General features: G+C 36.8%; 1 long non-coding RNA gene across 1 annotated transcript; it reads left to right on the forward strand.

Moving 5' to 3' along the window:
• Positions 1–29606: 29606 nt before the first annotated feature.
• LOC110362057 (uncharacterized) lies at positions 29607–36089 on the forward strand. Its single transcript, XR_002419088.2, has 3 exons — positions 29607–30033; positions 30159–30215; positions 35788–36089. It is a non-coding gene; the product is annotated as an uncharacterized LOC110362057 (long non-coding RNA).
• The last annotated feature ends 36000 nt before the right edge of the window (positions 36090–72089 follow it).

A 72089-nucleotide genomic window follows, 5' to 3' on the forward strand; every position in this document is an offset into this window, starting at 1 on the left:
ATTTCGGTATGCAGTGGTAAGCATGGAGGTTGTATGATGGTAAGTAGACTTTGTCTTTCTGGGCCATTCATCACATCAATACTTTACTGAGGAGTAGAAAATACACCATCTGACCAGGGTGTGTATCAGATCAGAAATGGTCAATAGGTGTCATCTGTTATTATTTAGACTTGAACAGGAAGTGGCACAGTGGACTTAAGGGATCCTGCATGTTTTACTTTTCTTAATGTGCACTATGTATTTGAGTTAGTTCTTCTCTCTTGTTCAGTTTTTGAGAGAGCAGCAACTCTGTATTTGTATGCTGTTCCAAAACATCAAGAAAGCAGCATTTTCTGTTATGAGTAATAGAAATATTTATTTTTTTAAGTTGCAGTGCCTCAGGTGGTTCTTGTTATGGGAATATTTTCTTCTACTCTTATGTCCATTCCCCTCATGATAAAAACATGCTGGTAAGAACCTACTCCCTCAGAGAAGGAGAAAATGTCAGCAGCTCTGAGAATTTTGCCGTAGTGCTGGGTTTTGGGACAGATATTGTGGTAACAGGATAAACCCCAAGAGCTATTAAAACGATATGGACGTAAGAGTATTGTACAATGTGTAGTTTCCAACATGTTCTTCACATTAATTTTTTCTCCTTGCGCATACCTTCCTTGTAGAAGAAACATTTTTCCAGTCTGGGCTCTGGTTGTGACACACGTGTAGCAAACAGCTTATTTTAATTGTGTTTGGCATATTTTATCAAGATTATATTAATTCAAGGCTTTGTCTTGCTGATATTGTCTTCTAGTAATTTGACAACAGAGCTTTTCCACTTTATGGTAATAACAATTGACCTTGGAATTTCTGAGAGAAAAAGGAAAAGAATACAGGTTTTACTAGTTTTTCTTCAACAGTGAAATGAAAATGTAATGAAAATGTACCTCATCTCCTCAGAATTCTGTACTCTGTCACTAAAATCCCATCACTATATTACATTCAATGTCTGTGTTCACATTTGGGTTTTTTTCTCTTCATATGCATGCTTGACAACCCAGTTGAACAATGGGGAGATTTGTTTTAACTACTGTTTAAATCCTGTATTCAGAAATAGGTACAGGTTGTTTGCTAGTCTGTAACACATTAGCTGAAATTTTCATATAACTTTTGTTAAATCGAGCATTTATTTCTAGCTTGAAAAGCAGAGAACAAATTGTATTCTATTGTTCAGTTAAGTGAAAGTGGGTGAAAGGATATGCAAAGTAGTAAGCTCTTAGATATCCTTCCTTTTAAGTTCTCATCCACGTTAAAATTGAACATATGCAGATATATGTCTTTATTTTCCTAAGTAAAACCATGCCAGTGATATCTGCGACCCATGGACTTAGGTTACCCCTGTGGTGGTGCTGGTGGCCAGCAGGAGCTCTACTGGCAGAACCGTGGACTGCTCCGCTGTCAGCTGCAGAACTCGCTTCCACCGCTGTTTGCAGCTAGTGTGGAGAAAGAATTTTAGCCGAAGGTAATGGAAGTCAGAAAGATAGTGACTCTCTCTGATCCTCCCCACAAGTACTGGTGGTGTGCATTACTGTGCTGATTGCTCAAAAAAGTTTTCTTGCTCAAGTAAAACAATGGGAGTTTTGAATTAACTTCAGCAGACTTTGGTTTATTGACCCATGGCTTTGGAAACCTTTTCTACCTTGTCTGTCTTCATAGAAATTCTTGAAGGAAAAGCTTATATCTGCAACAGAAATAATATAAATTTAAAATAACTATTACAGCACAGTTCTCTCTAACTGCAGACTAGAATTTCAATGCTAATGTATTTGAATATAATGAACTTTGGTCCGTTATTTTGCTCTCAGATTGATGCTTAGTTCCAGATATCCAGTAGGGCAGAAAAATAACGTATCAGCATTCATTAGATACATGAAACTCACTGGAATATTTCCTGTTGCCTATGAAAGTTGCTTTCTAAACTAGGAAAGGATACATGAAAGGAGAGGAGGCAAAACAGAATTGAAATTGGATAAGGTGCCTTTCACATCGGGGTTGTTAGTTATCAAAAGCTATTCTTATGTGATGGCTCACTGGTAGTCTAAATCTAATACTATATGTGAGTGAGATAATTGCTTCTTAATAATTTAACACCAGTCACATCCCTTATTTTTGAAACAGCTACCACTGCTGGGACCTGGGTTTTCTTTGTTGTGGGTTGTGGTGATTCGTTTTTTTTTTTTTTTTTGTCAAATATTTCACCAAATAGAAGAAACACTGCTTTTTGGGACCATATATTTAGACACTTTAGCTTCATAAAGGTTATGAGAAGGGCTAGGTTGCAGAGGACAAACACCACCCCAAAAAACAGGGTCTCTCCTATGTTTTTTTTGTCTCCTGCCACCTAGTGACAGTGTCACATCAATTTCTGTTTTGCCTCAGAGATGTTCATAAGTACAGGTGAGCTGCCACCCCTCTTCTCATTCTATATAATTTTTCTATATAATTTTTTTTCACATACAGTGACGTAGTTTTGGTTGATCAGAGTCAGGATGGATGTTTTTCACTGTGTTCTCAGTGGTAGGAGCTCTGATTGTTTCCTCACTTTCCTCTATCAGCACCAAGGCAAAATTAGATTGAACCATCACAGCCATCTAAAACTAATAATTGTTTAGAATCCAGAACAACTGAAAAACTTAAAACTGGATGCCAGCACTGTGTCAGACTTTTTATTTCAATTTTGGACCTTGACCCATGATCCACACTTTCTTAAAGGTCAAAACCAAGAATTTTGTGTGCAAGGCAAGGATTACTTCTGAGGGCTAGGGGGAGGATATTATTTCAAAGCTGTAATATCTTGCAGACATCCAGAGAGTAACATCTACATTTTCTACAACAAATTTCAAGTCTTTTTCTTAACAACTGAAATAACACCCTGATCTCCAAGCACCCTTCACCCCCATGTCTATCTTTGAAGGGCCCAAGTCTGACAGATTTAAAGAAGAAAGCATATTATTATTTTGCAATATACTACTTACAGTAATAGCTATTAATAAATAAGATGACCTATATTGATCTGGACTGCTGAAACACCAATATTTGTAAGGGATTTCAGAGTTCTGAATTTTTTAGAGACCTCAGGAATAAAGTATTCTCCATGTTCCTCCTTCCTGCTGCAGTGACTTTCTAAACTGCTGTTTGTTCAAACTGTAAAACTTCTTAAATTGAAAAAAAATATACGTATCATAAATCTGATCAATCTGACTTGTTAAATGGGTGTTGATTCTTAAAGTAAATTCTATAATTTCAACCAATTATCTTCATTAGGTTTTAAGTACCAGAAATAAATTAGAAGCTGCTTAATTTTTAGTGCTTTTCATGTGAGAAATTATCTGAAATTATACCTCTGACTTCACAAGTATAGTTTAAAATTTTAGAATTATTTTGATTTCCTGGACTAAAACGGACATTAAAGGATGTGATGTGCTGTTTCAAACAAGTTTAGGAAGAGACATAGAGCTCTCTCCCCACAAAGTTCCACATATACAAATGGAAATGTAGTTGATTAATATTATGTTTAAAGGATAAATTCAGCTTAAAGGAGCCCAAGTCTAGCACTGTTCTACAGTCTTTGTTGTGGATTCATTTCTACTTATTATTCTTACAAAATATATATTTGTAAAGTTATGTTTGATCGGAACATATAAAAATTACAATTGTTTCTTTTATAAAAGTCTTCTTTGATGTTTTAAGAATTCGTTTGGTTTATGTAAATTTTTAATGCAGCTGAACAGAACTAAATGAAACATCAGCATATTTTTGCTTTCATGGTAAACAAATTTTATATTCCTATATTAATTTTCTATAAAATTAAGCAAAATGAATGATCATACAATTTTCACATACAAAAGGATCTTCAGTCGTTTTTAGTACATATAACCTCTGCTAAGCATACTTGTTATGTTTCCATGGCTCCAGTGCCTTTTATTTAGGTTTATTTAAAGGGAAAAATCCCATTTGAAGTGTTTACTGATGTCAAGGATCATTGTCTAGTTAACACGCTATTGAAGAAACCTTGTAGCATACCCAGGAATTCAATTCTAAACCAAGTCAGATAATTGGAATTATTTTAGTCTATTGATTCACAAAATAACAAATTTTACTTTCATTATTATTTTGAACTGATATGTTTGTGGTTGTTTAGCAGAACAAAATTTAGCCTCATGCAATAAGTCTTAAGATTCAGATACCACAAAGACCTGCATTTGGATATAGCTAATACACAGAAAATGAAAATAATCGTGAATACAAAAGAAAATAAAATTGCATTTAGATTCCTTAGTATTTTAAATCACAAATTATGAGGCTGAAAAATCTGTATCAGTAAATCTGGGTCTAACCAGGTATCAAAATACAGGATAAAATCTTCTGAAAAAGGGCTGAAGAGCAAGACAAAAGAGCCCACAGCTGCCTGTTGAAGTGTTAAATCTGTTTCAAATCATAGCATCTCTCTTTAGGAAAATTTAGACCTCCTTATCAGGGTACGCAACTTATTTCCATTATCCATTCCCATTAAAGATGTCTTTGCAGTTTACAGCAGCAGCAGCAAATGTGCAGTGTTTTAAGACACTGAAATATTTGTTGCCATGGGGGAGACAGAGATTTACTCAACAGAGAATCAAGTGCTGTAGAAGTTCTTTGGGGTCTGGTCTCTTCATCCTTTTTTATCTTTGGAGGCTCATGCTTATACTTTATTGCTCTTCACAGAGTTGTTTGTGTTGTAAACCTACTGTTTCTAAATAATTTGTCAAGGAGTGTCCCTTCTTTGAGATGCATAATTCAAATTATATTATTCCTGTTGCCTGTTTGCCTACCATCTAAATTGAAGTAAGGGAAACTCCACTCCCCTACTGAAAGAGCTTCTTGATGTTTCTAAATCATAGCTGAGATATTGTTGGCTGACCAAAGTAAGAAAGAGATCAGGAGCAAAGAAAAGTATACATTAGGCATCTGCCCACTTGCCCTTCTAAAGATACCTTGAAGCTATGGATTCAATTGACTAAATGTTATCATCCAGAAGGATTCCCATGTCTCTTTTTCCACTGCTGATATATTTTTATTTTATTGCCTCTTACTGTTCTTACCTGCATCCATAATACAGGCACAATCCAGAAAGATATTTTTTGCCTGGCACCCTACTATTGTTATTTTTGATGCGTATTGAAAGGAGCTTTTCAATAAGATGTAACAACATTCAACTCTCCTAAGCGGTTACAGTACAGTTAGTTTGAGACAAAGCAATGTGTAAAAGTAGATGACGTTGCTTTACAGATGCAATTATTGCTTTGCAGATCTGGCATCTACAAACTTCAACCATCCAAATTCTACTGTTTTCTGACTCTTAGCCAGTGTTTATTTCATGTCAAAATATTAGCTCTTATCCGACCTTGAGTCAGAAGTGAAGAATTTGTTGCTAATACACTTTTAGCTCTGGAAACTATATTGCAGTGAGGAGTTGAGGAAGAGGGAAAGAACTTTAATTAACATGCCATTTTCTTTGGACTATATTCTCAGTAATTTCATTTGTTAATAGCCTTTTGCAAGAAAGAAGAAAAGAAGACAAAATTACCACAACACACTGGAGATAGAACCTAAACCAATACTAACTGCTCTTGCTCTTTCCATTTGGGCAGTCTTACTCTCTTGACATCCAGGGCTTGTATATCATACCATCTTTTGCCTTATTTCCTCTTCATATATTATCCGGTTTCTGATTTCTCTGAAATGGTGACCATGTTTTTCACTGTGTTCATTTTAATAATGTTACACTTAAAAGCTGTAGTTGCACCATGTTTTTGTGAAGAGGAGAGGAATCCCTTATTGCAATGCAAAGGAAAGTCTAATAAGATTCGTTGAGCCCCAGTCTGTGCTGGGCCACTCTGCTGCATCCAGAATAAGCAGTGCAGCCGTGAGAATAGTCAACCATCTCTTCAAAGTAAGTGATGGAGTCTGTAAACATCTGTCTAGTCACTGGATTTAAAACATATCCAAGTAGAGTCTCTGCTCTAATCTTGGCTTTGTAGTTCTTTTCTGCAGGCATGTAATCAGAGTTAGCTCAGAGTTCCACCTAAATCTAGCTGTCTGTATAGCCCCGTGATAAAAACCCACAGTTTTCTGTAACAAATGCACAGAGAGGTGCAATCAGTAAAACACCTTCACTCCAGTTGACTGAACAGCTATTTGCTAGTAGGTTGGTAGGTTTTTGGCACAAGCCTAAAGTCAGGTTGATTTCAGGGGCCACAGCAAGATGCTCTCCTTCTCCCACATTCTCTGATGCTTTCTTGTACTGGATGCACTTGAAAACACGTATCCGGGTATTTCATACTGCTTAAGTGGTTATTCTACAAAACTTCCATTCCGTGCCTAGACATAGTGATTCTCAATTTCCTCTACCTTTAAATAATTTTCATATTGACAATATAAAATATTCTGCTAACAATATATTTACTATTTATTACTTCAGAGGAGTGTTTTCTTTGTCCAAGACTTCAAAGTTGGGGTTCAAAATTGAAGCACAGGGCGGGTGACCATATTCATTTGCCAGCAATAGCCCCAAAGCCAGACAGACAGGCAGAAGGGAATTTTCAAGCTGCTTCACCAGCTTTCTCTCCTTTTTGTCTGTACCCTGGTATTTTGCAATTGTTAATGCTTTTCATATGAGCCTATTTTATTACTGCAAATGTTTAATAGAATCTATTATGAGAATCCTAGATTGTCTTCTATTTCAGATCAAATTCCTTTATCAAGTGCTGTGATACTTTAAAAGGTTATTTTATGAAATTGCTCTGTTGGTTATATGTTTTCAGTCAAGTGACATAAGGAAATTCTGCAAACAGGGTCAGACCATTTGTGTCCAGAACTAGAACTGGGCAGCTTATGATCAGACGATCTCAATAGTTCATTGGTGAACACACTTTCATCTCCTAACAATTTGGACATTATTGTGTGTAAGAATCTTACTCTTCTGCTTCCTGTTTTTGGGAAATGTCAGAACATAAGTTGAGTATTCTTTGGTCCTGCTAGGAGATTTCTCAAGTCTTTACTTTCTGAAGATTTGTTGTTAATTGACAGTCTTTGAAACTGAAGTTCTGCAAATTGCAGAAAAAGCTTGTGTTTAAAAAGTGTAAAGCAGAAACAAAAGCTGAACTCAATAAGCCAGTCTTGCCCACTTTAGCAGAGAAGAAAAAACCTAGTGATTGTAGCAGCAGTGTGTCCATGGATCTGTAAAAATATGATGTGTTGATAAACAGGAGTCTGATTTAATCATACATTTTAGATTCTTGAACTGAAATTCACTGAGCTGCAGTGAGCAGACTGATGTTAGTTCCGTATTTCTACCTGAAATGTTGTATGACTAATCTGAGAATCTTTGAAAGACAAGACTTTCCAAAAGTACCAATTCAAGACATTTAATTGATTCTGAAAACCCCTCAGTACTTTTGTAAAAAATACATCTGGGTGTTTTACTTTACTTAAACAGTTGTTACAATAAACTAAATACCACATAGTACAGTATGCAAATGCAGTGTTACTCATTTTTCTTGTAGACAGTCCTGCCTCTGTTAGCACTGTATCTGCTGTCAGCGAGAGGCCAGAGCAAGACTTCATCTAAAACCTGCTTATTTACTTGCACTGAATTTCTCTTCTGACTGTGCAGCTGAATAGCCCAGTCACACAGCAGAGATATTATACGTGGAGCCCTCATTCCACCCCATTAGGCTGAAGATTTATGCTTAATCCAAACCTGACATGGTTGAATGGATATTAAAAAAATTAACTCCATCCTCCTTATCTTTGCCTGGTTTTGTTCTTCATGTTTTATTTTGGTTTCTGGTAATCATTCTCACTTCCACACACTCTTTGCACCTCTCAGGATGCTGCAGAGTGGGATTTGTTCTCCTAGAGCCCACAGAACCTGAGGACACACAGACAGCCCCTCTGGGCAGTGCCAAATGAGAAGGAGATTCAGGAGTTACAGTAGGGAAATCGATGTAAACATAAACAGTTTCCAGAAACTTGGAAGTAAAAAACATGTTTCAAGCAGGCTTTTCTGGGGTATATGAGAATATAGACTTGGGAGGAGGGGAGTGGGATATAGCTGTTATCATTTTATGTTATTCATGAAGTCTTCCAATTCATCACGGAACTTCAGATCTGGTCTTGCCTACCTGGATTTGTTCAAACAAATGAGAAGGTAAACAGCGCAGACCATAAAGATCCTGCTGCTGCCCATCCTGTATCATATTTGTAATCCAAAAGCTTCACCATAGATCTGTGAAAGTATCACCTGTTTTCTGGACCTGTTCTGTGCTGAATGTAACAGGTTCATGTTCTTAACATGAAGTATTATTTAATGTGACCTGTGTCTTTCAGCTGTGATACTCTTTGCATTAATTCCTTCTTCATAGAAGCCTCTGTGACTACTTAATAATGGGCTAGGAGAGAAAATCTCAAACTAGAAGGTACCAGAAAATTTTGCCTAATTTGTTCAATTTTGTCTGCCACTAAACAACCCCTTTCTCCTACAAGCCCTTGTGTAGGGGTGAAATTTAATATCTGATATGAGATCAAGCGTTGGTATAATCTTATGGCAGCACAGGAGATTAGGAACAATGAAGAGATTAATTTGATGAGATTTGTTTATATCTTTTCTCTAAAACCTTTTCTGGGAAATTCTAAAGGTTTTTTTTGTAATCTATGATTAAATTCCAATATATCTCCCACTGGGCTCCCACCTCACATTTCTGTTTACTCAAATAACATGTAATTATGTAATAGCTGTATTTCCATTTTTCTTTAACCTAAAATGTTTTCTGTTGTGTTATCACTGTAGAGAGAAAACTTATTTTGATAACATTAAGGCTATTTTTGCTTGCATATAATACTTTATAATTTGCCTTTCTGAATTTTTAACTTTATTATGACGAAATTGAGAATGTTGTCACACTGAGTCCCAACAACCTTCCTGTGTCATCACTGCAAACTGAACAAGAGTTCAGCAGCACTTTGTCCATCAGCGGTACTGAACAATAGTACCCACAGATGGATGATCCAGTGACACTGGATCCACTGCATAGACTCCTTAGTGTGTCAAGAGCTTAGGTCTTCAAAAGAATCCCATATAGCAGCCAAGGCATCTCTTTCCCGGGAACATGTCCATATAGCTGCATTTCCACAAGCACTAGAGTGGCTGAGCTGTCCTGCATATGAGCTGCATCTGCTCATGGGCAACCATGGAACTATTTCCAGACAAGATAACTGCTATGGAATCTCTTCACTTTTAGATCACCTGATAGAATCTTGCTCTTTGCTCAGCTGCATGTAGAGGTTTGTAGTTATCTATACCTCGTGAAAGAAAAAAATATATATATAAAAAAAGTGTAATCAAATAGGAGAGAATAAACTGATGGTTTTTTTTCTGGTGAGTTACATCTCAGGAAGATATTTGGGTAATCAATGAAAAAAAAAAAAAAGACAATTTTGTAAACTTTAATTGCTCTTGTAGTAGGCCTAATTTACCTAGAAAATACTTCATCATGACAGCTGCAGTATACCTTAAGACAACAAATTGAGTACCTATTTCTGTAAGATATCTGGAAAAACTTTATTCAGTAACAAATAATTGTAAAATATGCATATGGCAGTGCATTAAATTTTATTTTTGCATGCATTTCTTTGATGTGAAAAAAAAGAGAAAACAAACCAACAAATAATCAAACAAAAACTACAGGTTTGTTTTTTTTTTAATTACTGCTATCAATGGGAAAAAGCTATGACCAGTAACACTAAATGAATGTTCCAAAGTCCAGTGAAATGTGGAACAGGATGTGACATTGATTAAATTCATGAATTTTGAAAGAATGTGTTAATTCAAGCATCAATTTCCAGAATGACATAGCAAAAGAGGCTGAAAACACTTTCCCTGAAGGGATGCAGAAGCCTTCAATGGAGACTGCCACTGTGCCTGCCAGAGAACAAGAAAGTAAGGGGGGTGCAGGTCGGGGGAGTAAGGGTGGTGTAATAGATGTTAAATGAAGTGTGACTTTCAAGTGGTTGTGGCCTCTGGTCCTTTAGTGTTTGAATGCAATACATTTTTCTAGATGACAAATGTTAGAAGTTTGTTACCCAGGGTGTTTGAGGTGCCAAAAGGCTTGCAAATGAAAGATGCCAAAGAAAACATCAGAGCGACCACAAAACTATTAAAGGAATGTCAGCCCATACATAAAGGTACAGAAATAAAAACAAAATTATGTTAATATTTTCCTCATTATTTTCCCTGGAAATAGACCTTTACTTGTCTGTCCCTTCTTCTATATGATTTAATTAAACGTGTTTAAATAAACAACCCTAAGCACATGTTGTGACTAATTATATTACTCTAATACCATATCTTCAACAGCAATCATAACTGAATCGCTAGTACATTTTCAATGAGGCCATAGTCCTCATTCACCAGTTCTTGTGAAAAAGGGCTGCATTGATTCACCATATTGATTAAAAGATTACTATGGCAATTTGTAGGTTGTAACAGTGTGTATGTATGTCTGTGGGAGTGAATACCCTCTTTTTTAAAAAAAAAAAAAAAAGGAAGGATATAAGTGCATTGGAAAGCAATCTTTTGTATGACATTTTCTAGGATATAAATTAGTACAAATGAATATATATAATGAAATGGGTAATAAAATTTTCACATGTATCAACACCAACATTAATATTTTTAAGTTATCTGCTCCATCTCTGCTAAAATGTGTGTTCCTTGCTTTATAGTTTTATAAAGTAAGATTATCTAGTTTTGAGGAAAAACATTTGGGGAAGTAAAGTAGTGTGCCCATTGGGACAAAATTGACTCAATTTTATCCTATTGTACCCAGCCTTGTAATTCTGAAAACAAAAAAACAAATGTATTAGTTAAATGTAATATTTAAGACTTTTCTGGGAGTCTATTAGCATTTGCATTGTCCACAACAGGTTATGTTATGTGCTGTGTTATGACTTTATTATAGATTCTCATTTACTTCAATGCATAGTCAGAATGCAGCTGGTTTGTTCCATACTTAACAGTTTAACCATTAATTGTCACAGTTCTCACTTATCATAAGTATGTAACAGTGACTGCAGTCAATAATATGCTAAGAAATCTCCATTAGCATGCATTAGGACCATTAACGTAGCACAAGTTTAACTAATAAAGTTGACAACAACTACTAAATCTACATGTTTTTACTGTCGATTAAAATCTGCATACACACTGTGACATTTATTAAAAATTGAGCAGATAGATACAATCAGAGATAATCATGCATGCCACTTAGTACTGCGAATATGATGCATTGTTAATTCATAGGAACTGAAAGCCTAATTACTTCCATCACTGTAATTGATGGACATTGTATGTACTGCTTCATCATATAAACTAATGTGAAACAAAATTTCCTCTAATTTATTGGCACTTCTGAAATAAAGGATACTAGTTAAATATGCAGAAATCTGCATATGTATGCTGTTGGAAATTTCAGTATTGATTTTTACATAAGCTTGTTTTCAGCATCAGTATTTAAGTGTATGGTAATTAGTCCATTAACAAATCACCTAATATGTTATTGGCCATGTAGTAAAATACATTTTTCATTGTTAAGTATGCTCACTGACCATAGGCTCTGTGTTTGAGAAATGGCGTTAGCTCATGGTATTAAATCATCCTCTAGTAACCTAAATACTTTATAAAACATGCAGCCAAGGATATATTAATATTTAAATATTAATTTCTCTACATCTATGATGTTACTGAAATTTCTTTCTTTACTGCCCGTCAAGCACACAGAAGGTAGGAATGCTACTTTCTGTGCCTATCCTACTCATTTTCTCACATTCCTGTAAATTCAGCAGCATTGGCCAAGTCAATCTGATGGCAGCATGGCTGGTAACATTCTGCTCTCTTGACACTGGGGATGTGAAATACAATTCAGATTAGTTGGCTGGAGTGAGTGGGCTCTAAAATTACATTTTTTGATTTTACTCTCAGAGCACTGCTGTGGATTTTTTTAATGTATTTTTTATACATTGAGCCAAATATTTGCTCTGTTCTTTGAGATACTCTTGCTGGAATAAATGAATCCTTTAGTAGAGTCACCACTGTCTTTCCTGGTAATCATATGGTGCGAAGGGTCTTGGCATTGTACTGTGTAACAGGGATTATGTGGGCATTTTGATTTCTGTTGTAATAAAATCTTTAAACAAATGGTGGCATTTAAGTTTTTGGGAAATATTCTGATTAGGCTTCTCCGCTGAATAACTTGGGAAGTGTCTCTCTTGTCCTTTCTGTTATTCTTTCTGGCTCCCAAACTTTTTTTTTTTCCAGAAAATGAGTATCTATGTATTCAGATTTTAGAGTACTCTTAGAGGCTCTGTGCTTTAAAAATAGAAAAACTGGAGGTTAGAAATAAAACACTCTGCTGAGGTGAAAAATGGATCAAGTTGGTTTTGTCTATGTGTAGTTCAAGGGCAAAATTATTTCCCATAGTCAAGCTAGGCCAGATGCCTTTATGCTCGGTTATGCAGGGTAGGCTGAATTAAAGTACGTGGTTCAGGATCAGTTTTGCCATTGTAATGCATATTTTTAAACATATAAAGATGTGCTTTTGATGATTTGGAGTTGCCTCCCTTGACCTAGTTGCATTAGCTTATCTGCTGTCCATCTTCACTTATTATTGCTGTAGTCCAGGAAACACATACATTACAGTCACTTTTATAGTTATATCCATTCTTCAGAGAGAAAGTATTTAACTATAATGTCCTTAATTGTTTAATAACTGCTCAAGGGTGGAGTCAGCTAGTTTTAAACAAATAAAGGACCCTGATGATCAATGGAGGTTTTTCAAAAGCATGTCCCACGCATTTTGTGGTTGGTTGATGGGTCCTTGTAGCTGTATATTACAGCACTGGTGCAGGACATTTCCTGTTATCATGCCATTTTCTTGAGTCATTTTAGAGCACTGGAATCCATTTAGAGTAGTGTTTACAGGATAATGATTGACGCTTTCCATACCTTAAGTCATGTTTTTTCTTCCAGAGCTACAGAAGAGAAAGAGCTGGGGGCAGCAGCTCATTCTCAGATGCTATGAGAGCAAAACTAAGCGTTAAAGGTGAAAAAGGCAGATATCTAAGGGTTTTGGAGGGGTTTGTTTGTTTGTTTGTTTTTTAAGATTGTTAAAAATATGTTAGTTTATATTGCCACAATAATTCACTAAAGAGGAACTGCAGAAATGTGTTCTTTCCCCTGTTTTTTTTTTTATGTTTAAAACATCAGTCATGTTCATACACCTGGATAAGCCTGAAATCCTCTCTGTCTCTAAGAATATGTTCTAATTCAGTTGATAGTTGCACAAATAATTGAGAGGACAACAAAAAGGAAGGGAGACGTTTTTTCTCAGTAATACTGTCTTTGATCTGTGGGATTTTATCATTGGAACAAATATACAAGTAGATATTACTGTGAGAAGGTATTTAATTATTTAATTTAATTTGAATTTAACAAACGCTGATTTAAAATGTAAAAGATCTGGCACTATCCTCTAGAAAAATCATCAAAAGAGGTTACAGTTAAAGGCCAGAAACACTTACAATGGAAATATCTTTAAGAAGCAATGCTGTGATTCTGTTATAGGGTAAACATGGATGACATACTGGTATGGAGACATATTGATGGCTTGACTTCCTAAAACATGATATTACTTCAAATTTTGAGCAAAGATGTTACTCAGTTTTGAAGAAAAGAAAAAAAACACAAATGAAACAAACAAACAAACAACAAGAACAACAAGTTTTGGAGAAAAGTTTCCAGTATTTTCCTTGTCAGAGATTTTCGATAGCATAGGTTATGAACTCAAGAGATCAATTGAGGAAAAAGAGCTAGGAGAAAAACAAAAGTTTTGAAAATATAATAGTAATTTACACTTAGTTTGTTGGTTTTATTCAGAGATTGCTCTAAAATAAATACATATGAAAATAATTCTGAATGAAGATTTTGCTTTAAGCAAAACACCAAATTATGTTTGTTGTTAGGAAATAGTAACAAAGTACAGAAGTAACAAAGGACAGGGTAAACCTTCAGGCTGTTATACTTGACAACTCCTTTTTCCATTAAACTCCTTTAAAAAAATGTAGATGGCAAGAGATTTGAGTGGGAAGGATGGTTGCTCAGTAATGGCAATTAAGAACGTAGATTTATTTGCAGATTTATCGATTCCTTGTCTAACCATGAGCCACATCATTTAATTCCTGTGTCCCGATTGCCCTTTTTTGTCCCCACTTCCATGTTACCAAACCACAATTATTTTACCTGCCTCTTCTGTTTTGTTTCATTTTCTAGCTTACAAATTGCTGTGGGGAGGGATGATGCTTTACTGTATAAATATGCTTGGTTTCAGGGAACTTTGTTTGGAGTTCATAGAGGCTATTCTGATAACAACAACAACAAAATTAAAGTTGGTCTTTTAAATTTCGTTATAAATAGTTTTACTCCAGTGTTTCTATAAAAAGAACCAAATAAGAAGTCATAATAAGCTATTAACTAAAAAATTTAGCTCTGAATAGCTTTTTCATGGCTCCTTGCTTTCACTGGAGGAAAAAAAGTGTGATTTCTTTGGATACTTTTCTCTGGATTTGGAATAGACACAGAATATTGCGCAGTCACTAACCATTGTGACTACATTGGTAATACTAAACTTAAGATACTTCTTTATTATTATTTCTACAATGTCTTTATTAGACATTACAGTTTTAGAATATGTTTATTTCCTCCAGTCTGTGAATATCTTAGCTAGATTGCAGAAAGTGTATTGACATTATTATATCACTCCTTCACACTGCTTCAGTTCTTCAGTAACTCAGACTCAGGTTTCCTCTATTGGCACTACATTCAGTTTGCTGTTATCTATGAAAAATAAGGTTATTGATGAATAGATTTTCTTGGTGAAACTTTTTACTAAGGCCACAAGCTGACCAAAGAACATTTTAGTTCCACTGTAGCTCAAACTAATTCAAGACAGTGCAATGCTGGAAACATTTTTGAAATCCTTTGAATGAATTGGTTATCTTATAATGAGCACATCTCTAAAAAATATTATACATATCTGTTAAATTTCTTTTAAATGGGATTTTCTATTCTTGCAGCCTCAATCAGAGATTTGACAGATAGCAGTAAAAGTCTTCCAGCTACTCGTGAAGTTGCTAATTTGCTGGTAGATCCTACAGATATTATTAGATCATAAGACAGTAACATTATGTTGATAAATATGCATTTTAGCATAGAAAGTGAAAAACTTTCCTAGACCCAAAACAAAAGCAAAACTTCTGTGCTACTCTGACTGAAAATCTGAAAAAAGCGGTTGCTCTGGAGTGGAGAAGACATTCACAATAATTTCTGATCTTTACTTCTTTTATTATGGCCGTGGAACATTAGTATTTCTTGTCCTACATTTCCAGCCTGGCTGGATTCAGAAGTTAAAAATCACACGATGAAAACCTATTTTACCAGCATCTCTGTCTCCCCATTATAGTAATATATCTAGCTAATGGTTGTTTTTTAAAAGGCCAACGTACCATTACTATATGGCAAACTCCTGAACCTTCTCTTTTGCTGCCAAAGCCTTTCTCAAGCCCTCTGACTGCTCCCTGTGACACGATTTATTTAAACTTCATAGTCGCTCACTTAATACAGCAAAGTGCAAATATTTCTTCATGTTTTCACAGCTCTCTCTGAAGTTACCTCTCTCAGAGGTCTGCTTGGGACTTAGTTGATGAGATTGATAAATTGTTGTGTGACAAAGCCTTTGGTCTGTGGGCTTGTGGGTCTTCAAATTAATACCTGAATAAGAGTGATTTATTTGCATTTACTAAGAATATAGCTATTTCTTGACAAAAACACTAAGCAGGCTAAATTACTTTGGGTTTATGTACACAACCAGTGATCGTATGCTAGTTTCTGTCCATGTAATGAGAGTCAGCACCTTTGAAGTTGAGATTGAAGAGTAAAAGATTCCTGAGAGTCCTCTACCTCTTCCTGCTGTGCCCCTCATTATTCCACATTAGATATTTCTCTTCTTTATTGTCATTCTAGAATATTAATCTACAAAAGTAACATTTTTTTAGTTATGTTTCTTTCTGAAAATACTGTTTAAAAATTAATAGTAGGATTCAAACTGAAACATAAAGTGTTTTATTTTCTCTTGTCATTGTTAATTGCATATGAGTGGACCAGTATCAGGACAAAGCATGGCTGTAGATGTATAAAGAGGTATAATTTAAAGGGAGTCATATGATTAGGAACCATTAAACTGAGGATACAATTTTAGAAATATTTATAGAGTGAGACTCATTTACATGTTGGTATATTTGCATACACATAATTCTAACAATCATTAACTGGTAAATGTTTTAACTGTCTACCACACAGTGATCATGAAAAAGGATGCAGATCTTGATCAAAACAAGATCTGAAGAGAAATTAAAGAGAAGCAGAATCAAAAATAGATTTTCCACTTTTAAGGAATGATAGAATGAGCTTGACATTGTATTAAGAAGCAGTGCATGCGCTTTGCTGATTACCAGAAACAATGTGGCTCTGTCATATGGAAATGCAGGAGATTTTGCCTGATAAGGCTTTGCCACCTGACCTGATCAGGATGCAGGAAAACCCAGGCAGCAACACAGGAGTCATCAGTATGAATTGCAGCTGGAATGACAAATCAGACTGGCATTGGAGAGGGTAAAACACAAGGTGGTTCATATCTACCATGTGGCTTCACATGCTAGATTGGCCACAGAACAGTGTAAAATTCAGGCAAATAGTATGTGTAGAGCTAGTCATGAGGCAAGCTTTGTGCTGATGGCAAATTTTACAGCTTATTACTGTATTAGTTTTCAGTGGCATTGATATTTGTAGTCTGTTAGCTGAGGACAGATAAAAATAGGTTTCAATATATGAAACACTTATCCAGCAGAGCAAGGTAAAATTGTAGTTTGAGATTAAAGAGTTTTTAATGGAAAATACTCTAGAACTGGGATTTTTACTGAGATGAAGTATTTATATTGATTTGCATATTGGACCTTGTCCTAAATTTCATTTCCCTACATTGTAATACCTAAAAAACCGAAAGTCCACTCTAACCTTAACCTAAATGGGAAAAGCTGTGAGGCTTGAGACAAACATTTTAAGCATGATCACGCAATGGTAATGTTGAATTATTAAAAAAAATATATTCGCTTCAGAAATACTGTATTGGTCTGATCTGAAACATCAACGTTGATGCACTTTGGTTAAAAGAAGGAAAAATTCAGCAAAGGGATTTCAGAAGAAAGATGTTGCATGTGGAATCATAATACGTAATTTGCAAATAAGAACCTCAAATAAGTTAAAATATGTTTTCAGTTCAACAGAAAAGCAGAAATGACAAAAGAATTTACGCCATTGGGTAATATTTATGACTTAGAAGGTTATGAATAAGGTTAGAGCATTGATTCAAATCAGGTCCTCGAGACAGAATTTATAATGTGTCATGTCTTAGTTCTTTTTCTTTAAAGTGCTTTTCCTTCATAATCTGCAACGTCTGATTTAAAATGCAAACAAGGACCAGTTATAAAAAGGCAAATCTCCTCAATGCATGCCCGTGCCCACACACAACAAGCAGGCCTGTTTTCAGGTGGCTGCCATTTGTTATTTTGCAAAGATGTAACCTGACAATGAAAAAAAGTCTCAAAAAAACATACTAGCATTTCATTCTGGTCCACTTGCCTGGAGCGGTTACATGATCATTGAAAGCAGGTGACCAAATGACTCTTAATAGTGTGATTTTTTAAAATGAAGGAAAAAAAAGAAAGTGCGGACAATAATAAATCCACGATAAAAATAACGCCAGGGAAACAACACTAATATGGCTACTGAGAAGTACCAAGCTCTACAAACTTCAGTCTCACAGTTCTTGATTTTCAAAGAAAATAGACTGCATTGAATTTTGGTAACATTTTGTCATTTTAGTCTAATAGCTACCACTGTGTTCTACCAAAAAATAAAAATAAAGATAAAAATTTCTGAATTCCAGTGACAGATTAGACTTGTTAGGGTAAAAAATAGCATTTCAGGAAGTGCTGATCTTGTTTCACATCATTATGAGATTTATCCTAGTTTAAAGTCAGAAGATTCTGCTAATAACTCCTAATCATCCTGTTATTTTTCATCACAAATTCGCACAGAGCTTGAATTTAAAGGCAATGTTTCTGCAACAACTCAGCAGGAAGCCATAACAGCCTACCTTAGCATTCCAGGCTTACAGAGTAAAGCATTGAGTACAGAGTCTGCTCACGTTTCAAGCGTGTTCTTTGGGAATTAATTGGAAAGTACATTCAATGTCCAATAATGGAAAAAATTGCAACTTAACAGCTTCTTTTTTATTTCAAAGCCATGGCAAATACTGGCCTCTTGTTCTCTTTCCAAAGCAAGGTACTCTTGTATCTTGCCCTTATAACCAGTGGAACTGGAGGTTCTTAACCTTTTTTTTGAAACTGTAACCTGTACAACCCATTGCTTTGTGGTATGAATTCTACTCATATTAAGCATGATACCATGCCTCATCGGTGAGAATCATGTATAGTTACATCAGCACAACTGGAACCAGAATGTAGCCCCAACAACCTGTTTCAGTATAGCAAAACAAAAATATGAAACAAATCTACACCTAAAGAGCATCATAAATGTTTCTGGGGTTCCTTTAATATGTGTCAGGCTCTTCAGAATTAACAATAACTACAGAAAAACAAGAGAGATTATTTTATTTATGCTGAACGCTTTCCTCTCTTCAATCTTGCGTAAATGTTAACACTTGTAATACTGATCAAATTAGATATAGTAGAGACAATCTGTATTTTTCTTCAGAAGATTCTGTAATTATGGCATATTTTTCAGAGTCAATAAATGAAACTGATATATCAAAGTAATATTTTTACATGAAAAAAAAAAAAAAGACAACCCCCTCCCAGTGTTACAAATGGATACCAAAATTACTTTTGAAATATTAAAGTAATCCAAATAGACTGATAATCAAAAATGTTGCTCCCAGCAATTCTTGTCAAAATCAAGGAGACTTGTTATATCAATGCAGAACATGCCTACAATCTTTGCAAACCTGGGGTTGAGTCACAAGGGATCATCTCACTGCTTTGGTCAACTCACATTCTAATATGGGGAAGCTGATGCATAATCTGCACCCTCAAAGAGCTACAGACAGGAAGGTTTTGATAGCAAACTGCATTGGAAATATCTTCTCTGAATATATTAATTGGGATCTAATTTTTAACATGGTTATGTTGCTGAATGTTACAGTGGTAAAAGTGGCAGCCTTTCCTTATTTTGAACAATCAAATCCTTTATAGAGGTATCCACCTGCTAAATAAAATATGCCAAAAAATGAAAAAAAAAAATCACTTTTCACTTGATTTTAAATTGAACTAGTTTTAGGTTTTGTTTCCCAATATCTGGGTGCTTTTAAGTACTTAGCCTGTTGATGCTATAAGAGCAGGAAATAAAACACAAAGGGTTTTTTTTTGTTGTGCTGGGTTCTGCTTTACCAAGCAGCCTGCCTTTTGCAGGAAAACGGCTACATTTTCCTTCGCAAGACTCTAGGAAAGCCCTTTCCCTCAGGAATAGGAGAGCATTTAGTATATGTTAAGCCAATTCACATTTTGCTGGTTGGAAATTAATCTGTGCTAAATGGACTATTTGGCCTTTAGGGGAGGAGAGAGAGGGACTGTGTGGGCTGCAGGACTGTCTGTCTCAGGGTTGGTTTGTTCCTACAAACGCTTTGTTCCTGTGCTTTTGCTGCCGGGGGGACCCAGGGCTGCTTCACTGGGTCCCCTGTCCCGCTGGGGCGAGGGCTGGGCCGGGCCACCATCCCGGCTGCCTGTGCAGGGGCTGACATGCAGGTGCGTTGTGAGCAAAGACGAGGAGCACAGGGAGAAACTGTGGCTCAATCCATATGGTTTCTGGCCTGTTCAAAGGGAAGAATGTCAGTGCCGCAGTTTAAACCAGATTATAAAGTAACGGTCAGCTTCAAAATAAGAGGAAGGGACTACATGGCTGATTTCTTACATGTCCTTCCCATGTGGCCTTTAGTGGGCAAAATACACTTTAGTATTAGGTATGACGTGTAACCTTAATGCAGAATCTTAGCTCTGTAACAGCTCTCTGGCAAACACGGCAACAGCTCAGCTTCACACATGCACATGTTTTGTTATACCTTATGCAAAATAGATACAGATCTTGCACAGGATAATTTATCTGCTTAACTCTCTAACTTCACTAGCTATGGATAATTAAACTATGGATTATTGGTGTGCACATTTTAAATGCTTATTGTCTTGTACTGTTTACAGATTGGACACTAATATGTGCGGTGGATGCTGCACTAATGAGACTGGAAAGAGTATAGCTTGTACTGTGCTTTTCTCTTAAAATTTGTAGTCTCTTTTGCTTAGAGGCATGGAAAGAATCTAGTGTAACAGTCATTTTGGGCTTTGGACAAAGAACTAATTTCTAAAATCATACATTAAACATGAGTCACTATGCTATTCCTTCTTAAGACTAAACACGATATCCTCTTTGCTCAAATCTGCACTAATTGCACATTAGCTATACCTAAATATTAGTAACAAAGAGTTTGTCGTATAACTAATTCTGTGTAATAAATAAGGTAGGTCCACTTCTTATTACTTATCATTTATGCAGAAAGCAAAATCCATCTGGCAATAGAATGAAATCCCGGAACATAAAAATAAATAAAATATATTTAACCATCCAGTAATTCAGCAATAGATTACATTTACTTTGGACTGAGCCTGACAAGGAAAAATGTGACAGACTGAAATAGTAGAAATTGTAATTATTGTTACCATGATAGATAATAATTTATTACCAAGTCTCGTAGATAATGGATCGCATTTGATTTTTTTTGCGTGTAGATAATTGTGCTGTTCATATGGCAATATAATTTTTCTTGTAGTATTTTAATACAGATTTACTCCGTGAGAGTATGTAGGAGATTTTGACTATCAAAATGGTGATTAGGGAAAACAAACTACAATTTTTAGACTCAGAATAGATAAAACCAAGATTGTTGGGTTTTTGCCTTTGGACAGTTAACTATAGGTCTTCTGTATCTTTTGAATTATGATTATGTGATTATAATAATTGGAAGCATACATTTGCCATGGCAATACAAACATTTAGAAAAAGAAGCAAAGTAACTTTGCAAAATGCAGATGAGAGGAGTTCTCTAAATTGGCTGTGATGGATTTTTTTCCCTTTTTCCCTTTCTTCTACCAGTATAGGAAAAATAAATAGAGAATAATTAAAGTGTAATTGTCAGCTGAATCGTATTTCAGGAAGTGTACACATGTGTTTCCTAATTTTTTATTGGATCTCATTTTTTTACCACTTAAGCCAAAATGAGTGTTCCTGTTTTCTTCAGTGGAAACTAGATAAAGCCAAGAATTTTAGGTTTATTAAACACTTCTACAAAAAGCACTGGGGATGAGGCATCAGGTGCCATCTGTGCTAGTCAGCACAGAGAAGTAATATCATTTAAAAATTCAGGGACCAGAACCATTTTAATCTATGTAGTTAGGATAAACACTATTGGAGGCATGAAATCAAGTTCTTCAAAGCTTGAAAATGCCAAAACAAAAGCTGCAGCCTTAAAATTTTGCCATTTTTCTACCTGCTTTGTGTGTCTACACAGTGATGATGTCTCTATGTACATGATTATTTACAGTTTCCCCCAACAAGACATCTGCTGTGATCAGTATTTTATTGTATGACTAAGATATAAGAAGACACATTTTAGAATTATAACTGAGACATCTGAGCTTGTACCAGGAGCTTGGATATCCTCAGCAGCAATAATTTCTTTATCTCAAAACCCTAATTCTGAAAGCATATTACATATTAATAAAAACCTTATTGTTAAAAAACTTTTCTCAAATTCAAATGTAATTATGAACAGAAGCGTTTCAAAGTTAACAATATTATTATTTTTCAATAGAGGTTACAAATTTGTAACCTGTCAATCAGGTTTTGCAGAATTTTCTTTAATATTTTTGTTTTCCACAGGGACAGATAGATAGCTAGATGGGTGCATGCAAGATAAAAATCATAGAGGTTTTTTTGTGTCATACAAAGAGTTGAAAGTTAAAAATGAAGTCCTTGAAGTAGAGAAATAAAATCACACCCCACAGACACCCCCAAAAACCACCTGTCATTTCCAAATGCACATTTTTCATTTAAAGGAAAAGAAGAAAAACGAACTGTCTTTACAACAAATTTATTCAAATCCTTGTTGTTTTTCTCCTATGGAAATAGATTGACAAGAAATGTCTATTAAAATAACATTGGTTTGGTATGAACAATGTTTCAGTTACCCGGGGAAAGTTCAAGAATTGATCCATCAGCCTCTAAGAATTACCTGTTCCAGATAAGAATAATCCAAAGAATTATTCAGCTGAAGTTGGGCAGACTCCAACTCTGACAGGATATTCTCTAGATTTGGTAGTATCCTAACTAATCAGAAGGCAAAGGCAATTTTCCTGATAGCAAGGATAGAACAAGCTTCTAGCAGTGATATAAAGATTTTGGGAGTGGCTGTAGTATTTGAAGCTTTTGAGTAATCTGCACAGTATTGGTAAATAACTATAATCTGGGGAGACCATTTTGTCAATATTGAAAGATATCGCATTGGATGTATCTTTAAAGACATTTTATTAATATTAACATATACACAGGTTTATCCAACATGCATTTTTAGATTAACAAAACAAAAAGATTTAAAATTGCTGAAGAGTTTCTTTTTTATACAAGCTTTTTCTCTTTCCTTCTGTTTGCCCAGGTACAAGAATAATAATAGTTCTGCATTCCTTTACCCAAAATAAGAGAAACCAAAGGCCCATCATATCCCTGATCAAGTCTCAGAGTGGCACTTCAGCTACAGTTTGTAAACTAAATTTAACGTTTATATAACATTTTTGTTACTTTAATATCTAAACCATAATGGTATACAACCATTACTTTTTCTTCCCATTATAAAACCATTGTGAAAGTAAATGGATTTTTTTTTAAAGTTTTTCTTGCAATGAACTTCAGTTTTTAATTTGTTAGCAAGGTGGCCACTGCTCAGCTATGAGAGAGCATAATGCTGTAATAATTTAAAACTACGTTCTACAGCTTATTCACAGTGGGTTGTTTTGATATGCCACATTAAGATTTAATTTATGTGCATGGCATATGAAGCTATGTATAGGCATATAGGCTTGCTTTCCTCGGTTCATGGCTGGAAAAAAAAGATAACAAAAAGATGGTTGGAAGTAGGAAAAAAGCAATATTCACGTGTGCTGGATTTTTATTCTTATCTACCTTTGCACCCAAAATTTAGTAATATAACAATACTGAATTCCTTATACAAGCCTACAAAAATGTCCTCATCTTCTCTTTATTGTTTATAGGTATGTGCATATGTATACAGGCAAAAAATATAATCACAGGAAAACATGAACAAATTTCCCAAACTTTCAGCTTGCTTTTAACAACCCAGACAAGTATTCATGTATTATAACAGTTAGTTTTTCTGCATTTCTGTTGTTTAAGCATCTTTTGCCATACATTATTTTTCCTTTAGTTGTGTACTCCAGCCTTCTAGGTTCTGTTCCCACAGCATCTTCATCCAATTAGTAAATGTCTTGCCTGTCTGTAAAAGCAGAACAACAAGAGAAAGGACAATCTTCTCTCTGTCGCAGCTTAGAGGGAGTATAACAGTTTCATGCCCATCTATTTTTCCACATCTCTGCATGAAGACACTCTGGCCCTGATTTACTACAGTGTGTCTGCTCTTTCAGCAGAAAACTTGGAAATTCACTAAAAGTTCAAGGCCTTTGTGTTTTGTATCTCGTTGAGGGTAGGCAGCAGAAAGGTAAGCGGTATCTGTTTGTATGGCACTTCTCATATTTGCATAATAGTGACAAAAATATTGACAGAAACAGCAAAACCTGTTGGTTTATGAAACAGAATTAAAAAATCTAAAAAAGTGGTATGACAAGATATAACCCACCATCTGCAGGACTTTGCGGTCTAGCTGCTTATGTCTAAACATCACATAGCTGTGTTGTATTAACATCCATGTCTTGAAAACAGCTTTATTTTAGATTATGACTTTCTGAGATATGATGACAATCAATTGATTTCATCCTGCTTGATCAATACCGAGTATTGTGTTCCGAAATAAATAATTTATGGAAATAGTACCATCAGAAGGAACTAATACTAGAAATTTTATAACTGCAGGAATGATTTCTTTTACAAGTTGCCTATAAGTGTGTGTTTGTACACAAATGTACACATTACAAGGCACAGAGAGAAAAACCTGTGTTAGGAGAGATGCTACCAAAATGAGTGAAATTCAATCTTGACATTTCTGACAGTCAGTGCAGGATTCAATTATTCCGTGATGTTTTTATCCCATAATGACCTGCCATCATTGTTCTTCTGAGAGTGACAACAAAAATGATCCCCTTTGAGAAAATGGCTTGAATATGTGAAGTCCCTATTTAGACATCTTGTGCATCTCTGAGGTGTTTTAAATGCCTGATTTCTTGTCATAGACATTTTAAAGGTAACAAAGCCTCCACTGTGGTATGCTGTCTCTGCCAACAGTATGATGGCAAGGAACTATTAGGATTTTTAAATTATATTGTAAGGTTTAATTATGCAGTTGGCATGTAGAATCCACAGTGATGGGCAAAAAAGAGAGGGAGATAGAGGCTCAGTGTAATTTTCCTGTTGATATCCATGCTATGATATAGTGCTACTACAAAATTTCAATAAAAGTTATTTGACAATAAGCAAAGCTAATTAATGTCCTAGAATCCAAGTAGCTATAATTTATATTATTTCAGGTACTCCCTAGGATTTGGATTATTCATAACCTTCTAAGAGACAATAACTTTCTAAAAAAAACTTTCATTCTGAAGGTCATTCCAAAATTGGTTTTATGTTCAAAAAATTTTAATATGAGCTAAAATTCAATTAATGAACTCTAAGCTGGGAGTTAGATAAAGAAATTTCATAATCATCTTTGGTTCAAATGCCAACTCTTTCCAACACAACATGGTACTTGATTTGATGCTTTTTCTGGAAGTCTTTTCTTGCTTCACAAAAATTTGTGAATGCTTCAATTTCGTAAAACTGGAGAAGTTCAGTTCACAGTTTAAGGAAGGAGTAATCAATTTTTAGTTGCTTCTCAGTGATTCTCCCACAGTTCCTGTGGTTTTCACCATTTATTGTGACTCTTTACACTATTAATTTATATTAAAATTAATTCTATGTTAAATTTAAATTTTATATGTACTTTTCTCACTCCTGCTTCTTTATCATACTGATGGCCAGCTTGCTTGTGCTTCTCCTTCAGTTGTTTCTGACAGTGCTTTAAGTCAATACAGATGTAAATCTACACTTCCTTCCTCCTAAATATTTTGTATTCTGTTTTGTAACAGGACAATTTGAACTGAGTTTATTGTAAGCTGATCATGCAAATCCTGTTACAGGTAACTCCTTTCAGCCTCATAAGCAAGAAAGTCAAATCTTTGGAGTCATTAAGGGACGATTCAGCAAAGCTGAATGCACTATGTTAAGATCTTCTTCCACGTATCCTCTCTGGGGCCTGACACACCTCACCTGTGTCAAATGTGGTGCAGACCACTTTTTCAGTAAACATGTAGTAAAAAATTTTAAACTTTCACTTATGATGATTCATTGGTTTGAAAGAATCGTGTGTCTGAAGCTGTCTGCTCAAGTTGTGGTTGGTGACAATTGAACTAACAATTGAAATAATAATTATTTGAATAATCAATCTTCTTCTTGTTTTGAAATATTTGTCTGCAGCCATTGTCTCTGATGGGATATTAAAGTAAGTGTTCATTGATCTGGTTTGCTGTAAAAATTTTTTTGCACCTGTTTTCATGTCTTTTCCACAGGAACTAGTAACTTTAATGCTTTTGAAAATCCAATCCCTCAAGGTGCTGATATCAGAGTGGTTTGTAAAGTGGACCAGACGGATTATTACATTTTGATTTTGACAGATACTGAGGTTTTACAAACATCCTGTTGGCATTTGTCCACACTGACCATTCTATTAATCCATTTCCACGAACTATTATTTGATCCAAAACTAAAATCTATTTTCAGCACATTACTATACTTACTATAGCTCTCTTCTGAGAGAACAAAGATGTCACACTGAGGTACCAGCATCTGTATTTCCAAATAGAAAAGAAAGATTGAATAAAAAAAGCAAGCAGTATTCCATAGGTTACACTGAAAGGTAAAGTCATTTGAAAAACAATATAATTTTTGTGTTGTGTCTTCTACAGTTGGGACATTGAGATATGACTGCGAAAAAAAAGAGATTCTTTGACATGGAAAATCTGCTAATATATTGAAGGTTCCTTTATGCCACGTTAGTTTTATACAACACATATAATTAGAAAATGTCATGCTATAACTAGAATATAGTAAATCATGGAAGGTAGTCAGAGAATAAGCATTAGCTTCAGGTTAGCATGTAACAGTTTATGACAAAACCCCCTTATTTGACCTGGAAGGGTAGACCATTTCCCGGCTGGACTGTTCTCTGTATTAAAAACTGCTTTAGTGCAACTCAGCATATGTCTGTGTTTCCTATGTATTCACTTATCTGTTCTTATCCTGTATCACTGAAGTACTAAAAAACTGACTTCAGGAGACATTAGCTATACTTTTCCATATTGCACATTTCATTTAAGTACACTTTTTGTGACCTCTACAGGGAAAGGGCAAAATTAGTTATTTTATTTAAGATATATGATACTGTTTGTCTGCTGGTGGTCCTGACTCAGTTTAAAAGTGAAACAGCATTATTTACAATCTCACTAGTATAATATTTTAAATTATTTCCTGTCATTAGGATTAGACATCCTTTATTGTAGCATTCTAGGCATTTATTTACCCATCTGACACAGGGAACACTGTATTGTGATGCTACCTCTGTTGTATGAGCAACTCACAACACAAGTAATTTTAACCCTCTGAAATGTGTAATAACCTCCAGAAATATATTGTCAATAATGTCTTATGGCTATTAACAAACAGGATCTTAAAATCTGTTGATCCATGCATTATGGATGCATATGGATGGACTGGCTACATTACCTATGTGAAGTGTGTCACATCAGTAAGGCTGATAAGAAACATTCAGTTATATATAGAAAGATAAAGCCATCTCATAACTTAAGGAATTGCACCACTGTGTTTTTTCTAAAACATGTATTTTAAGTGAAGATGGCTTGTTATTTCTTCTTCTGCATGTCTTTTGGATTCCTAAGACTTTATACTTCAGTATTTTACTTGTATATGTTGACAGTTTTAATTGTGCTTCTACCCTGTTTTTCACAGTTCAAACAATCAGTTACTGCTATTATAGCTATAAGGGGAATGCAGTCTCTCTTTTACCTGTCGCTCAGTGTATTTGCAAAATATTTTGTTGCTATCTGGCTGGTTTAGCTGCAGAAATTTGTAAATAAATGTTTGTCCTTAGTGTATTAAACACATAAACAGCAATGTTTGTGATAGTTGAGTGTGATTAGCTCTTGAAAAATTCATCAAATGTCCCGAGATCTGCACAGCTTTTTAAAAATTCATAGAAAGTTTTGAAGAGTGAAAATGGTTTGACAAGTAGGCAGGCCACAAAGCAACTGACACATCAAGGGAAGAAGATCAAACAGGAATACAGCAGGCATATTCGTACTGTAGGCTGTGGAGCCTGGCTGCGCTCCAAGGAGGTTGAAAGAACAAGCAGACATGAAATATAGAGAAAGAATAGAGACCGGAATCTCAAGGTAGGGGAATGAAAGACCATTTGACATTCAAAAATGATTTTTTTAAACATCTTTGACATGCAGTCAATAAATTCAACTCTGCTTTGCTTATTTAACTAGATGCAAAAGTTTTCTTACAATGGACATTTACACTGCATGAAATTTTCAGGAAAACGTCTCCTATTTAGGAAGGAAATACTCAAGGGATTTGGAAGGGGTCTCAAAATAATCACTGTGGCTTTGACGCTGAGTTATGATTCTGACAGGCTCTATGATTAAGCTAGTCCTGACACCCAATAGCTGCAATCTGACCTTAAACCTCTAATGATTTAAGTCTGCTGCACTAAATGTGAGTTTATCATTCGAATACTGGTTATGAAATGATCCCATTATTTTTATTGTAAGTTCTTTATTAAATTTGCTATCATATTTATGCAGAGAAAATACATTAGTTATACATGTGTAAGTATTCCTAAATTTGAAATGAATGGCAAAGAAAATATTTCATTATTAACATTTAAGTCACTTCTTTTGTATTAAGCAAGCATTTACAAATATGTAGTACAAGAGATATCTATGTAAGTGTAAAATACGTTTAATAACATTTAACATTGCTCTAATCAATGGCTATACCTGCCAAGTTCCAGTCATACTCATCCATTTGTAACATTTACCCATATATGGCATGTGAGTAGGGCTGAAAATGGTTCTTCTGCCTTGCACTCTCTTCTGCCACATATCTGTTATGCCATTGATGCCGTCCATCAAGGAATTTCAAAGGACAATTGGTGAAAGAAAACATAAGACATTCATCTCAAGAGGCCTGCTTCTGTTTTATTAAATTCTCCTTAGGTTTTCCCAAGCTTTGAAGCATAGGTAACAGCAAGGGATCAAGCAGTAAAAGCCTTTTAAAACTTCAACCTCCTTTCCAGCTGGGTTTCAAATCAGTTCTTTTTTCACCTGGGCCAGCAGTTGTGCTGTGTAAGATGTGTGTAGGATACACTCCAGTACTAAAAACTTGCTAAAAATTAGCTCTTCTTCCTAGGGACGTTTTATTTAGGCACTGCAGCAGACAAAGCATCAGGGAGATTACAAATGCCAGAATATCTGGCTTCTTGTGCTTTGAAGGATTTTACATGGGGGTCTGAAAGAATATTCAAAATATTTTGTTCTTGAAGATGAATCTACCCCATGTTCTTGGAGATTCTCACACTCTAGTGACCACGTTCCTCCATGCTGGGCAGTTCTCAGTGTGTACGCTAAGGTGGAAATTAACAATTTTCTCCATTTGACAACTCTGAGAATCTTGTTAAGAAATGTTTTTGAAGTTCATTTCTAGAGAAGATCTAAATGAGTCACAAAACTTATAAGATCCTCACAAGTTTGGAATGAGGTAATTTTGTCTCCTTTCCCTTGCAAATCTCTGTGGTACTGGTGCAGAAAACAAGCCAGCCTGGAGTCCCAGAAGCTATTTACTCAAGAATGTATTCTGTGGCTCACAATAGTAAAACAATGAAGTAGCATATGTCGAAAAATTTTAATGTGTTTCAGTGTATTGTTTCTGAGTGAAAACGATTAGAAGGCAGAATCCTTCTATTTTGCTTTTTGTTTATTTTGTTGTGTTTCTTTTCTTTCCCAAGATGTCTGGTGCACCTTCTGGTGGTGCAGGTGTGCGGGTCGTGCGTCCTCCCGGGGCAGCCCCTGCGCGGCCCCGGCCCCGGCCCCGCCGCGGGTTCAGCTCCCGCTCAGGTGTGCGGGCACGCGACGGAGTTGGGTGAATCCGCCCAGCGCGGGGACAGGAGTGGTGCGCGAGCCGCCACACCCCGGGTGCAGTTAATCGCCTGCTTAATTACTCGCGGCTGGGAATTGCCTGACCCTTCCTTACAAAGGGGATCGCTGGAGGTAAATGGTTTGGTCGAGGGTTGGTGCTGTGGGATTTTTGCACTTCACTGTAGTTCTGGAGGAGACTGGTGCGGGCCCAAGTTTGCCCACCTGAGCGGTCCCGTCGACTTTGCGGCTTTGGTTGCATCTTCCGTCGCGCCGGCCGCGAGGCACGAGGTCCGCGCACGGGCACGTGCGCTGGGACAGAGCGGCCGCGTCTGTCACAGCGTCTGTCACAGCCCCCCGCCGCGGGTCTGCGCTGCGCTCAGCTTCTGCTTTTCTCCTTTTTCTTATGAATATAGGAGCAGTTTTCCTGTTGTACCTCTGCAGAGTGGCCGCGACTCCCTGGTTCCTTCCAGGTACGCCTGTTTTTGTAGCTCTGTACGCGGTGCTGCTGCTGTGCGAGAGCAGCCGGGGGCGGCCCACCCGGCCTGGGAGCGCCACGAGCCCCGCGGGGAAGGGGTAGGTGGAGACTGACGTCCTTGTTGTGTCGTTAATTGCTTTTCATATCCTTATTCTTGGAGGGGAATGGCTTTTGTGCCAAGTCGTTATCTCCCTGATCGTCACAATTCGCAGCTCCTCTGGGCTTTTATGCTGAGCAGGTTTTCCCTGCAAATTACCTTATATGCTCATGTGTCCCGGGAGAGCTGAGTCCCCGCAGGTGAGCTGAACCCATGGGAGTCCTTTCTTTGCAATTAACTTAGCTGTGTGCCAGGTTTTCATTAGAACCCGATAATTGATAAGTTAAAGTATTGCAGGAGGCTGCAGTATTTTCATTACTTGTGATTTATTTTCCTCTGAAATGGTGGTCGTGTTGTGTGTATTTCTGGCTGGAATGACATAGAAGCTGTGCTACAGTCAAGTGATTTACCATAGTTACAACCATATGTATATTATACTTCTAGCCTTTTTGTCATGTATACTACATGTCATGAAATACTACTGTCGAGTGTTTAATACACCAGTGCGTAGCAGGAGATGATATCAGATTAATTACACTTGTAGAGTATATAAATCATGGCTTTGAGGCTGCAGTTGTTCAAGTGCTTTCTATGCTACTTGTGAGGGTGTCAGGTGAGCTGCTGCCTGCACTGCTCAGGTGTGTTCTGTTCCGTAGAGGTTAAGTACTCGAGTTTCATGGCTTCACTGGGGCTTCCCAGCTCTACAGTCTTCGGCATAAAAAACAGTACAAGCTTGTTCTAGCAAAATATAACGTTAGGCCACTACAAAGCTGAAAACAAGGCTAACGTTACAGAGCAGTTGTGGAAGTTTCTGTGTGGAGCGAGTGAAGCATATGTGGTGGTGTGCTCTCCTCTTCCAGTAAGTTACAGTTGTTCCCACTGGTACAGCCCTCCTCTGCTGCATTTAGAAGACTTTAGGTACTAGTTACTTTATGCATTTTCTGCATCTGATCTGCAGGTTCAAAGTCTTGAGGGACACTATGTTTGGCTGTACTTTTCCACCAGAGTTTTCTGGTAGTTAGAATTTGTTCCTACTAAGGACCTTGGGGACCAGGGACCAGCGTGCCAGACTGCAGGTTTTTTTTCCTCATTTCCGTTGCTTGAGACTTTGAACAAAGCTTTGTTCCTCTATGCTGTGAACTTCAAAACACCTGTGTATCCCGTTTTTTCCCTTGAAGGATTACATGATTATTCCAAACTTTCTAGTATTCCTTTGATACTGAATTTAGACTACTTAAGGAGCTAGAAAATGGGATATAGGTCTGAGATTGTGTCTGCCAAAAATCAGTGAGGAGGGATGTTTTGGAAGTGAGGAAGAAGGCAGGCTCTTTCCCTAGTGCTTTGTAACGTTTGTTACATGCCAGAAGCTGGTAAACATCAGTTTGCTTCTTAACAGGGTTTTTGTTTTGTTACCAGTTACGTAAGACTGTATCATATTTAGAAGGATTTGCATGTATAATACACATTTCACATTTGATACAGGGAATGCATGTTGCTCTACTTACAGCTTCCTCTTGCAATAAGTTGCCCTAGCCTCTTTATTATGAAAACAGAAGATTGAAAGTATACATACATAACTCATGTGTTTAGCTTTGCAAATAGCAAACACTTGCAGTTCAGTGTTTGGGTAGATCTACTTACAACATGTGTTCTTGTACATGTGCACAGAGACCCTTAGGAAGACCTTTGTGTGTGAAGACGGGGTGATAATTTCTCACTTGCCAGCAGACAAGATTTGGCCGTTCTGTAGTCTGTGTGTTCCTGCTATGTCACTTCTTTGCATCTGTTTTCAACTAATTTTCTTATATCTCTCTTTTTTTTTTTTTTTCAAAATACATCTATTTGTGACCATTTTTACATTTCCATGACCAAAACATAATCTGGTCTGTGACTACTAGTGGCTCTTTTAGGTAAAGATTAAAAATAATAACGATCTGTACGTGTTATGAGAAATTTTTTATGCTCCTCTCTGTTAAGAAAGTCCCTGTGACCCAGACCATTTATACTAGAATTCTTTTTCTTGTTAGACTTGGTGACATCATATCTGAATTTTGCTAAATCAAATTTGATTCTTTCAGAAATGTTTGTGCAATACTGCCCTAGAATTCAGCTGATATGAACTTTCAGTGCTGCTGTTTTCTGTTGAGTTCTGACAACAAAACCTTCACAAGTATGTAAACATTCAGAACAAAGCGAAGCCATTCATTCAGTCAATATCAATGGCACTAGTATGTTTAGGAGAATCTTGAAAGTCTAAGGACAGACATCTTGCAAAGGGAAGAGTGGGATTTGAGCTGACTACCTGGTATATAACCTTCACACGAAAACTTCTGTAACTAGAGCTTCTCCTTAAAACTGTTTAGTAATAAACTCTACTCACTTCTATGAACTTAAAACTCTTAACTGAAAAAGCAGCTTTACAAGTGTCAGAACTGAGCACCTCTGGAGGAGATATTCCTTTGTTATTGAATGAATAAATGAGTAAAATAAAGCTTATAACAATCTCCCAGTATGATTTTATTCAGACTCAAGCCTGTGACTTCTTTTGACTAGTATACAGGGATGTTTAGAGTGTGTTAAAAGAAAAGCTCTCATGCGCCTTCTCAGAACTATTTACATTTAGGAAGTATTTTGACTAGTTTAAGGGTGCTATGGGATCCTTCAGGTATGTGTTTTGATTTTCAACCATTATATCGCGATTTTTTTGTGACACTTCCAAAACTCTTCCAGGAGCAAGATACTGTGTAACAGGTTAATGGTACAACCTGATTCAAATTGCCCTATGGTCTGTGTGAACGTCCATACAAGAAACAGGCATGCACAGCTTCCACATTAAGAGGACAATAATTTTTGCATTTTTTTCGTGTATCTTATGTACAATTTGTTATGCTTTTTTTTTTTAATGAACAATGAAGTCTTAAATTCTTATGCTGTTTAAAACAAAATCAGGGAAAATGGCATTAGAGGTTTTGAAAGTTAGAACTGGCTGTGCGGTATTTCAGATCTGAGTATGTGTAAGATACATTCCAATGTTTATTGCTAGTTATGGTGAGTTCATCCTGGCTCTCTAGTGTGAGGATGCACTGGTGTTTTATGGTTCCGATACCCAAGGTTGTAAATGGCTTTGGCCTTAGCTTGTGGAACCCTACATGTCAGCATGATAGTATGTGAGTCCTTTAGAGATTGAGATACACATTGAGATACACTTCACTCTTCAGTGCCTTTTTTTTTTAATTAAAACAATTTTTAATCTTCTGTGGAATGTGATTCCTCCCACCTACACACTTAGGAAAAAATATCTTGATGGTAGTGCAAAACTGTTGTTTGATGAAAGACAGTTATATCATTAATTACAAAACTAACATAATTCCTTGTTAATATAAACTACCTGTTTTTCCAATCCTGAAACTGAACAAACTAGATGTCTTGCAGTCTCTTGTCCCTGAAATGACCTTGGTTTTGCTGACATCTTTTGGTCTCAAATTAGCTTTTTGACAGGTTGGTAGCTGGTGCTTTTGTGCAAGTTTGTGTTTAACTAATTTGTGTTTGGTTTGATTTTTTTTTTTTTTTTCTTCCCCCAGATGAAACTCCTTTCTTTTTATGTTTTGTTTTGTTGTGACCTTTTCTGCTTCATTTAGTTTCCTTGCTTTCCAATTTCCACTCTTGTGGAAGTGTCTGTTCTCCACTGCTATTGCTTCATTCTGGTGTTGTTGATTATAGAAGTTCTTTCCTCTCAATATATACCATATCTGTTGTAACCCTCTGAGTGTCACTTTCACCTCCTAGGTTTTTTTTCCTATTGCTGATGACTTTTTTTTTTGTAATGATGTTGCTTGATTTACTGTTGTTTTTCTTGCTCAGGCTCCAAACTCTATTTCAAATCTGTCGTCCTTCCTTTGAACTGAGGAACTGAATATGGTTTTGGGAATTTGTATCTTCTTACAGGATAGGCTATAAAACTTAATATGCTTAACCTGCAGCCAGTGCAGCAAAGATATTTTTGGGTTTAGTTTTTCAGACTTTTTAAAACGTCATTTTTATTATCTTAAATGTAGTTATAGTATGCTAACAATTTACAGTTGTGTAGAAGAGTCAACACAGGATTGGCTTATGTGTCTTAATTATGAATACATGGCGAGAAGGGCCAGCTGTTCTTTTCTCACCAAAATATATTAATTGATATTACACAGTTAGTAAGTAGGTGCCTGTAAACCTTAGTGGTACCAAGAAAATGATAAATAGACATTTATTCTGTGGAGGAAGCACAGTCATTTGACCATTGTTGGACTCCAGTGTATGTGTATTCTTAGCAGAATGCAAGTGCTTCCTGAAGATAGCTGACGATAATTGCAGATGTGGAGTGGTGGAGGAATATGTTTTTTACAAAGGCATTTCAGAAGAGCAAAAATAAAATTCCTGGAGGTGAAATACTCCTCCTCAGACGGCTTGTCTGATGTGTTCATAAATCATTATTTACTCATTAAAGTTCCTATAGCTTAGCATTGGAGGGTTGCTTTATTTCCTTAATACTACTCTTGAGATTAAAAAAAATACTTTTTTACTGAGTGCTTTTTTTTTTTTTTTTTTTCATAGTGGAGTAGTGCAGGATGAGAAAAAGTTGCTTATACACTTAAGTAATGCAAAAGCAAAGTTATGCTCATGCTTTACGTCTCCTCAAATCCTTCTCTGCCTACTTCAGTTTCTGTTAAGAATATATGGGGCATATCTAGGATGTTTTCTGATGAGAACCTCCTAAGGACAAGTCTCTCATTTACCTGGCACAAAGTATGATTTAATAATAATTTATTAAAGTAATATTTTAGAGGACAATCTTAGTGCTAGTGTGAAATTTAACAAAAAATATATCTATTCTCTTGGTTTGAGAATTTGATGCCTTTTTGATGAAGAGTGTGAGTTAAAATGTTCATCTAGTGCTTAAAGAATTTTCAGCTTTCTTGGCTTATAAATTACATGCCGTTGCTCTAAATATACCATTATTTCTTTGGAATGATGATGAACTTTCTTATGGATTACAGCGAAGTCTGTATGAAAATTAGGTGAAGAAGATGCCCTTTTTTTTTAATTGTTGCAACCATTTAACTTTTTACCAAACACTTTACTATTCTTTTAGCAGACACAGATAGGTAGAACCCTATGCATTCAGACAATCAATGTTCATGACCTGTTTTTTCCTGTAGTGATTAAATTCTGGTTGTATGTGTGGTGTGGTGTTTTTTTTTGGTGTTTTTGTTGTTGTTGTTGTTGGTGGTGGTTTTTTTTAAACAGTTGATGACTGTTCTTTGGTTTCAGGAACCATTATGCCTTACTTCTATCTAAACCACAGATTGTGATACACAATACATAGGTGTAACCTGTAAATGTAAATTCATTTGGGTTATGGGAATGCCACATAATGGGGAACTTCCCTTTTGATGCTACATAACAATTTTAACCAACTTTCTTCTAACAGTCTTCCTATTCTAGGCCTCCAGACAAGTTCTACACTGACAGTCTTAAAATTATTCCTCCCTTCCTCCTGTGTTGGGTAAGTGACTTTGCCTGTGAAATATACCTCTTATTCACCACACTATCAAAAAACCCACAAACCAAACAAAAAAAAAATCACCCCAAAATCCCCACCACCAAAACCACATACCACAAACAACCAAACCAACCAAACCCCTACTGCCAACAAAAAACAACCAACCAAAACTACTCTGCCAACCAAAAAAACCACATGTACAACATCAACTTCTCCTTTGGAAAAATACTCTTGATGGAAAGGCTAATGGTTGCTGCTAAAAGCCAAGCAAAAGATTCTTATGATCCATCCTCAGTGCTTGGACTTCAGAAGCTGCTTTCAGTCTCAACTTCTTCTTTTGGGTGCTGCAAATAATGTACCAGTTATAAACAGCCATAGCGCAGCGATATTCCACACTGGACGTGTGGAAATGCTATGGATGCGTGACTTTTGACCAAGCAAGCAAAAATGCTGTCGTTCCTGCTGCCAGTTGGCTTTCATGCCAAAACATATCTTTGGTTCTATGACTCTGACTCTTGAGCTTTGGCTTTCCAGTTTTATCTGACTTCACTACTGACTCTGAGATTTTCTGTAGTAAGGGACAAGCTGTGTGTGACCCCACTCTGTTTTCTACTGCTGAAAAAAGTTCATAGTAAAATGTCAGGGTGGAGCTTTTTAACAGGAGGAAGTATTGTTCAGTGTGATGAAGAACAGAAACATCACTGCTGGGAAGGCAGTGGCACTGGAAAGGAAGGTCATGTTCAAAATGAAATAAAATCTTAATGAATGCAAATAGGCATTTGTTGGAAATGGGGAGTCTTAGCTCTTCTGTGTTTCGAAGGCATCTATAAAACATCAGAATGAAATAACTCATCACAAGGCCGTTGTTGGACTTAAGATGGGAAGACTAACTTAATATATAATTTTAGTATTTTCAGCACTTATGTTTGGCATAGTTACAAGAAATTAGACTGAGTAATTAATTAAACCCATAACAAACAGGCAAGAACATCCAAAGGCAGGAGTACGGCTGAAAGATGCAGGAAGCTTGCAGAAAAGCATGTACTAGGACAGTTCAGATCCCAATGGCAGCTCTGTATTCTCTGGGATGGAAATACAGCTAAACATGGTTGGCTTGAGACAGGTGACAGAACTAGTAAAGGACAGAAAGAAAAGTCAGAATTAATGAAGAACGCAAAAATTCTAAAAGCTGGGGGAAGCAGAACTGTTTCTGTGAGTAATTACCCTTTGGCAACTGAGCAGAATTGCCAGTCATCCTGCACGAGAGATATGTAGATTATTTTTTTTGTCTTTGGAATTAAATGAAGGTATCAACAGCAAAGAAAACATTTATGTGTTTAAAACAGTAACACTTTCCTCTTGACCTCCTTTCATCAATGCCCCACGCATCCTATATATCACACAGGTGATTATTTTTTTGGTCAGCTTTTCATAATTTGTGCTACAGTGGACAATCAACAGCTTAAATTGCTCTCTATAAGAGAAAGCGAGATCAGCTCATGGTCAGAAGTTGCTTATTTACTCAGTGTTTCAATTTAGAATCGTCATTGCCACCAAGAGAGTATGATTTTTCTAAGTATATTCAAACTTCTTCCTATTATTCAATTTTTCCTATTTCTCAAAGTGTTAGACACTTCATAGGTACAAACCAATAGACAAAATCCTTGCATGTCTACTGGCTGAAAACATATGCCCTGCACTTTAAGCATGGTGTGCAAAAAGATGACTGGCAAAATTCAGGTCTTTGGCAAACATTTTCTTTTTAAGCTGAGGACTAGTTTGAGAATAAGTGGTTTTCTCTGACAATTTTTATTGGTTTTTAAATGTACTACGAGTGGTTATTCTCCTCTTGGTGGATATTGAGTGAGAATTAGTGGTAAGTTACACAAAGTACATGTCTGAGGAGCAGCTGAAGGACCTGTGGTTGCTTAGCCTGTAGAAAAGAAGGCTGAGGGGAGACCTTATCACTGTCTACAACTACCTGGGAGGAGATTGTATTGAGGTGGGTGTCAGTCTCAAGTACCAAGCAATAGGACCAGAGGGAATGAACTCAAGTTGTGGCATGGGAGGTTTAAATTGGATATTAGGAAAAATTTCTTCATGGAAAGGGTTGTCAGGCATTGGAACAGGCTGCCCAGGGAAGTGGTTGAATCACCATTCCTGGAGAGGTTTAAAAGATCTGTAGATGTGGTGCTCAGGGACATGGTTTCATGGTGGAATTAGCAGTGCTGGGTTGACAGTTGGACTCGATGGTCTTAAAGGTCTCTTCCTACCAAAACTAAGGTAACAAACATTTACTAAGGTAAAATGTTTGTGTGGAACCAAGCCAAAAGCATATGTGTATGTATCTTAAGCCTTCTGCTCAGTGAGGTTAACTGTTCTTGTCTTTTCTGCAGAGTGAACCTGTGTTATTTAGGGAGACTGTCCAATGCTATTGCAGGAAAATTCTATTGGATAGATCTCTTTTTCTTATCCTCCCAGAATAACTACTGTAGCTTTTCAAATGTGCAGCCATGAAAGAAATACCATGTTGTATACTGTGAAAGCATATTACATTTATAAAATTATAGTGTTATAACTTTAAAGTTTTCTTTTGATGTTCTTGGAGTTTTCTTTTATCATATTTTCTTACTCCCTGTGCTGCAGAGTTCTACAGTATATCCTCAGAGATTCATGTTAAGAGAGAGGACATTGATATCATTTATGGTTAGGTGACAACCAGCAGTCAGTGAACACAATGATGTTACTAACCTGATGTCACTCTGTAGAGATAATCCTTGTAGGCTGTGTTGTTAGAGACAAGTTATGTCTGTAGAAGTGTTATTACAAAGAATGCTTTAGTTGTATCCTGTGAATAAATGACATAAACTTGTGGGTAACTTAACAGTTGAGATGGTAATAAATAATGAGATGAATAATAAGAAAATCACTGCAGAATTCTGCATCATTTGGTAACTGGTTACCGTTGTGCGCATGATACTGTGTGTTAGTTTATTACACTGTAGCAATGCATTCATGGGAGTATTTAAAGACCATTTTTTTTGTCTAGTTTTATTAATACCCTAATTAATTGTGCATTTCTTGTATGTGACCATCTTAAGATACAGAACAATTATACAGTGAGATTTTAAGCTCGCCTGTGCTGTATTATCAGTATTTTTTCATTGTTGAGGGTTCTTTATTTCAGGTCAAAGATCATGTTACTCTGTCTCAGTCAATGGTTAGCTAGTCAATTTTTGACAGCAAAAATGATTACGCAGACCAGAGGTCAGTAGTACAGAAATGTTATAGATAATATTGTCCTGTCCTAATCAATTGGACTATATTGAACAATTCAAGGTTGAATAATACTTCACTTGAGCATGTTTAGGATGTAAAGAAAGTAGAATTTGGGAACTGAGCTACATAACTATGATAGGATAGATTATTCTGTTTTATTCAGAGGTATCAAAAATGTGTAAGTGGTTTGCCATGGCATGCTACTCTAGACTGTAATTGTACAAAAGTGTTTGCCAAAGACTGATAGTCCTGCCAATATGTCAGTGTGTCACCACTGACTGCAGTGAAGCTCCCATGAATTTGCACTGGCATGAATAAAGGCGAACTTGACCTGTGTTTCTTGGGTAATTAACCAGGTTGTTACTTAGATGCAGTTAGCTACCCTGTTGAATTAATTGCTGCTGCACAACAGTAAGAACTGCAGTTATATTTTGTTCCCGGAAGTAACTAGTTCTTTGTTACTGCTGTTGCATGTTAATCTACAGTGGGACTCAGTTAACTTCACAGCTGCCAAAGTGAAAATATTGCTTGCAAAAACAAGTTTATGAAGAAGCAGACAGTCTCTTTGTTTAAATATATTTAAATCTAATAATTTCAGTGGAACTATACTAGTTTATTTCAGCTGAGAATTTGGGTCATTGTTTTCTTTGTGAAGTTAGTACTCAATCAGAATTGATGCTGCAGTACTACCTCTCACGGAGAAAGTAAGCCATTCACTGGAAACTTGCGTGTAATGTTCCTTGAAATATTGTAAGAATATTGTTTCTACTGTTCTGGTTTTTAAAAACCATGTTTCAAAGAGGTCTTTAAACTTTCTAATCTCCTTACATGGACAAGCTTCATAGTGCATTACATTACCTGTCTTTTGTGTCTAAAAGTTGAAGTATTCAAAAATAGGTTTCTTCTTTTAAGATCAGTGACTTTTTTCCAGGATCCTTTGTTTCACCGGTTTTAATACCTCTTATAGCTTGCTGCAAACTTATGTAGATTATCTAAGCTTTTCTCTGCTAGTATTTTCTTGCAGCTTTTTGTATTCACTGTGAAGTCTGACTTGGATTCAAATCTGGTAATTACCAGAGTCAAGAAAGTCATCAGCTGTCAGTTTTACATATGTGTTTGCTTAGGCTCATTCTCCAAATAAAAAGCAAATTATTTCCCCAATATCCTGCTTGATAGTCATCTACAGAGAAGTAAAAATAGATGGCCTATTTAGAAATGACATAGCTCCAGAGTCTGTCCTGGCTTTATAGACCAACATGCACATGAAGAATCTTCAGGCAAACAGAAAAACTTGAGTAAATGTGACTTCTTTGAGTGGGTAAAGTTTAGAAAATCTAATAAATAAAATCACATTGTGGCTATAATTAATTTATTTTTGTTAAAATAGTTGTTATTTATACCTTAAACAATGATACTTGCTTTGATATCTTACCTAGTTTGCTGTTTCCCAGGGACCACTTAATTGTGTTGATTTCTCCTATTTTGTACTTTAAATGAAACCTACAGTGTATACCCTTCTATCTATCTGTTGCTGGTGAGGTGTTATTTATATTGTACTCTTCTTTCTCCAAAAGATGAAATCTATGAAAATTAAAACTGATGCCAGCTTTGACCTTCGAGGGGTTAGCTGAGATGTTTGAAGAGTGCGAAGGGGGTGATACACCGAAAGGACAAGCTCTCAGTTACCCTATTCTTTGGCTGCTGTGTGTCTGGGTTTTAGTATCCATTGGAAGAATCAGGGGGTCTCTTAATCACCTACTTTTTGTGGAAGTGATGGGTAATGTTTGCTAACATGAGTTTTCACATGGGAGGCATGTATCTTAAAATATCATTTTGAATTGAATGAGAAGTATATTAAAGGGGAATCATAACTTATGAAATCTGCAGCAGTCTTAGATTTAAGTCCACCATAATTCTGAGGAGACCAGTTTTTTTGGTTTGGGCTTATTTCAAAATAGGCTGGAGTTGGAATGATAAATTTAAACTCATCTGTTTTTGGGGAGGGTAATAGCATGTTCCTTTGAAACCACGTAACTTTCTTCTACAGTTTATAAGGTGGCATTATTTCTGTAGCTATGATTTGCTCTCCTTCCTCCTATGGATTCAGCATGTGAAGACCCCGAATCTACCTGAAAAATCACAATATAGACCAGACTTATGCTCCTTGTTACCTTTTGCATGGACTTCTGGATATTATTCAGTCATTGGTCTTCACTGTGTTGGTGTGGGTTGTGGTTTACAGAATGTTTTTTGGCTGCCAGTGAAACTGGGTAATCTAATTAGCAATGAGTGGTTTTGTTACTTGGATTATTCGTATCTTCCACTCACTGGAGAGATGTAAACATACCAACTTTTAAGCCTAACATCTCTGTAATAAAATTGTCTGATTTAAGTAATATTTTCAAGACAAGGTCTGTGTAGTTATAAAAAACCTCAAGGCTAAGAACTGCAGATGATTATTTTCTGTTCTAATAGAGTATCTTTTATATATATATATATATATATATATTTAAGAGTTAAGGTGTAATCATGTAGGTAAACGCAGGGTATGCTGGTATATACATAAGAAACCCATTCACTGAGTCACTGTCATTTTAACAGCAGGAAGCTTGGCTTCCTGAGGTGTCTCTAAAGCATTTCAGGCTCACTGAGTCAGGACTAAATAACACCCAGCTGGGTAAGAACAAACACCTGTCAGATAATCCAGCTAATAGCTGGTTTAGTTATCAGTGCCGTGCTCTATCTGCCTTTTTCCTCCCTGCCTTTTTGAATGTATGATGCATTTTCCACAACGTCATGTTTAAAAGCTTGAATAATCCTGTAATGGCAGCTGATGGAGACATTTTATATGTTGATTCCTTTTTCCCTTGGTTTCAGAAAGATGGCAAAAGTTTGCATGATGAAATCTTGGTTAGAATGGCTCTTTTTGTGTGCAGATGTATTTCAGATGGGATTTCTACTCTTTAGAGGAGCATGATTCTGATAGTGTAATTGTTTCTGGAATAGACATAATCTTTTTCCTCAGTGAGAATACAACTATGCAAATTGAATTCTTCTATGAGTGTGCCCATTTCATAACTATGTCTTTTCATTGTACCTTTAAGGTCAGTGATACAAAGGCTGGCAAGAAAAAGTTGCAGAGCATGAGTATGACCAAGGCGGACTTGTGAATATTCATATAGACCTTTGTAATACGTTTTTTTCTGTGTCAACCAAAAACCTTGCCTACTGTTAAAGGCCTGCTTCCATTGGCAAATATTTCTTCTGATTTTAATGGGAGATGTACCCAATCTCAAGATTGTTGAATAGCTGCTATTGTTCCTTATGAGTTAATAGTGTCATAATATTTTAAAATACATTTGTAGCTACATAACTTTAAAGAATTTATTACATGATTCTAAACTCCAAATAGGGTTTCTTCATCCTGAAAGGTAATTGTGCCTTAAAAGAAAAAAAAAAAAAAAATCAAGTTCAGTGGTAGAAAGTAAACTTATAGATCTAACCAGAAATATTTGGAATGGATGTACTTCTACACATAATTAACTTGACTTACAAGAATGCCACACTTTAACTTAACAGGCTGTGCTGCCATGGAAGATAATATTGATACTAAATTCCATATAACACATTCTGTAATATAGAACAAACCTAATTAAATGTTCAAATAACTGATGTTATAAGGTAACTTCACATGTTTCTATTGATCTTAAGATGATGAGATTCTTTTGTAAACAATGTTAATTTTGAAATCTTTAAATCACTTTCTGGTCCCTTCAAAGGAGAGCAAAACTGTCTAAATGTGCTGTGGTATAGCATAGATAGCATAATCTTAAGGTAACAACGTGGGGTCACAAACTAGTTTTAGATGTGTATGTTCAAGGTAATAGTGACTTGCTTTTGCCTTATTGTTTCTTTCAACATCTTTCAAAAACCTTGAGTACTGTTGGTGTCCAGCTTACTAGCCTGAAGTTGCCAGACTTATCAGTCTGCATAACTGTAATTTTTAACACTGTACTCACCAGCCTCCAGATATCTGACCAGTCCTGAATGTAAAGTAAGACTGCTTTGAATTTCTAAGCCTGTCTTTGCAATTAGGGTGACTTTGCATCCTTGCCCAGGTTACTGGCCAAATAGCTTGTGATCAGCTTTTTTTAAAGTTGTCTTAAGTATGTTTCCTGTTTTCTAGGTATACAGGCATCCCTAGTTCTGGTACTTGTGAAGTTCTTACTTTGCCATCTTCCTGCTGTCCTAGTTTATTTCTGTGTAATACATATTTATATTTTTAGTATATTTTACATCCTGCTGTATCTGGGTGCAACAGGTTACTTTGTCAGTTTGATCTTCAATGTTGCTATAAAGCACTTAATTCTTACCTAATTGATTGCTGAATTAGGTGGATATTCTTAGCCTGCTGAATTTAAGTGTAGAGGGTTTGCAGCTACAAACTGTCCAGTGTAAATGTACTTAAGAAAACTGGCTTAACTATTTTCAGTCTTTCTTATAAAAACTTTGACAGATTTTCAGCTTAGATAAAGTTCAGTCTGAATCAAATCAACATAGTTAATGCTAAAGCTAGGCTATTTCTCTGCTCTATTGTGCTAAAATACTGCATACAGTTCTTGAATTTGGTACCTAATTTGCAGTGCAAAAAGTGGCTTTGAGCAGACCATAGGCAAATGCACGCAGCATGTGAAGGGAAGGAATACCTTGCTGTCATTCTGTAGAAATAGTCCCTGGGAAATGAGAGAGTGGCATTAGTGGGTTCCAAGAGACATGATCAAACCATATTGTTTTGCTGGCAGAAAGGAGATGGCAGTAGGAAAGATCAGACAGTGGGTGTAAGTTAAGAGGTATCACATGACATTTGACAGAGTGGAAGACATATGTTGTAGGCTTGTGATAGCAAAGACAGGAAAAAGCAGTCAGGAATCCATTGTGTCTATATAATGTGTTAGCAGCCTATGATGATCCCACTGAAATGCCTTATACACCTTCTGTATAAGTTTTCTGTTGTAGCTTCTGCTGGTTTCCTGTCAGAGGCGGGCTTTTCCATCTTTGACACCTTTCAGTCCTTCAGTTCCAGCAAGTGTTTTGTGAACTGGCCTCTTCATAGCCGAGTTCAACATGAATCTTGTTTTTGTCTAATTCTTGTTGGTTATGTCTCAGCTCTTCAGAGGTACTTAGGTCTCTGCCCTGTACCTGGGTTCTGTTCTGTATCTCTTCCTTCAAATACATGTCAATAAGAGTTTTATACAGTTGCATTTTGCTTATTGAAATATCTTTAAATCCTCCACAGAGGCTCATTCTGTAATAGCAATAATGCAGGACAGAATAAATGCACCTCTGTGGCAAACTCCGAAATCTGATAAGCAATCCCCTGGAAAAATGTCTTATTAGTGCTTTTGGAATAAAATGTTGCCTTTACTGTGACAGAGCTGTGGACTTAGAATTGTAAGTGGAAACCAACTGAGTTTGTAAGACCTGGGAATTTCATTTCTTAACTCATGGTGACAAAAGAAGCAAGACTGGGTTTTCTAGGAGCTAGTGTGTCATGAGCAGCTACATGCTGTTAATAATAAAAGGGCCTAAAAGAGGCAGCCTGCAGGAAATAAAGCTGATAGGGCAAGTGACTTTCATTTCCAGGATCATGGGGTGTCTAATTGGGTAGTTTTAGGAAATCAGGCCAATAGTTATGCCTATGAACATCTGTAGCTAATATGCAGTCACTGTGATGCTTTAGAGTTAGAATATTTTGTTCTGTTGGTATTAAAGTAAAAAGATTTCTCTCATAAGGGGGAGACTGGGATGGCTGATTAGCTGTTATAGGACATTAGACCTTGCCTTGACACTGCTCCAAGTCATGTTTTAATGATATCGGTATATTAGGAACTATGAGTTTCAGTGTTGCAGAACCTGAGTGAAGCCTGACAATCCCACAGAGAATGGGAACTTTTTATAAAAAGCTAATTCTAACACAAGTTACCTGGCATTTGTTGTGGCTGGCTGGGCACGTGTGTGAGCATTTAGTCACATGTTGTAACTTCTTACTCATGCACACACACGTGTTACTGTTGTTATGCCAATAAAAGAGCTCACGTTGCAGAAATCAGTTTATGTTCAACATGTCCATATCTTGAACTCTCCTGAGTGGTAAAAACTGAAGATCACTTCTGGAAAGGTACTAGTTAAAGACATTATGCAAAAAGTACTATGTGAAGTTAATCTGGTTCAGGCCACTGGGCTCATGTATTCACTGTGTTTGATTTGTCATCTGTTGTCTTCAGGATTTAAAGATATGCAGTGAATCTTAAGAAACAGGAAAAGAGAGTTAGAAGATGCCACTTTATATCATAGTGGATATTTCATTAGTTAGTAATGCTGTACCCGAATTTCACTTCCAAGTAAGAGGCTGGTGCAGTGGCTGTCAGACACAGCTCATTCTGCATTGACCGTGCTTTTTGAATAGCCATGTTAAAGGTGTGACACTTAAGTTATTGTGCTTCAAAAACAGATTAAGAGAAGGATTGTGAAGTTGTGCACAGCACTTACCTAATACACCTGCAGAAAAAACAGAGTAAGGCTCTGAAGTTTTTTATGCATTAGGGATGTGTTTGTGTCCCAAATGCTGTGCCAGAAGATATCCTGTAGTAAAATGGTAATAGCATTGTGCTGTGTCTAGGTGAAGGTCAGAAGAAATAGAGGCATTTCTCTGCTGACACAGTTGCTTTGTGCAGGAGTTTAAAATAGTGGAGGAGTCCCATTAATTACAGGGTGATGTTGTATCATCGCAACATCTTTGAGTTTTGCTATGCAGTAGCATCATTTTTCTTGATCTTCTAAAGAAGCTGGATTTACTTGTTCTGTCTCGGAGGGTTGAACTGCTTTATAATTAGCTGAAAAATTAAGGTGAAGAATTTAAATCTGCAATTCCTTTACCATTAAAAACATGGCTTTGTATTTGCTTAGTTAAGTATGACTTTTCAAAGACATAACGATTCAGTAGTTCCTGTTCTGCAGTGGAGTAGAAACCTGTGCGACAGCTCTCAGTTCACCCTCCATTACTACTAACTGCAGGGTAACTTTGAAGGCTACAACCTCTTCTTGCACTTTTTGTAATCTTACATCAGTCTATTTCCATCCATTCTAAGTAGCACCTTGTTTTATCCAGATATGAATCAGGGTTATTCATTGCCCTTATTCTCTGTTTTTTCTTGTCCTGTTTCAACTTTAACAGAAGAATTATTGCCTACATGTTCATAGCTCTGTTGTTGTTTTACCCCTGACTTCAAATGTTTTTAACTAAAACACTCAAACCCAATCTTTTGTACTAAATTTCATTTTGAAGCCTTGGAGTATTTCCACAGGCTTGTAAAATGTTTATCTTGCAGACTGACTTCTTACAAAACCAAAACTAAGGGCTGGGTTTTGAAGTCTGCTGTTGCATGGATATGCAAGTGGTTTCACACAAGTTTTCCACAGCACTGTTAGAACTGTTCCGTGAGCACAGAGACCAAGATGCTATAGTTTTTAGTATTATGCAGGGTCTTTCAGATTCACAAAATATACTTAAGTGCCCAGATATCACTAGTGATCTCAGTGTTCCCAGTATGCCTTTGGAGAAGCTGGTTAAGTTGTTGGCAGGCATCTTGGAAGCTTATTCCACTATAATGGAACACAAACCTTCCTAGATTCTCCCTTTACTCTGCAATGTCACTCAGGAGCTGAAATTAACTCTATTTTCTGGCTTAGATTTCTGCAGATCTTTCTCATTTCAGAGCTTTCTCTTTTCACGGCATTGATAAATTAGACTTTTGATACCAGATCATTTTCTTTGTGTGCAGTAGAGACTGTGTATTAATTGTTTTTTGAATATTTTTATCTTTGCAATTGAGGGCGGTTTGGCTTTGCTGCTGATGGATTCTAAGAAGCAGCCAAGGATTAAAAATTCAGAGAAACTTATTCCTAGCTCTGTATGTGAGACTGAAAACATATTTTCACCACAAGTGTGTGGTATGGTCTAGTGAATATTTGGATTTTTTTGGGGTATTTTTCCTGTTACCAGTAGAAGGCCATACCTAGTGATCCTGTAGCACAGGGCCCTGGGAGCTGTCTGGACTTGCATTGGCTTGGGCTGGCTGGAGCTTTTTTTCCCATGTCCAGTCTTCTTGTGCCCATGGCCTCCTCAGGGCTGGTGTGTGAGAACCCACAGCCTGGTGTTGGCTGAGACTGGAGGAGGAATGTAGGCACCTGCCTGGTTGTGGCTGGGATCCAGTGGGCAGGAAGGAGAGTGTGATAGTAAAATCTGTGAAACAAGCCCCATGTGGTCAAGACTGAACAGGAAGAGAGATTCCCTACCAGTTCTGCCTTTGACAATCAGAAATGGTCAGCCATAGACCCATGGCCATACTGGAATGGTGAATGTACTAGAATGTCTTTGCATAGCACTTTCACCTGCATAAACAATGAGGCTTTTCTTTTTAAATAATATGGACTAACAATAAATTTTTAGTTCCCTTTGAATGTTATTCCCTTTTACCCATAAAAGGTTTATTAACTTGAGAAACTCCTCTTTAATTGCAGAATGCTGAAGAGATAAACTGACTTAAACCAAATTCTGCTAAAACTTAACTGAGCTGTCTTGTTTAACTCATGCCAGGCTGCTCACAATGTCCACTCTTTACACATATCCCGTCTTTTGGCACCACAGTCAGTAGTTTAACTGCACTATTTCACCTCATTCATCACCTAATTTTTTTCTGGTTTTTAATAAAAACCTGATTCTTCATGTTTCTCCTTTTTATTTCTTTTATGACACAAACTTGCTATAGTTAAACTTTCAAATAGCCTTTATTTAAAACTAACAGTTATCAGAGGATTGAGTTCTACATTATCTCTTCAGGTTCTGTTGTGAAATATGTTTCCACAATGCTAAACTCTTCGTCATTCAATAAAACTTTTAATAGTTATATATATATGTATTTTAAAATATTTCTATTTCATGTGTAGTCATGAAAGTATAGATTTGAGGGGGGGAATTTTAGCATTTCTGTTGAACTAAATCTTTCTTAACTCCAAACCCCAAATGAGTTCTTGAAGGATTTAAAGATTTGGATTATCAGAATACAAAAGGATGAAAGACAGGGTGACAAATACTGAGGATAATAACAAAGAACTGCCATTTTAGCTTTTTAATCCAAGTCTGCTTTTAAGTACCTTATACATCCTGCTGTGAAACAGACACTGCTAGTGTTTAATAATAAGCATATTTAAAGAAAGAACCACAAACTATTCTTTTCCTATGTGTTGAAACATTTAAAGTTGTTTGCAGTTTCAAGTATTGGCATAAGCATCTTGAGGGATCTGCTGTGGCAGGAAATAACAAAATAAACTGTGGCCTTGAAATGTGGTTTTGCATTGTATGGATGGATCCTTTAAAGCAGGGGTGTCAAACTCATTTTCACCAGGGTCTACATCAGCCTAGCAGTTGCTTTCAAAGGGCCAAATGGAATTTTAGGACTGTATAAATGTAACTACTCCTACTTTAAACAAAGGTCTAATTCCTTTGCAGAACAGGACCCTTCCTCTAGCTTTGAGCAGGAAGTCCAGATGTGCTGATAGACATCACAGCCTCCCAGGTGACCTTTGGACACATGTGCACGTGCAGGACAGCTCTACACAGAGCACACAGCAGTGAAAAGATTGTTTTTTGGAAAGCATTCATGCCTGAGTGTGATGATCTAGTGATCTGCTCATGCAGTGTATCCCTTGCTGTCAAGAAATGTTAGTGTACTGTTTTTGTGCAAAGCACACTCCAAACAAGTACGCTTCCAGAAAGTATTGACCTGCAAAACATCTCTGAAGCCAATCTATCTGCGCATCTGCAAGTTTGACAATAGAGATTTGTTCCATATATCAGCCTGTGGATAGACATAAAATGGGAGCATCAGCAATACTCAAATAATGCTCTGCTCATCTAGTCCTTGTGAAAAGTTTAACACTGATTTAGAAATACAACTTGGGGGTAACTTGTTATTGAACATACAATTTACTGTCAGAGTGTAGCAAAATATAGTAATAACTCTTCATTAAAAAAGCAGATGAGATCTTACTTTGTTGGTAGCCAACATGTACTGTCTTGCAAGGAAAGTGCAAATTGGGGAGTGATGTTTGTTAGCAAGAATTATCTATAGACTGAAAGAATGTCCAAAATCCATTTCTGTGAATAGTCGTTGTGTAATGATTATCTGTGGTTGCTGTTTCACTTCTGGCTTCAAATCACAGTACAGCGTAGGTCCTGGCTACTGCTTTGTATGATTCATCTTTTTTTGTACCTTCCTGTAAATATAAATATTATTCAGGTAGTCTGGTACCACACACAGACATGTGGCAAAGTTGCCAAGCTGCTGATTTTTGTTGTTGTTGTTTTCACTTGAAAAATCACTGCTTCAGAAGTGAAATCTGTCTTGTAAACCATCTCCAGTTATGGTTTAATTTTCTCTCAGAGATTATGAATTCTTTAACTGTATCTTAGTGGATAACAGCAGCATAATCCATGTCATATATTCCTACTCCCTCCATTATCTTAGTATATTCACTCTGTAGCTCTAAATTAAAAAATTACTGCAGGAGAGCTGACACTAATGCTGTCAGAACGTTGTGTAGTAATTGCATAGTGTTCTGGAAACTCCCCTGTGAGATCTGCAAATGAGGAGGGCAGAGCTCTGTCTTGGTAGCAAAATATGGTCCCAAGGGGGCCTTTCTGCAGTGGAAAACTCTTGTTCACTTCATGTGTGAGTAAATTATATGAATCAGTTTGTGGGGCCAAGATTTTTCTGTTGGGCTTGTTATCTAAAAATGAATGAGCAAAAACCAAATAAGTATATTCTGATTAACTGTGTGCAATTCAGTATATGCTCTATATTCCTTTGATTTTTTAAAAGCTTTGGGGTGGCTGTGTTATTACTCCCAAGTGAGTAGCAGACCTCCTGCTGTTTATGTTACTATTTATATTTTCTTTCTATTTTTAGTTTGGACAGTGTATATCAGTTCTTCTTCATTAGTTCCACAGCTTTCTTTAACTAAAGATGAGAATAAAAACATTATTTGTTATCAGAAATTATTTGTTATAAGAAATATGTGAATGAAATTTAGTAGCTCTCATGTATGCATATATCCAGGCTGACCAAATGGGCTGACAGGAACTTCATGAAGTTCAACAACAAATGCAAAGTCCTGCACCTGGGCAGGAACAGTCCCATGTACCAGTACATGTTGGGGACCGTGCAGCTGGAAAGTGGTTTGAAAGAAAGGGACCTGGGGGTCCTGGTAGACACCAAGTTGAACATGAGCTAGCAATGTGCCATTGCTATAAAGGTGAATTCTAGCCTGGGCTGCATTACGCATTTCCAGCAGGTCAAGAGAGGTGTTCCTTCAGCTCTACTCAGCACTGGGGAGGAGGCCACATCTTGGAGCATTGTGTCCTGCTCTGGGTTTCTCAGTACAAGAGAGAGAGAGAGACATGCTGGAGAGTCCAGCAAGAGGCCACAAAGATGGTTAAGGGAAAGGTGCACCTCGCATATGAGGAAGGACTGGTTGAGCCTAGAGAAGAGGAGACTTTGGGGGGGGGGATCTTATTGATGTATAAAAATACCCAAAGGGAGGGTGTAAAGATGGAGCCAGGCTCTTTCCATTGGTCCCTAGTGACAGGACCAGAGGTAATAGGCACAAACTGAAACATAGTAGGTTCCATCCGAACATCAGGAAACACTCTCTTCACTGTGAGGGTGACTAGGAATTTGAGCAGGCTGTCCAAGAGAGTTTGTAGAGTCTCCATCCCTGGAGATACTCCAAAGCCATCTGGACATAGTCATGGACAACTTGCTCTAGGTGACTCTGTTTGGCTAGGGTGGTTGAATGAGATGATCTCCAGGGGGTCACTTCCAACCTCAAGCATTGTGTGATTCTGTGATATTAAGGCTCTTGAATAACAGGTAATAGGCAGAGTTTTCCAGTCTTATTTGATTTCTGGAAATCCGTAACTGTTTTACTAAATGTTCTAATAAAATGTTATTTGACATTAAAATTGCATGTTGATAGTAAATTTCCATGAGGATTATTAATGCCCAGCATGCGTATCATGTTAATTTTCTGACTGTATAATGTATTTTAGCTTTCAAACAAATACTATATGTGCTGCAAATACATTACTTCCTTGGATATGTTTGCTAGTGTCTGAACCTGCAGATAATAGCAATGATTCCAAGTCCCTTAGGAGCAGTTTTGCAAGTCTTATTAGGCATGAGAAGCAATAAGTGCTCTTAATGCATACAACTATGCTGGAAAAGCTGAAAAAATTCATGCAGGATATTCCTGCCTCCAGCTGATAAGTGATTGCAGCTCCTTTATATGTATCTCAGATTTTGTTTAACTAAATGGATAATATGTTAGTCACAGCACTGAGGGTTCTTCACAGAATGCAAGACCCTGACAAAATATTTGGACGCTTAATCTGTGGTTCAAACTGCTGTGATTAAACTGCTTTCAGGAGTTCAAATGGCAGACACTAGCACTCTGCAGCAGCACCTTCTTCTCTAGATCATGTGTGTTGTGTTTCCAATCACCTTGAATTCCAGGTGGGCTGACAATTTAACTTGAAACAGCTCAAAATAATCTAGAGGAGCCTAGAAATTGCAAAATAAACAAAATTTATAAACAAAATGCAGAGGAGATTTAGGAGCCAAACTCTGTAATAAGCTTGAACCCATGAGGAAATCCCTATGTTACTTCTCATCCCAGTTATCCTGTTTGCCAAGAACTGCAGCCAAGCCTTTCTTAATTTAGATATACTTCATAGATGGAAAGATCTACAGGGGAAAGAATGGTAGTAGTTTCATGGCTCAGCAGCTTTCCAGCCAGTCTGGATAACCTTGGAAATTATTTCCTTAAAACTTTGCACGTGGCAGGGTGTTGTCATTTCAAGTTAGCTGCAGGTATCTTTAGTTCTGCTAATAATACAAAGGAAACCTGAAGGTCCCCATCAGTTGCTATTTTTAGTTCAGTGTATTCACCCTTAGGATGCATTAAATGAAGGAAGGATTTTATAACTGGGAAAAATTATATCACTTGGACGTTTCTCTTAGAAGGATTTCTATAGATTTTCGTTTAAATTTTTGAGGTAAATAGTGCATTATTAGAGCTTCACATTATGTCTAATTAAATATTTATGTTGAAGTTACCATTTGTATACCTGCATAAAAATAACAAATTAAAACAGCCTTCCTCTGACTTAATAAACACTTAGCTACCAAGTGAGCATCTGTGGGAGGGGAAGGGAAATTGTAACTTCTTCAATTAAGTAGGAAATTTGCCATTATCATCACTTTATAAGACTGACAAGGGGTAAATAACAGGAGTTTTGCCATTAGTGTAGGCTTGTATTGTCCTCACAGAGCAGGGTCCTAGGAAGCAAAGCGTGATAAGAAAATGTGCAAAAACAAACTCCCATGTGGTCCAGACCAAGCAGGAAGAGATGTTCCCCTAGCTCTGCTGTTGGATGGCTGAGGCTGTCAAACCTTTAACCTGGGAGATGTGCACCAGAGAAGCACAGCACCAGAGACTGAGGTGGATGCTAGGGAGTTTTTTGAATAAGTTATCTGTATTAGTAATGAGACTTTTTAATATTCATATTGGCAATGATGTTGGTTAGATTCCTGTAACAGGACTCTAGTTTGGACTATGGGACTGATAAAACACCAGTACATGAACTACAAGTATGTTGGCTCTACTTAAGCGACATGTTGCTTGCTGCATGGTTCTGAGTATAATGAAGCGCAAGACATGTGCAGCAACACACTGAGAAAAGTTGTTCCTGACTTGTACTCAGTGACGCTTAGTATTTGTGACTGACTTTTGCAGCATTTCCAAAGGTATGTGGAATACCTAGTCCATACTTCAAAGATCACTCTGCCCCGTCGTTATACATATTTTTAAATTGAAAAAGTATTTTTTTCCTAGTTCCTTTCCATTTAGATTGGAATAATAAAAGCTGATATCCCATTTGTTTTTATTTATTGTAACACAAAACAAACAAAACTCAAATACTATCAGCAATATTTTTCTAAGTAATTTACAGTAGCTTACTTGTTTTCTGTCAGAGTATCTTTAGGTATTAGAAATTGTTACTTTGTCTTTACATTCGTAACAGATTACAGCTTTTTTTTCTTACTCAGTAGTAATACGTGTAACACTGCAAGTAACCGAGCTATTATTTAGCCATGTGGTAAACGGTTAACATTTCAAGCTATGTTTTAAGCTTTTGGTGGGCATTAAGCCCCCTTTTCCCACTAGCGGGAACAAATAAAAGTTAAGAATGCGTGTGTAAGAAATCTAATCAGAGGATACTTAGGTCCTGATTCAGTATGACACTAAAATATGTGCCTGTTTGTAAGACTGTACAGCAACATTTCACTTTGTGAAGTTATGATAACGTGTGCATTAAACTTGCATGAATTGACGTTTAGCTAAACTTAAGTATTCAAGTACTGCATTAGCATCACCTGGACTACTCATAACCTGATACATGTATTGATAGATTCCTGAGAGCAGACTTAAATTAATGTTTGTAAAGCTCATTATTACAAAAATGAACTGAAGTTTTGTTACTCTTTATTTCCACTTGTCATTCTCACATGAGCAGCACCTTCCAGTCATGGCTTCCGGTATAGTTTGCAAATGACAGCAGAAGAACAGCAGCAATCTCTTACACTACATTAACCTTTACAGTGTATTTGTTTGGAGTAGGCAACCATTCAATGTTTTTGTTGCTCACAGAATATTAAGGTTATATACAGAGGAAATAAAAGGAATGGCTGACAACTAAAATTTGAAAATTTTGAAAAGGTCAAAGTAGCATGGTTTAGCACTGTCTGTATGTCTTACTTTCAGCAGATGACAATGTACTGAATGCTAATAAACTACAAGCTGTATATGTTTTAAAATATCAATACAAAAAGTGTTTCAACGATCAGTTAAAATGACAGTTTTTCTGTTAAGTTTTCAGTTGTTGATACCCAGAAGTTATTAAATTAAATAAAGGCATTTGGATTTCTTTATTGCTGTAGGGTTTATTGCTACTTCATTCTCTTGGACATGCATGTTTTTATATGGCAAGTATGGTACTGTAGCAAGGACTTTGGGGGATTACTCTTAACAATATACATGGAATTTTATTTAGTAAAAAGCAGAGTAGAATTACATCTTTTGTTTACAAAGCATTGATTCTCAAAACAGCAAATCATCAACACGTCACTTGTCTGTTCAAATACTGTACTTCAGTTAAGCACATTAACCAAGATGAAATAAGCACTTGGTGTAAACATTCAAATGAACGATGTTTTCAAAGGAAAAAAAAAATAAAGAACAGATTGTCATAAAACTGATGAAAGATGAAACCTCACTGAAGATATCCCTTTGCAGCAAGCCAGGGTCAGTTATATCTAATGGATACCTAAAATCCTCAAAAGCTGCTGGTGCTGTAATCTCACCAGACAATCTGTCTGGTTACTTACCTGTTACTAAAATCAGAATGTTTTTTGCCTTGATATGTAATCATAAGTCTCTGGCAACATTGGAACATTTCCTGTTCTGTGCATCCTGGCCTGTGAAAACAACTTCCTTCGTCTTGGCCATTACCTTTTGTCTTGTTTCCCTGTGGCCTTCTCTCCTCCTGGTGAAATCTGTTTTGGAGCTGTATGCATTTGTTAAAGTGTGATCCCACTGAAGCTTAGCATCTGTAACTTTGAAGTCTGGTGTTAAAGTCTGTCTTCCAGCCTTTGTCCTTTTAACAGAAAGGAATAGATGCCTTAAGGAGACTGTTGGATTTCTCTGGGGTTGCTGTTTCTTGTCATTGGCTGCAGAGGTGGGCTGAAACAGGAGCAACTTGGTTCTCAGACCTTCTGGGATGATTATACTCATATGAGAGGAATTCCTGTAGCATAGCTGGATGTGTATGGAGGTGGTGTAGAAGGAAAGAAAGGAAGATGCTGTTATGGACACCTTGAAACTAATGGGCATATAACCCTATTTGCTGTTGCTCCAGATTCTTTTAAAGTTGATAGCTTGAAACAATTAGTTATTCCTTTAGATGTCCCTTCTCTGAAAGACCCAGGAAGCATAATATGCTGTAATTAGTTCTATGCTATGTAATCAGTTTACAACACAGCATATCTTGGGAAAGGGTTTATTGCTCTCTTCCATTTAGCAAAGCAGTCCTCTGATGCATGAAGAATTAATGCATTCTTCCCAATGAACTGTATCTGACGCTGCCGAACAGCTGAATTTATTTTGGACGTGAGACCTTTTACCTTCTTCAGTGTCTGTTCGCTTCTATGTTGAAATGAAGTGAGAACAAAGCCCTAATGAGATAAGGGCATTAAATGCAGATGGTCTTCTATTTTAATACAAACATTTGAGACAATAATCCAGCTCTTACTGAGAAAAATCGTGTTGTCAGGGAAGAGGTTACCTTAGCAACGAGGTCACCTGGCAGGGCCCGTGGTGTGAGGAGAGTGATGGGGCAGCACGTGATGGGAGAGCCTCAAAGATGATGAAAGAGCAGGAGGTCAATCCCTCACACTTCTCAGTGACTTCCATCAGCTCAAGGTGAGTTACTCCAGGAGTTTCATAACCTGGCTTTCTGAATACAAATGGTCTGTGTGAATTGCCAAGGGCATGGAGGACCAGAGGAAGGACTTTACATTCAGGGAATTGTTATCATCAAAGGCTTTATTTTTGTGTGAAGCCTTTTTTTTTTTAACTTGGAAAAAAAACCCAAAAAAAATACAAAACAAACCCAAGACACAACACACGTACAAAAACAAACAAAAAGCCCCCAAACAAGCAAATAAACCCCCAAACAAATAAAAAACCACCCTCCAAAAAAACTAAAAACAAAACAACAACCAACCAAACAAAAAACAAACTAAACCAAACCCAAAACCAACATGAGGGAAGAGTACAAGTTCTTTGTGGAGATCATCTGTGGCTTATGGCTATTTTTTCCAAAGAACTGAACTGTATCATCTGAGGAAAAGGATCACATGCTTCATATGTGGTGAAGGGAGGCTCAGGATGCAGCCTAGGGTGCTGGGAACAGATGAACTGACAGTGGGTTCTGGTTCATAGCTGTTGGTGCTAGACAGGCATCCTTTAGGATTGTTTTAGCAACCCTGAGTTAGAGCATAGGTGCTTGACAGTGAGCTCATGATAAGCCAACAGCGTACTTGATCAGTTTATCAAATTCTTACAGAAGCTTTTGAAGTTAGAGGAAACCTGAATGCTCATGAGGTTGGTCTGGCACTCTGTATGCTAGGTGGCAGAGAAATGCAAAGGCTGTGGAGAAGTTGCTAAACACAGCTGGCAAACCTAGCAAGTCTTAGTCCTTACAGGATGTATAAGAGATAAAGATACAAAAGAGATACAGACCAGAGTGGAGTGTTTAAAGGTATATGGGAAAACAAAAATGAAAGGAGTAGATTCTGTCGAAGAAAAAAGGGAGAAAAGCAAGAAGAGAAAAAGAAGATAAAGCATGTAGTTTGTAAACAGCAATTTGCACTCTTCCATCTTTCTCTTTTTTCCAGACTGTGGGAAAAATAGGGAAATGAAAAGGCAACCTACTTAAAGCAGATAAATAAATACAGCACTGTAATTAGCAGGTAGATCTTAATTACTGTTTATCTTTTATCTGTTTTTTATTTTCTTCACCAATCTTTGTATGTTGTTGTTTGTTTGCTGGGTCCTGTGAGAAATTTACTGCACTACTATCCTTAAGGCACTTTTCTCTGGGTTCAGGATTTTCAGTGAGGCATTCTATCTCTTCGTAATTAGTGTGCTTCTTAACCATGTCTGCAGTCTAAACTAAATTGCTCAGTTGGAAGCAAATGAGACAACGTAGTGATGGGATTCTGTATTCAGTGCTCATGTCTGGATCTTTTTTTCAGTCTAAGAATTGCCAGCTTTTTCCATTTCCAAAGCAACATTCTGCAAATGTGTAAATGACACCACCTCCTCTCTCACATTGTGCAAGACTGTATGTCTAACTGCAGTGGAGAGAGAATCGAACTTGTGACTTTGTTAGTGAGGAAATGATGTTCTTGATACTTTTCTCAGTCCTCCTCACCCCTCACCTCAGGCAAAACTAATCTCCTCCTCCTCCACAATGCTGTTGTTAAATGGAGACACAGCAGAAAGACACAGTCAGGGCTGATAACAAGAAAAGCAAACACAGATTAGGAACTGCTAAGTTATTCTAGACTGCTCTTAATTTTTAAGGTCTGCTTCCCTTTTGTGCTGGAATTAGTGATGTAGCTGAAAAATCTTCTCCCAAGTTCTACTTATTTTTAACTACTGCCATGAATATTTCTTGTCTAATGGTGTGGGAAGGTAATAGTCGTATCTGCAGAAATTACCTCAAATATGGTTGAAACTGTCTATTTTCACCCCCATGCATATACTTTTGCTACATTTTAAGGGAACAAAGGAATTGTGGTATCACCAAATTGACACTGCTTGATGTTCACTGAGGATGGTTTTTACCCATTCATGTCCAAAGGTGTACATATTGTCTCCAGGTTTGTTTCCTGAAAAAATGTAGCTGAAGATTCTACTGTGCTTGGTATGGGGGCAAGTTGAGTAGGAGTTTAAATTACCGTATATGCACCACTGGGTTCATTATAAACTAGAAGACTTTGAGGAATATAGGGAAATTCACAAAGCAAAAGTGAGTGCTGGAAGTTCTAGAAGGAAAATTATTACTACAGAAGTAAGAGTTTATGCTCAAGTTCTCAAGAGTTTTCCTTTTGAACGCTTACCTTTCCATCTTGTATGTTTGTACATGCTAGTCTGATAAGAGAGCTCAGGCTCTAGGCATATTTAATAGAATGATGACAAAGTATTCAAATTTAGGTCAGTTTAACAACTGTCAGTTAACTGAGCATTCTGTCAAAACTCCGAGAAATCACAGGCAGAGGGCATAATCCAAGCTCTCAAACACACCTTATCCTGTTATATTCCAACCTGAGAATTTAAGAAACATTAGTAACTAAAGAAGAGGTAAGTACTGTCCAAATACCTGAAACTTGATTTCACCTACTTAATTTCTTCTGCTTCAGTTTGCGTGAATAGGAAAAGTTCATGAATTGAATAATTCAGTCTTAGAAATGGTTCTGGCTCTTAAATGTGTGTGTAGAAGTAGGCTGCTCCTTCTCCAAATGAGCTGCCACTGCTATCCTGGTTATAAAGATGGTGACCTCTTAAGTGGTATTTAACAAAATTATGAAAGCAAGATAATAAGCTAACAATTTATTACAAAAATAATAATTGATTTTTTTGAAAAGCTGTAACTTCCTTACTTAAGCACTTTTGTCAGATGCTAATTAAACACATAGACATGCTCTTGCAAATTTAATTTAATAACATCTATTGCTTCTCCAGTTTTCGGTAATTGCTTGACTGTGTTCTCAAATATACTATTCATCTACTGTATATAACTTTCTCATAATTGATTGTTATGTTCTTGTGCAGTCAGACTAAACAAAGCATTGCATCAGAGGTTTTGTGTAAGTGCCCAAACCATATGACTCGCAGTAGGACTGACAGGCAAATCTGATTGTGAAGCTTCTACCCTAACCATAGTCCTCAATAGCGTGCTCAATTACATACCACCAGCTGCAGGCTGCCTGGTAATAAGTCTAAAATTGCAATAAGTAGTTTTTAAATGGAGCAGGAAAGAGTAATATCATTTCAAATTACAAGTATTTAAAAAGACCTAGCATCTCTCATGTGTAGCTCACTCTTTTTTTCTTTGAAGCTTCTTGCATAGGACACATGTAGGAGCACTGGTGACTAATGATCTTCCCATTCACGTTACTGGCCCTAACTTGGCTGTAACTTGGACTTGAAGCATCCATACTGCACTTAGGAATTTGGTGTTTTCCAGCTCACAGCTTGTGCTGCCTCTGTCCAGTCCATGGAGTTGGAGAACATGGGTCCCTGCTGTGGTGAGCATGCTGGAGCAATGCTTGTCTGAGTAGCTCTGGTGTAGGTGAATTCTGAACACTTGCTTCAGGGTTGGACAGTGATATCGGGTGTCACATTTGGGAGTAGGATCGGGCATCTAGTTTCCTGATGGTAATGGCATGATTTTTTTTTAGGTGGTTAGGATCTCAGCTTTGCTTGTAGATGAGTGCATGTCCATATGTGTAACATGAAGGAGGTTTAAGAGAACAGTATCACAAAGGCAAAAGCAAATATGAGTTGTTTATTATTAAGGTAATGTTATCAAGGTGAACCCATTTAGTTGTGATACACTGGAGAAGTAAAAGTCAACATAACCGTGTAAAAGAATTAATCACTTTTTCCTTTGTACCCTTTTGTATGCTCGGCCTGAGTTGCTGCATGCCCATATCTTTGTAAATGCTGGTGAAATTGTTGTGAAGGACCTGGTGCAGGAATGCCTAGGAGCTGAGTAATAAGTTTAAGCATTAGTTTAAATAAAAATTATAACAACACATTAAGTGTTTTCATTTTGTGAAAAATGCAGTTGTGATTCGTGCTAAGATGTTTAATGTTTACAGGTATAAGCAAATGAGGCACGGACTCTGAATTTGGAAAAGGGAAAGGTGGTTGAGTTCTATGTAAAAAGTTATGACACTTGTTTAGGAAGTTATATTGAAAGAGGGAACTAACATTTTAAGGGTTAAGCAACTATATAATAAGGGCCTACTAACAAGCTAACATTTTAAACCACATAATTAATATCTAGTTTACAGCTGTATGTAACTAATTGTGCTAAAAAAAGCGGGACTTCATTAAATGCCGGGATAAGAAGTTTTACAGCACCAGCTGCAACCTTGAGGAGACAAGATAGCCAATATTTACAGGGGGCGGCAGTCTGGTTTCAGTCGGTTTGGTAGCTTGGGTTCCAGCCAGTTCCTCCTAATGAGCCAAAGGTAAAAAGTCCACTGTGACGAAGCTGAAGGAGCCTTCATCCGAAGACCCCTAAAGACCCTTCCTCAAATTCACCAAGTGACATTGCGCAGGCGCAACAGGGGAGGGTCAAGGAGGGGAATATGTAAATGGTTATCTGAGACTCATTTTAATAAAAAGCGGGAAAGGTCATGAATAGGTGTTTCTGGGGTCATTATGAATATGTAATACCATACTGTATTTAAGCACACTTCTTATTGTTAAAAGTGTGCGTGTTGGGCAGAGTGAATCCCCCGTGCACCCAGCGCTGTTTTGCTTATGCTCTAATGAACACATGTTTAAATAATACAATTAAGGAATAGGATTAAACGTTGTTTATCCATAGAAAAAAACATAAGTTATTTATTTCAATTTATATGTTAGGGTTTCTGGATATTGACTTTTTTACTAGTTTTAAATTGCGGAAAATTACACCATTATTTCATAAGAATATTTCAAAGCAGTTGATTGAAAACTCGTATTAGTAATGATTATGTAATAGTTGAGGAGGGACCATAATACTTAGCCCTTCTGAACATTGTTAGCTTGTGTCTTAAGTATTTTTTCTTGCTATGTATATTTGTAGAATATTTAAGGAGCACATGAAAACAAAAAGATGCCACTTTGGAATGTTATGTTTCTCACCTTAGTAAGTGTTTAAGTGTCCTTTTTTATTCTGTGAGAGTTTGAGGTACTTACTTGATTGCACTAAAATAATTATAAAAAGGTAGCAGTTGACAGGTATAGGTTTGAAGTTCTGTATTCATGTTCTCATGACACTATTAGACTCCCATCTTTACTAATGGGAACTTCCGATGTTATACAAGGCTGTTACTAATTTATTTTATTTGGTAAATGCATATTAAATGCAACTGTACAACTTGGATTTTATATACGTATTTGCAATTACAAACTAATTTAGTGTTTTTTGTTGCATAATTACTGAAAACAATTTGAAGCTTCAAATGTGCATTAAGCAACTTCTAGCAGATTAAGAGAGGAGCTAGAAGGATTTGGCCCTTTAAAGAGAAAATATTGCTTGTAGGCAGCTTTCTAGTATTTCTTTCAGCTGCTGTTAGCTATGCTTTCACTCTTTTTTTTTTTTTTTTTCTTGCCTTGTTAACATTCCCCATTTTCATAACCGTAGCCGTGACTGCTGCTTCAGGAGCAGAAAAAATGTGCTTCCTAGGCTCAGAGTAATATCTTGCCTGTTGACAGTGAATTACTGTTCTGTCACTTGCGAGTGCTCTTTTCCCTGTTGTGAGGTAGTGCAGCGTCTTTGTTGTTCATTTACACCATCAATCTTCTCCTGTTGAGAAGCAGGTCTGTGGCTGTTGGGGATCTCCTGCATCTTTCTAGCTCTCCTAGTGTTCTGGGAGACTCCAGATTCCCAGGGCTGGGCTGCAGTAGCCATGCAGGTGATATGTGCAGGGCCAACAGGTTACCTGCTTTGACTCTAACAGCGTGCTGTGTGGAAGACCTTTCTGAGATTGTTTTTATTCCTCTTTTCACCCAAAATTACAAGACTGTTTCTAACTCTCAGTGTTTTCTAGAACCAAACTTGTCTGTTCAAAATGTCCTCTTTTTTTTATCTTATTGAAATCAGCAGTTGGTAAAGATTTAACCTTCAGATGATTAAAAACATTTGAATGCAAAATTATCCACAACCACTCTATTACATATAAGTTTCCAGATCATGATTGGAAGCAGAAACAATTACAAACATTTATTTTAACCAGAAGATATTTTTTCTGCCCTCTCCCAGTTATGATCCTGGGAGGTTACTGATCCTAATTTAATTCCACAGAATGGAGCAATATTTTTCATTATGAATTAGCTAACCAAAAGATTTAAGTAGTTGCTTATGCTTTTTAGACTGTATTTAAGTTTTGGGGAAGAACAAGATACTAATATTGAAAATTAATACATGTGTATGCAGACAGACTATGCAAAAAGTCTAGTTAAAACAATATTACCCTGATCTGTGTACATCAAGCTAATTTTTTTCCTGCAGTTAGCTATTGGGAAAAAGCTCAAAATTAACAAAAATGAACCAGAAACTTCTCTAGAGCACTATATATTGCAGGCCTGTGCTTTAAGTGACTTTTCCAGTAGCATGTGCAGAATTCAGATCAAAATTTGAAAAAGCCACTTAATCAAATATATACAGGGTAGGATTTTGCTCATTATCTACAACTTGATCAATGTTTTATGTTCTACTAGAAACTAACACTGCATGTCTTTGAGTTAAAACGTAAGTGTTTAAATCACTTCAACAATACATACAGGTAGAAGTGCTAGGAAAAAAGTCTATGCAAGTTAAAATTACATCTGTAACCTCAGTTTTGAAGGGGAAAATACTATTCACTAATACCATAAAGTGCAGTGCAACCCATTTATAACAAAGGACACAAGTCCAATTTAGTTTGCAGAACTTCATTCCATCTCTGTGGGTAAGGACAGAAACTCTTGCAGGACCAGCCTCTGAAATGCCTTCCAAGAGAAGGAAAACTTAACTTTCTTCCCTTTCATCTATTTTATAAATATAAGGGTCACTACTTTTAAAATAAAATTCTGAAGTTATAGTACTAAAAACCATATTTATGTAATTTTTAAAAAGCATCTGGATTTTCAAAGATTCAGCTCTTGAGATCATAAGAGGTCAGAATTATTTTTAAAAAATCAATTCTTTTTGATGTGGAACTTAACAAAAGCACATCAGTGTTGCAGGACATTTAATACTGACTGATGGGGGTGTGATGTTAGAAATACATGGCCATACCTTTTTTTTTTTTCATTTCTTGCTTGCCTGTTAAGTCTTTCAGGCAGAAAACATTCCTGACCTGATGAATCAGATGTGTAGTATTGTATTCAGTGCTATCTGTTTAAATTATGTACAGCATTGGAAGTACACACAGAATAAGGTAAATTAAACAAGCTCCCATTAATGAGGTTTTTCAGGTATATTCTATCTGGCACTCAAGTTTTTATATACAACTGCTGAGTCTCTACAGGGTGTTTCAAAAAGATGGACCCAATTTGAATTCATACTAGTTTGAAATTGGGTCTGTTCTTTGAAACATCCTGTGTTTTTGTTGCCTTCAAATCCTTTTTCATGAGGACATCCAGAATTCTCCCTGGGAGCAGGGTCAGTGTCTGACAAAGCTGCTTGCAGCTGAGCTGCATGCAGTTAGCTGGCACGGTTAAGTCCAAGCAGGGTTGGCACAACAAGCAGCTGCACGCTTGGGGCAGGGTGGCCGCTGTTGAGTGTGCATGCAGGTACTGCTACAAAAGATGCTGAGACTGCCAGGTACCAGATTCAACACGCTTCACTTTCTACTAGTGTCTACTAGTGTCACTGATGCACAGAAACATTATTGGCAAAGGCTGGACTTTCTGGTTTGTGCCTGGGTTTTATTTTTAGTTTTATGGGAACTGCTGAGGTAATGGTCTGTGACTCATCAGGCTCGCCCTCTGCAGCCCAAGTGTGCTTGATACATGCTTCTAACTTGTTATTCTTGTAGGTGTTTTCTGATGTCAGGACAGCAGGCCCTGCAGTTTTCTGTTTGGCTTCAAGAAATCCTTCTAGAAAATTGTTTATTTTAACATTGCTCTTATCTTTGCTAACATTAAGCCATTTTTCTGCTTTACATTTTGCCTTCTGTTCTAATTCAGTTTTCAGTGCTTCCATTTTTGAGGCTACAAATGTGATAAGCTGTCTATTCTTTGTGGAAGCTGCAGCTAGAGGCCATATACTGGCTTGGTTCACATGTCGAATACTGATGAGGGCTAATTTTTAGAAAAAGTGATATGTAGAATAAATTCAGCTTACTATACATTCATGGTCTATGCATAGGTGTATACGTGCAAAGAACTAGCTATTCCCTCCTAATGTGGTGTTTTGATCTAGGGCATGTTTTTTGGAGCCACACCTAACTTAAGATGGGTGGCAATGGTAAGTGAAGCAGCAGCTGCCTCAGGAAAACGGTTCATGCAGCCTGTGCCTTGACTTCCTCTGGGGGCTGCTTGGATTTCTCCATTTGCTGTGTACCAAGCCTGGGATAACTTCCTGCTTGGACACCTTAGACAACAAACTTATTTGTTGTTATGTATTTTAGACTGAACTTATTTTCTTGTACCAAGCCTGAAGCCTCTGGGTGTGCACTCTAACCATAAAAAAGGAGAAGATTTATGTCTATGTCGGGGGAAATGGAAACAATTTGGTACATTTGAAACATTTAGTTTAAATGTCTATCTACATTTTCTGAATGGCCATGATTATTTTGTTTTAATTCAGCTAATTACATTTCCAATTAGGATAACTGAAGATCACTGCATTGGATTATCTCTGAATGTTAACTGCCTTATGAATTTTGAATTTTTGTGATGTTACTTGATCGTTTCTTCATCCTGTAACTTACTGATAGCAAAATTTCAAATAATTATTTTTGAGGCCAAACTTCAGAAGTATTTGAGTACTTTGCAGAAAGTTATGGAAATTTCAAAAGCAGTAAGTTTGTGTCAAAATTCAGATGGCTAATCACTCACAATTTTTGGTGGATAGGTTTACAATTCCAAAAGTAAAGGTCATTTGAAAACCTTTAGAAGCATCACAGTAGTCCATTTGAAGATTCCTAGCATTCAAAAACTGTTCAGAAAAAAACCATGCGCAGAACCCCACATTATCTCCTCTGCTGGAATGCAACAGTACAGGAGCAGTAGAAGGTTCACTGCCCTCCAATAAAAACCTGATCATCCAGATTTGTTTTCTTGTAATTGGTCTGGATTTCTAGAAGATGTCTTGAAGTGTCCTTGAAACTTTATAAAGAAGACAGAGCTGCAATGCCCGAACTTTTCTTGTAAATCATTTGCAAGATGGGAGAGAGTCAGAAATGCAAACTGTTTGCTCAAGATGCTAGACAAAATGTGCTAAATGTTTTAAAATGAGAAAAAATGCCCAAGGCACTGTGTTTTCACCACTTCTGAGATGTGGACTTATTGCTCCTGACCTCAAAGCTGACACTTGTGGAAGTACCCTGTGCTTCTATATTTGTTTCTTTCTTTATCTTTTTAATGCTATATTACCAGAAAAGCTGCTTTGGGTTTGAGTCTGAAAACCCAATGGTTGTATTGCTCAAGGACCAATTTCACTGTGTTTTTTGGCAGATAGATAATTCAGGGCACACAAAGGGACTCACACAACTGCCACTCTGTACCTAAACCTGGAAGACCACGTCTTGGTGCTTAAAGCAGTATGAGCACTACAGTTATAAATCTAAAGTACTTACATAATTCTGTCCTGTAACCCAGCTAGGATTAATTATAGGGCAATTTCCTCTTAGTTCTCTGTCATATTTTTAGAATGCTTTAACAAAACTCTTGTTGCTTATGTCAATTCTCTATCCGTTTTGTGAAAAAATAATACTGTATTCAGAAGTTTGTCTTCTACAATTTAGATATACTGAAGAAAGAAAAATATAATAGTTTTTTATACTAAATTAAAGCTTTTTTAAAATGTCAGCCACTGAAACATGGTTTCAAGCACAACTGAGATATTAAGTCCTCTGTCAATTGAAGAATAATTCATGCTTTATTTATGAGAAAAAGCAAATATGCTAACTAGAAGATTATTCAGCTTGGAATTAATATTTGATCTCTAGTGTACCTTAGGACAGGCAAAACTTTTCAAGTGAAAGAATCACACCAAAGTGATGATGAGAAGTTCAAAGTTTGATTATATTCAAGTGTACAAATGAATTATTTGTAAATTATCTTAATTTGTGTCAGTAAGTAGTATTTGTGTCCATTGTGCCATGGATTGTATTTGAATGACTCTAGAAAGAAATGGTGCTCGTTGTTAACTTAAACATCTGCCCTTCAAAATACAACTGTTGGGGACCAGAGAGTTCAGTTATAAAGAAAAGAAAGGTGTTTTATTTTCCCTTTTGGTCTTATCGCTTCCTGTATACCTGTTGTATAACCACATCCATATCTGTGATGGGCAAGTGGCTGCATTAGCCCCAAAATAAGCAAAAGAGCCTTCAGTAGGTGAGCACGCAATATGCAAAATGTGTTTCTATGATAAATGCTCCTTTCCAAAGACTGACGAACCAACTGCTAGTATCTGTGTACCAGTGAGAGTACACTTTGTACAACTTCTCTTACAGTTATTGATACATTACTTAATGAGCAGAGAGAGATTTTGGCTCCAAGTATGTTCTCAGTGCTGGACGCCCAGCTGCTTGCATGCTGGTTTTGATACTTGCCAATGCTGGAAAAAAGAATTTTAAAAAGTCTGTTGGTTCAAGGGCTGCTTTTGCAGTCCTTATTGAAGAGTTTGGTTTCTTAAAACATGTAATTGGATTTATCTTCATGAAGCTGCTCTTTGCAGGATGTCAGGTATTGTCACCTGGTTTGAAGAGATCATATTTTTTAATCTCATAGGCCTTAGAATAGAAAACTTTTGGTTTCTGTTTGCTGTTTCTGTGGGCTTGTATACATTGGAGAACCACTGTTCAATGCATTTAGGTCTCATTTCTCCCTGCTCTGTCTCCATAGCCGCCTAAATGGGTATCAAACAGCCTTCACATAGATGGTGTGTATTTCATGTGCTGTATATGAATAGCAGCTCTTCCATACCTTTTGGCTATCCAAGAGTATTATGTGTGAAAGGCCAGAAGTCCGTGGATCTTAAGGAAGGAAACAGAAGGTGATACATTCAAGATAAATGTGTGTCCCTGTGTATTAATGAACTGTAACTGGCTGCAGTTTGAATCCAGGCTTTTGGACTTCTGACAAGTTAAATGGTTAAGCAAGTAATTTATAGTGGATAATCTCTGTGATAAATTTCTCCTCTTTTCCTATTAACAAATCTTCTATGAAAGCATAATATATCTTCTCAAATGTACTTATTGTTTTAATTGATCTCTTGCGTTCATTTTGGTTGTTTCTCTTGAACCATAAATTGTGCACAGGTTATTAGTGTTTAAAATGCATCTTGATTAAATGAATCTTGATTGAACTTTGACTTTGTTATATGGGAGGATAATTTTTTGGTGTCCAGGTGGAGATTAAATTAGTTTCTGGTGTGACCGTGTAATCTGTAATGTCAATTTTGGTGTGTATTTTACTTTTTTTGTCTGGGAGGAGCAGAAAAGTGCGTGAAACCTTTGGAACCACTATAATTGATAGCATAAACAACAAATACTCATTAGCCTTCTGATTCACCTACTTGTTGTCAATTGTTTCTAATCCTTTCCTTCAAATAAATGTTTAGAGTCACTGGAGCAAAATATTACTGTACTTTTCTGGGTAGCTTTCTACCATTGAGGATTTCCTCTGGCAAAACCAAAAACAACCACAGCAAGAAGTATTTTTTTAGGAATTAACCCAGTACATGAGAGAAGCAAAATAAGCAGAATAAGAAATCTACTGTTTAGAAAACTTTGTCAAGGAACTCCTGAGATTTTAATTTTGTTTTTTGTAGCATTGTGCACATTTCACTATTAGGGAACAAGCTCTTATACTTGGTTTTGAAGAGTTTATTTAGTTCTAATGTAATCAAGTACCCCATTACACGTAGGAAAATCAGTGGGAGGGGAGGAAGTGAGAACAGCAATGTCTTGGTATCATCTGTGTAAACAAAACAAAACAAACCCCAACCAATGAACACCAACAACAAAGCTCTATACACAAATGCAGCAAAAAAATAACTTTAGGTAAGAAAGATACACTGAATACAGGACCAGCCCTTAGAATGCTCAGGTGAAAGATGGAGTAAGAATACAGTACCTGAGTAATATAATTCCTACGATGAAGTTGGTTTTATGGACTGTTGTAGTCCCTAGTATATTCCCTCTGCCTCCCTTGCTCGCACACAAAAGTACACAGTCTGCAGAACCTCAGAGCCCACAAAGTTCATCCATTCCCCGTTATGCTGAAAATGCTGACCAGAAACCAAAGGGGAATAGAGTTCAGGCAGGGAAGCTCCATCTGTGATTCACCCTTTTACATCATGTACACCATGAAATATCATCCCAAATTTGAAGCCTGCATCCATACTGAGGAGTAACAGATGTGATGAGCAGAGACTGACATCCAAATATCTGAATTTACTGCTTGTTAGAAATTTTTGTTTATTTAAAGAAAATGTTTGTGATGCAGTTGCTTGGCTTTCAGAAAGCACTTTAAATGAATAATGTCAACACAGAAGAAGTGCTTCTGTTTTGGTTTAGCAACTTGTTAAACTAATGGGATTTTTTTTTTCTTTTGGTGATATTCCTCATATGTATTCTCAGAATATGCCACTGTAAAGTCCCATGGAAGCATTATAGTGTGTGCTGCAAATGTTTATTGCCAATATTATAAATCATTTAACAATGCTCAGACAATGAAAATGGATTTACTAAACAAGTTTCAATCTCTCGTTTTAACAAAAGCTCTCCTGAAACTCTCAGAAGAAGTAAATAAACCTTCTAACAATTCCATAAGTTCTTCCCCCTGCCCCCCAAAAACCACCACCACCACCAACAAACAAAAACAAACAAACAACAACCAAAACCTCACAAAAAAACCCCAAACCCAGCAGTTAGCATGATTGATATTTTTCCTATGACATGACTTGGAAATTATGCAAGTGACCTAGTTAAGATTTTTCTAGGGTTTTCCTAGGATTTGAATAAGGCAAAGTGATGATGTAACTATTCTATAACGAGGAATAATAAAGGTTGATCAAGCACAGGATTTTTTTTTTTTTTTTAATATAGACTGTAAAAGCTCACAGCTTTTAAATAAATAATGCCTGTTTATGTTATTTGTTTCTTGTGATTACATTGGCACATTTGTGATGGCAGAGGCGTTGTGCTAATTCATCTGTTGGGACCTGTAAGGAATCAGAAGAATTTCCTGACTTCAGAATAAAACAGTAAGACTCTCCTTGTGTGTATTCATGCATTACAGGAGTAAACTGTTAACATGAGAGTAAACTTAAATCAGCTTTAAATCTATGGCATTTTATAGAGAATAGAATCTTTCTCTATACCCATTCCAAGCAGGGTATATAATAAGCCAAGTTCACTTTTGAAGGTAGTGTTCCTTCCTCCTCTCTTGTGTCCAAATCCATGGGCTGGATGGGATTCACTCAATGGTGGTAAAAGATTGCCCCTGTGAATGCAAGGCTGTAAAATTACAGTTATTAAGGGAAGCCCCTGAAAACTGGAGAAAAGCTAATATTAAACCCATACTAAATAAATAAGCATTAAAATAAGAATCTGGGGACCTATAAATTGGTCAGATTTCAATTCCTGGAAAGGCCATGGTAAATGCTTTTGGAGTGCCAGTTGTGAGCATCTGAAGAAGGAGTATGTAATCAGAAGTAGTCAACGTTGATTTACCAAAAGAAATCTGTGTTTTGCCAGCCTTAACTTTTTTTGTTTAAAAGTGCCTGGCAATGTGGATGAGGGGAGATCAGTGAAGCTGTAATATGGTTTGACCTTGTTATGGCTTTGACACTTTTTGCAGTGTTCTCATGTAGAAACTTAGGAAGGTGTGGGCTGGAAAACGGTCAGCTAAAAACTGGTTGTACTGCCAGGGTCAGAGGGTTGGTGGCCAGTAATGAGCAGAATGCCTCAGCAGTTAATATGGAGGCCAGTTTTTTTCCTTGGAGTTGTAGCATCATAGAAATATTGGTTCCATGAGATCTCTGGAACATTTTTACTTGTTTGGAAGAGTTTGACTATCTTTGATGCTATCCATCAAAACTTTTGGATTGCCCCGTAGCCTCTTCTCAATGAGACAAAGTAAGATCAGCTCTCTCAACCTTTCCTTCTAGATCACGTGTCACCACCACCACAGTGGTAGTCCTCCAATGTACTTTCTTAGGCTTCTGAGCATCTTTTTCTGAACTAAGCCACCTAGTAGGCACTGTACTCCATAAGCAATATCAGCAGGGTTGAGTGATTTCCATAAACTGTGGTTTGAGAGGTTTTTGGCAGAACTTTTGGGGAGAAAATAAATTACTAGGAGAGTAGTGCAGCACCAGAAGAGGTTGGCCAGATATTCTTGAGCCTAGGTGCTTGGAGGTTTTCAAGATTTTGCTATGTAAAACTGTGACTGGTTGGATTTAGTGGTGCTTACCTTCTAGCTTAAAGTGGGAGGTTTGTATTAGATGATCTTCTGGGGTCTATTCCAACAAGCATTTCTATAATTGTGTGATTTATTCACTATATGAGAGCTGATTTTGATTTTTAAATTCACATTTCCTACTTTTTTTTTTCTTTTGGTCTTCTATATTGCTAAACACCACTCCAAAGAAGCGAATTATAGGACTGAAAGATCTGTTTCGAACACATGCTGTCCAGTGTCTTTAGTCTTTTCTCAGGACAAATGCCATCAACACACTATATTTTTCTAGGGCCACAATCTGAATACAGTTTTGGAGAGGCTAGATACCAGTTTGCATGGTGCGTGCATTTATTGCTTTGGTGTACTTGTGCTGTGTTTGAAATTTTTTTATGGTTTAATTTCTTTTCATAATCCTTGTTGAAGTGTTAGATTTTTTTCAAAGGGAAAAGTCTGAAATTTTATTATCAGTATTACAAGAAATTCAACACTGAAATCATTAGGCTTGCAGGGAATAGAAATTAAAGAAGAATTTGACCTGGAGTATTTTCAAGTATTCCCTATCTTCATTAAAAAAAATAATGAATAAAAGAAAATGTCAGAACTGTGCATAAGTTTGTATGTGACTACTTCTGCAGGAGGCAGTATTGCTGGGGTTTTCCTGTCATCAAGGTGTATATTTTGGTTGCTGGGAAGACCACACGGACTGTGTCATGCCTTGAGCAGAATGCTGGGCTGACATCCCTGCCAAACTTGATTGTTCTTTAGTGATCCTGTGGAATGAGCCAGGGAATCTTCTGTGCTTGTCATTCCTGGTGCTTCTCCTTGGGGGTGCAATTCTATTTCTGTTTACCTTGATGGCAACAACCTGTTCCCCAGACTTTACATAGTGAAGTATGAACTGTCAAACACCTTTTCCTGTGTACTTTCAGAATATATGCTGTTCGCATATTCTTACCTCTGTATTGTGGAAGGGGATGCTCAACACTTTGCAAAGCAGAGGGAGGTAGCAACTTTCCCTATAGAGTTTATCATCTATGATCTGAAATAAAATAGTGGCTGGGTAAAAGCAAAGTGAAGTGAGAATAAAGCAGGACTGCAGATAGCATTCCAGGAGCAAATTAGATCACATGTGTATCTGCCTCAAAAGATCTTTTTGAAACAGTGCTTCCATACATATCTTGCAAGCAATGATGTTTGGGGTCAATCAGATGGGGAGTGCTAAGAGCAAAATCTTAGCTTGGTTTTGGAATGAGCAAATGAGTAAAGGCAATAACTCAAATTTAGTTGCTAAGAAGGTGTGGATTTTTTTGTTTTGTTTTGTTTTTTTTTTTGATGAGGACAGTTTGCACTAGCGGGAAATGACAGCTGATTCCAAAGAAATCTGTAGAGAATGAGGCTTCAGTATTTAATGGTGCAGCTGTGAAACAGTGATTTGATGTACAGGTAGAAAGAGAAGGGTGAAATCTGTAGATATTAGGAAGAAATAGCATCAGGATTTTATGTAAAGTAGATGGGAGGAAGGATACAGTGGTGACCCATGCCTGAAGGGTGTAGAGAGGAAGGTAGCAAACAACTGTACAGGTAAGCATTCAAAAAGAAATTCAGGGAACTCCCTACTAGCCTGGAGAAGCTGCAGTAGGCTGCAGGCTGTTAGCAGGAACTAATGGAGTTCTCACTTCCTCCCAAAAATGAAAAATAGGCTAGTTTAGTGAAGTTAGTATTTCTTATGGACCAAAACTTTCTGACATGGCAGCTTTTATCAGGAGCAGTGAGAACTGTTCCTCCTGTCCCCAGTGTGGCCATTAGAA

Source organism: Columba livia, chromosome 8, assembly GCF_036013475.1.
Source record: "Columba livia isolate bColLiv1 breed racing homer chromosome 8, bColLiv1.pat.W.v2, whole genome shotgun sequence".
Taxonomy (NCBI): Eukaryota; Metazoa; Chordata; class Aves; order Columbiformes; family Columbidae; genus Columba; species Columba livia.